Below are 72089 nucleotides of genomic sequence, written 5' to 3'. Positions count from 1 at the left end.
CTGATCAGCCCAGCCACTCATTGCTGTAGACGTGCAGAGGGTTGGCACATCACAGCAGGAAGTGGTAATACCTTCCCTGCATGTTTAGTGGCTGAAAAAAGGCGCTAAACATGCAGGTAGGGGAAATGAAATTTACTCGAGCACCACGTGGTGCTCGACTCGAGTAGCGAGCATCTTGAATAGCCTAATACTCGATCGAGCATCAAGCTTGGACGAGTGTGCTCGCTCATCTCTAGTTACCATCTGTATTGGGTTGTGGTGGTGGGGGTGTAGGACAGCTCAATAAAACAAGACATATGAGCCCTGCTCTAAGTAAGAGAGGAAATGAGTACTAAGATCAAGGGGGAAAACAAAAGCAAAATGTTTTGACCAAGGCACTTATTGTATAGATAGGCATATCATCGAAAGTTATTGAAAGGTTGCCACTAGAGATGAGCGAGCACCAAAATGCTCGGGTGCTCGTTACTCGGGACGAAATTTTCGCGATGCTTGAGGGTTCGTTTCGAATATAGAACCCCATTGAAGTCAATGGGCGACCCGAGCATTTTTGTATATTGCCGATGCTCGCTAAAGTTTCCATTTGTGAAAATCTGGGCAATTCAAGAAAGTGATGGGAATGACACAGAAACGGATAGGGCAGGCGAGGGGCTACATGTTGGGCTGCATCTCAAGTTCCCAGGTCCCACTATTAAGCCACAATAGCGGCAAGAGTGCCCCCCCCAACAATTTTTACTTCTGAAAAGCCCTCATTAGCAATGCATACCTTAGCTAAGCACCACACTACCTCCAACAAAGCACAATCACTGCCTGCATGACACTCCGCTGCCACTTCTCCTGGGTTACATGCTGCCCAAGCCCCCCCTGCACGACCCAGTGTCCACAGTGCACACCAAATTGTCCCTGCGCAGCCTTCAGCTGCCCTCATGCCACACCACCCTCATGTCTATTTATAAGTGCGACTGCCATGAGGAGGAACTGCAGGCACACACTGCAGAGGGTTGGCACGGCTAGGCAGCCACCCTCTTTAAAAGGGGCGGGACGATAGCCCACAATGCTGTACAGAAGCAATGAGAAATCCAATCCTGTGCCACCTCCATCTGGAGCTGCACACGTGGGCATAGCAATGGGGAACCTATGTGCCACACACTATTCATTCTGTCAAGGTGTCTGCATGCCCCAGTCAGACCGCGGTTTTTTAAAAATAGTCACAAGCAGGTACAACCCTGCAATGGGAATTCCGTGTGCACCCACAGCATGGGTGGCTCCCTGGAACCCACCGGCTGTACATAAATGTATCCCATTGCAGTGCCCTGGACAGCATAGCTAACGTCAGATTAAATGCAGGTGGGCTTCGGCCCACACTGCATGCCCCAACCTGACCGGGGTTTTTAATTCATAGACACAGGCAGGTACAACTCCCTATTGTGAAGTCCCTGTGGACCCACAGCATGGGTGGCTCCCTGGAACCCACCGGCGGTACATAAATATATCCCATTGCAGTGCCCAGCACAGCTGAGGTAATGTCATGTTTAATGCAGGTGGGCTTCGGCCCACACTGCATGCCCCAGTCAGACTGGGGTTCTTTAGAAGTGGACACATGCAGTTACAACTCCGTGTGGACCGACAGCATGGGTGGGTGCCAGGAAGCCACCGGCGGTACATAAATATATCCCATTGCAGTGCCCAGCACAGCTGAGGTAATGTCATGTTTAATGCAGGTGGGCTTCAGCCCACACTGCATGCCCCAGTCAGACTGGGGTTCTTTAGAAGTGGACACATGCAGTTACAACTCCGTGTGGACCGACAGCATGGGTGGCTCCCTGGAACCCACCGGCGGTACATAAATATATCCCATTGCAGTGCCCAGCACAGCTGAGGTAATGTCATGTTTAATGCATGTGGGCTTCGGCCCACACTGCATGCCCCAGTCAGACTGGGGTTCTTTAGAAGTGGACACATGCAGTTACAACTCCGTGTGGACCGACAGCATGGGTGGGTGCCAGGAAGCCACCGGCGGTACATAAATATATCCCATTGCAGTGCCCAGCACAGCTGAGGTAATGTCATGTTTAATGCAGGTGGGCTTCAGCCCACACTGCATGCCCCAGTCAGACTGGGGTTCTTTAGAAGTGGACACATGCAGTTACAACTCCGTGTGGACCGACAGCATGGGTGGCTCCCTGGAACCCACCGGCGGTACATAAATATATCCCATTGCATTGCCCATCACAGCTGAGGTAATGTCATGTTTAATGCAGGTGGGCTTCGGCCCACACTGCATGCCCCAGTCAGACTGGGGTTCTTTAGAAGTGGACACATGCAGTTACAACTCCGTGTGGACCGACAGCATGGGTGGCGCCCTGGAACCCGCCGGCGGTACATAAATATATCCCATTGCATTGCCCATCACAGCTGAGGTAATGTCATGTTAAATGCAGGTGGGCTTCGGTCCACACTGCATGCCCCAGTCAGACTGGGGTTCTTTAGAAGTGGACACATGCAGTTACAACTCCGTGTGGACCGACAGCATGGGTGGGTGCCAGGAAGCCACCGGCGGTACATAAATATATCCCATTGCAGTGCCCAACACAGCTGAGGTAATGTCATGTTTAATGCATGTGGGCTTCGGCCCACACTGCATGCCCCAGTCAGACTGGAGTTCTTTAGAAGTGGACACATGCAGTTACAACTCCGTGTGGAACGACAGCATGGGTGGCTCCCTGGAACCCACCGGCAGTACATAAATATATCCCATTGCATTGCCCATCACAGCTGAGGTAATGTCATGTTAAATGCAGGTGGGCTTCGGCCCACACTGCATGCCCCAGTCAGACTGGGGTACTTTAGAAGTGGACACATGCAGTTACAACTCCGTGTGGACCGACAGCATGGGTGGGTGCCAGGAAGCCACCGGCGGTACATAAATATATCCCATTGCAGTGCCCAGCACAGCTGATATAGCGTCAGCTTTAATACAGGTGGGCAAAAAATAAATTGGATTACACTGTAGGGCGCGAAATAATTGGTGTACGAACAGCACTAATGTACCTCAGAAAAATTGCCCATGCCCAACCAAGAGGGCAGGTGAAACCCATTAATCACTTTGGTTAATGTGTAGAGATAAGCGAACGTACTCGGATAAGCACTACTCGTCCGAGTAATGTGCTTTATCCGAGTACCTCCCCGCTCGTCCTGAAAGATTCGGGACGCGCTGCGGAGCGGGGAGCTGCAGGGGAGAGCGGGGAGGAACAGAGGGGAGATCTTTCTCTCCTTCTCTCCCGCCCGCTCTGCCCCGCTCCCCGCTGCGACTGACCTGTCAGCAGCGGAGCGCCCCGAATCTTTCAGGACGAGCGGCGAGATACTCGGATAAAGCACATTACTCGGACGAGTAGTGCTTATCCGAGTACGTTCGCTCATCTCTATTAATGTGGCTTAATTTGTAACTAGGCCTGGAGGCAGCCCAGTTAAAATAAAAATTGGTTCAGGTGCAAGTTTCAACGCTTTAATGAGCATTGAAACGTATAAAAATTGTTTACAAAAATTATATGACTGAGCCTTGTGGGCCTAAGAAAAATTGCCCGTTCGGCATGATTACGTGAGGTTTCAAGAGGAGGAGCAGGAGGAGGAGGATGAATATAATACACAGATTGATGAAGCTAAAAGGTCCCTGTTTTTTATGGTGATAGAGAACGATGCTTCCATCCGCGGGTGCAGCCTACGTATTGCTTACGTATCGCTGCTGTCCGCTGGTGGAGAAGAAAAGTCTGGGGAAATACAGGCTTTGTTCATCTTTATGAGTGTAAGCCTGTCGGCACTGTCAGTTGACAGGCGGGTACGCTTATCCGTGGTGATTCCTCCAACCGCACTAAACACCCTCTCTGACAAGACGCTAGCCGCAGGACAAGCAAGCACCTCCAGGGCATAGAGCGCAAGTTCAGGCCACGTGTCCAGCTTCGACACCCAGTAGTTGTAGGGGGCAGAGGCGTCACGGAGGACGGTCGTGCGATCGGCTACGTACTCCCTCACCATCCTTTTACAGTGCTCCAGCCGACTAAGCCTTGACTGGGGAGCGGTGACACAGTCTTGCTGGGGAGCCAGAAAGCTGTCAAAGGCCTTAGAGAGTGTTCCCCTGCTGTGCTGTACATGCTGCCTGATCTCCGCGCCTCCCCTGCTACCTGGCCCTCGGAACTGCGCCTTCTGCCACTAGCGCTGTCGGATGGGAATTTTACCATCAGCTTGTCCGCCAGGGTCCTGTGGTATAGCATCAGTCTCGAACCCCTTTCCTCTTCGGGTATGAGAGTGGAAAGGTTCTCCTTATACCGTGGGTCGAGCAGTGTGTACACCCAGTAATCCGTAGTGGCCAGAATGCGTGTAACGCGAGGGTCATGAGAAAGGCATCCTAACATGAAGTCAGCCATGTGTGCCGGGGTACCTGTACGCAACACATGGCTGTCCTCACTAGGAAGATCACTTTCAGGATCCTCCTCCTCCTCAGGCCATACACGCTGAAAGGATGACAGGCAAGCAGCATGGGTACCCTCAGCAGTGGGCCAAGCTGTCTCTTCCTCCTCATGCTCCTCCACCTCCTCCTCCTCCTCCTCAACGCGCTTAGATATAGACAGGAGGGTGCTCTGACTATCCAGCGACATGCTGTCTTCCCCCGCCTCCGTTTCCGAGCGCAAAGCGTCTGCCTTTATGCTTTGCAGGGAACTTCTCAAGAGGCATAGCAGAGGAATGGTGACGCTAATGATTGCAGCATCGCCGCTCACCATCTGGGTAGACTCCTCAAAGTTTCCAAGGACCTGGCAGATGTCTGCCAACCAGGTCCACTCTTCTGAAAAGAATTGAGGAGGCTGACTCCCACTGCGCCGCCCATGTTGGAGTTGGTATTCCACTATAGCTCTACGCTGCTCATAGAGCCTGGCCAACATGTGGAGCGTAGAGTTCCACCGTGTGGGCACGTCGCACAGTAGGTCGGTGCACTGGCAGATGAAACCGATGTTGCAGGGTGCGCAGGGTGGTAGCATCAGTGTGGGACTTGTGGAAATGTGCGCAGAGCCGGCGCACCTTTCCGAGCAGGTCTGACAAGCGTGGGTAGATTTTCAGAAAGCGCTGAACCACCAAATTAAAGACGTGGGCCAGGCATGGCACGTGCGTGAGGCTGCCGAGCTGCAGAGCTGCCACCAGGTTACGGCCGTTGTCACACACGACCATGCCCGGTTGGAGGCTCAGCGGCGCAAGCCAGCGGTCGGTCTGCTTTGTCAGACCCTGCAGCAGTTCGTGGGCCGTGTGCCTCTTCTCTCCTAAGCTGAGTAGTTTCAGCACGGCCTGCTGACGCTTGCCCACCGCTGTGCTGCCACGCCGCGCGACACCGACTGCTGGCGACGTGCTGCTGCTGACACATCTTGATTGCGAGACAGAGGTTGCGTAGCAGGAGGAGGAGGAGGAGGAGGGTGGTTTAGTGGAGGAACAATACCCCGCCGCAGATACCACCACCGAGCTGTGGCCCGCAATTCTGGGGGTGGGTAGGACGTGAGTGGTCCCAGCCTCTACTAAATTTACCCAATGTGCCGTCAGGGAGATATTGTGGCCCTGTCCGCCTGTGCTTGTCCACGTGTCCGTTGTTAAGTGGACCTTGGCAGTAACCGCGTTGGTGAGGGCGCGTACAATGTTGCGGGAGACGTGGTCGTGCAGGGCTGGGACGGCACATCGGGAAAAGTAGTGGCGACTGGGAACCGAGTAGCGCGGGGCCGCCGCCGCCATCATGCTTTTGAAAGCCTCCGTTTCCACAAGCCTATACGGCAGCATCTCCAGGCTGATCAATTTGGCTACGTGCACGTTTAACGCTTGAGCGTGCGGGTGCGTGGCGGCGTACTTGCGCTTGCGCTCAAACACTTGCGCTAGCGACGGCTGGACGGTGTGCTGAGAGACATTGGTGGATGTGGCCGAGGACAGCGGAGGTGAGGGTGTGGGTGCAGGCCAGGAGACGGTAGTGCCTGTGTCCTGAGAGGGGGGTTGGATCTCAGTGGCAGGTTGGGGCACAGGGGGAGAGGCAGTGGTGCACACCGAAGGCGGTGAACGGCCTTCGTCCCACCTTGTGGGGTGCTTGGCCATCATATGTCTGCGCATGCTGGTGGTGGTGAGGCTGGTGGTGGTGGCTCCCCGGTTGATCTTGGCGCGACAAAGGTTGCACACCACTGTTCGTCGGTCGTCTGCACTCTCAGTGAAAAACTGCCAGACCTTTGAGCACCTCGGCCTCTGCAGGGTGGCATGGCGCGAGGGGGCGCTTTGGGAAACAGTTGGTGGATTATTCGGTCTGGCCCTGCCTCTACCCCTGGCCACCGCACTGGCTCTTCCAACCTGCCCTGCTGCTGCACCTGCCTCCCCCTCTGAAGACCTGTCCTCAGTAGGCTTAGCAAACCAGGTGGGGTCAGTCACCTCATCGTCCTGCTGCTCTTCCTCCGAATCCTCTGTGCGCTCCTCCCTCGGACTTACTCCAATTACTACTACCTGAGTGATAGACAACTGTGTCTCATCGTCAGGGTCCTCCTCACCCACTGAAAGCTCTTGAGACAGTTGCCGGAAGTCCCCAGCCTCATCCCCCGGACCCCGGGAACTTTCCAAAGGTTGGGCATCGGTCACGACAAACTCCTCCAGTGGGAGAGGAACCATTGCTGCCCATTCTGGGCAGGGGCCCGAGAACAGTTTCTGGGAGTCTGCCTGCTCCTCAGAATGTGTCATTGTAATGGAGTGAGGAGGCTGGGAGGAAGGAGGAGCAGCAGCCAGAGGATTCAGAGTTGCAGCAGTGGACGGCGCAGAACGCTGGGTGGTCGATAGATTGCTGGATGCACTTTCTGCCATCCACGACAGGACCTGCTCACACTGCTCATTTTCTAATAAAGGTCTACCGCGTGGACCCATTAATTGTGAGATGCATGTGGGGACGCCAGAAACGTGCCTTTCTCCTAATCCCGCAGCAGTCGGCTGCGATACACCTGGATCAGGAGCTCGGCCTGTGCCCACACCCTGACTTGGGCCTCCGCGTCCTCGCCTGCGTCCACGTCCTCTAGGCCTACCCCTACTCCTCAGCATGGTGTATTACCAGTAGTGCAGAAACAGAACGCTGTAATTAAATGTGCCGCTTATTGGCCTGTGGTTGGAGGCTGACTTCGCTTACGGAACGCACAGCAGAGCCAGGAAAGAATTTTGCGCAAGCCTGCTGTAACACTTAGCTGGCTGCGTATGAATTAGGACAACTACCCCCAGCAGAGACCCAGTACACTCAGGACGGTCAGAGGCAGCCCAAATAGATTTTTTTGTCCCAAATTTTTTGGGAAAAGCCCACTGCCTATATAGACAGTATATGTCTTTCACCTTTTTCACTGTCCCTGCCTCAGCACTACTGGCCCTATACTATGTAAAATTACTGCAGACTGAGGACGCAATGCTCTGCACGGCCGATATACAAAAGAAAAAAAAGTGCAACACTGCAAAAAGCAGCCTCAACAGTACTGCACACGGTCAGATGTGGCCCTAAGAAGGTCTGTTGGGGTTCTTGAAGCCTAAAATCACTCCTAACACTCTCCCTATAGCAGCTCCAGCATCAGCAGCACTTTCCCTGAGCTATGTCAGAATGCATCTGTGGCGAGCCGCGGGAGGGGCCGATTTATATACTCGGGTGACACCTGATCTCGCCAGCCACTCACTGCAGGGGGGTGGTATAGGGCTGGAACATCACAGGAGGAAGTTGTAATGCCTTCCCTGTCTTTCTATTGGCCAGAAAAGCGCGCTAACGTCTCAGAGATGAAAGTGAAAGTAACTCGAACATCGCGTGGTGCTCGCCTCTAGTAACGAGCATCTCGAACACGCTAATACTCGAACGAGTATCAAGCTCGGACGAGTACGTTCGCTCATCTCTAGTTGCCACTCATGCAAAAAAAATGTAAGCAATTAAGTGGAAGTTCTGTAATCAACCTGAGAGTTTGAAAGAATGCTTCTGATGTGTTTGACCATTCCTGATTGAGAGGAGGCAGTCTTTTTGTTGGAAAAGGTTTGAATTCTTCTTCTGTGGAGGTGTGAGAGACCATTTAGAGAATATATCTTTTGCTTCTTCGGGAGAGGAGATTTCATAAGTGGTGTTGTTTTCGAAAACCAGGAATTTTACTGTGAAGCCCCATTTATTGGGAATTTTTTGATCCCTCAAGATCTTTGTATATTTTGCAAATTCTCATCTCCTAGCTAGGGTTGCAGGGGAAAGATCTGCGAATAGAGAAATTTGCTAGAAGCAATCTGGAAGACTGTTAGCTTGTGAAGACACTTTGAGGATTATATCTTTAAAGTGGAAGAATGTAATCTTGCAAGCACGTCTCTAGGCACTCCAGCCAATACATTTCTTGGTTCAGGAACCCTGTATACTCAGTCAATTAGTAGGTCCGATTGTTGCACATGATGGGATGAAAGTGACAGAAAGAGCAATGAGGAATTCTAAGAGTTGCAGTTCCTCAATTTCTGGTATATTTCTGAATCTTACATTATTCCTCCTTGACCTATCCTCCAGGTCTGCCAGCTTTATTGCTACAACGGCCACAAAGTCGTCCATTTTTTTTCTCAAGGTCCAATGTATGTTCGCCTATAGCTTTAATGTCGTTGTGAGTAGATGAGACAGCGTCTTTAATCTTCCTCTGGATTGTTTCTTCAAGGTCTTGCAACATGGCTTTTAGCGCTTCAGCTCTAATATGTTCCTGACCTGTATTGGTAGAAAAAGACGGCTTGGTATCATTAGAGCGTTGTAAATCTTTGTTAGGAGAGGGTGGAGGTTGAGGCTCCTGGATTGTGGATAGCAGTTCAGGGGATTTGAAATTCCCTGTTTCTTAAAGAGAAATCGCGGTTGAGAAGAAGAAAGTTTAGAGGGGCTATCACCCTTCTTTTTAGCTCTTGTCATCTTCACAATATCCATGGCTAATGCTACACTGCCGATATTAGCAGAAGACTAGATTGGTAGACTCGGAGGAAAGCGCAATTCTGTTTGAGCTGATTAAATCATGGTTTTTAATTTACGTTCCTTAGGCCATTGTAGGTTTATCTTCAGCTAAAAATTACTTCAAGGGTAGTGAGGATTTAAACCCTGAGATAATAGATTTTTATATGCACCACTAGGTGGCAATGTCCATTCACAAGATGGGTAATAAGAAGAGAATGCTTTTTATATGGAAGCATTCTATAAAAAGGAGAGTTGAAGGGTTTAGGAGTACAGAAGTAAAGGACCCCAGGCATGGGACAAATGAAAGATTAGGCACTATTTCTTACTACTGCTTTCCCTTCTCTTTCTTTTCCCTCCTTTTTATTTCTCCACTTATTTCTTCTTCACTTTTATCTCTTTTTTCCCCTCTTATTTCTTCTTTTTCTCCTTCTCTTATATTGTTTGGTTCACTCTTTCTCACTCTCCTCTTCTCCACTCCTATCCTGTTATCACCTCTGTTGCGACATGGGAGAATCAGTGAATCGATGAAGTTATGTAGGCTAGTCGAATACCGTCATGACGATCAGAAGCGCACGCATCGGGTTGCCACTGCAGGATTAGACTGGAGAGACCAGCCAGGAGCCACAGCCACACAGAAGCCCGAAATCCACCACCGTTAGTGCAGAGGAGGCCAAGGGAGCAGCTGCAGCGCCACTCTGGTAAGGTAGACTTCACTACCTTATGGCTCAGTCACACGGGCGCATCGGCACCCGTACACCGGCGCCGATGCGCCTGTGTGACTGACACCAGCAACCGGACGTACCTGCAGACGGCCGTCTCTCTGCAGCACTGGAGGAAAGAACATGTGACCGGGTTCATTGCCGGTCATGTGTTCTTTCCTCCGGCGCTGCAGAGAGACGGCTGTCTGCAGGTACGTCCGTCTCCTTCCTGCAGTCACACGGGCGCATCGGCGCTGCTGTACGGGTGCCGATGCGCCCGTGTGACTGAGGCCTTAGGTGGAGGCGCGTGGTAATCTAGTCGAAGGATGCACTGGGCTCAGTAGGTTGCAGCAGACCACAGCTCAGATTCACTCCTCAGCTGCTCAATTAAGGTCCTAAACTGCTCCCCAAGGGTAGGAGATGTCAGTGCAGGGACAATAGATGTTATCCTAGGTCAGTGTTGGTGAATCTTTTAGAGACCGAGTGCCCAAGCTGCAACCCAAAACCCATTTACTTATCGCAAAATGCCAACACATCGTGGGGCAGGGCTTATCACGATGTATGATTTTACCTAATAAATTGGCAATAGGTACACCTCACAGTGGCCCCTGTGGTAATAGAGACATCCCACAGCGGCCCCAGTAGTAATAGTGACGTCCCACAGCGGCCCCAGTAGTAATAGTGGCACCCCACAGTGGCCCTAGAAGTAATAGTGACACCCCACAGCGGCCCCATTGGTAATAGTGACATCCCACAGCGGCCCCAGCAGTAATAGTGACATCCCACACCGGCCCCAGTGGTAATGCTATTACTACTGGGGCAGATATAGTAGACACTATTACTAATAGTGCCCCCCTGAGACCCATATACTTACCCCCTCCTCCTCTGCTGCTGGCGCTGATCCCAGTTGCACACTGTGATGTCAGTGTGTGCTGCCGGACACCTCCTCCTCCTTCTCTTGGGGAACTTTATAGGGGACATCAAGGGAGGGGGGAGGAGGATCCTGGCTGCACATTAACATCACAGTGTGCCCTGGGAGTAGTACCGCTAGCAGCGCCGCTGAGTGAATAACAGCAGGGCGGCCGTGGCACCCCTGCTGGTATTTGCTACTGTGATGAGCGGTCAACGGTGCACATGCCAGTAGGGAAGGCTCTGCTTGTCGCCTCTGGCACGTATGCCATAGGTTCGCCGCCACTGTCCTAGCCCAGGAAAGGGCAGGATGGCAGTGATCCCAAAGAAAAATTTCCATTAGCAGCTAGGTCACACACCTCAGACCTTTTAGTCAGGAGTTGCGCTCACTATTTTGATGGTTCTCCTGGTAGGCCTATCATATCCGGCAGAGACTCGCTACTTAGCAATGTGTTACATTTTCTTGATAAAACATTGAGAGTATTTGCCATAGAAGCTAAGTAATATGCTCGGGATACTGGGGATTTTTTGTTAAAACTTAAGGAGGTTGAACAAAAAATGGCATTCAAGGATCACTGGATGTTGTGTCCCTCTACACAAACATAACACATGAAAGGGGGTTGGATGCAGCACAGAGTTGTTTGGCTACATTTGAATTATCTATTGTCTGTAGGCAATTTGTTTTAGATCTTCTTGAGTTCAATAACATTTTTTTTGTTTATGGGAATGTCAATGTCAGGGTATGGCAATGGGGTCCAATGTGGCCTCAACGTACACAAATATTTTTCTGAGTTATTTTGAGGAGACTTATGTGTACATGTCTCCACTCTGGTGTTAAGTACAGAAGTGGTGGAGATACAGTGCTGACATCTTCTTTATTTCGGCAGGTACTCAGATTGATCTACTTAATTTTCAAACAGAGTTGAATGATGTTTTTACTGAGCTGAAATTTATGATTGTCTTTTCAATCGGTGAGATTCAATTTCTAGATGTATTAATATCGAAAAGTGGGTACCATCTTGTTACAGATTAATTTAACTAACTTCTCAGGGTTCGCCAAATTGTGATTAATCAATTAGTCAATAAGAGATTAGGCAAACTGTGCACAAAATTTATAACTCAAGGTTATCCAAAGTCCCTGATTGGTGAATTATCCCAGAAGGTTCATCTTATGAAAAGGGAGACCATTTTGGTACCTAAAGAAAAAAATATTGCGTAAAAGCCGATACCTTTTAAATCCACATTTGGCCCATTGTGTGGAAAAATTTGCAATGTTTTGATAAAATACTTGCCTATATTAGCGGAAGGATGCACTAGTGTTAATGAGTTCAAGATGGCATCTATAATGGTGTACAGAAGGGGTTCCAACCCTAAGGATAGACTGGTACATTCGTATCATGAACACCATGATGTGTGGCAACAGAGGGTTTTTAAAACACCAAAAAAGAGGAATTATCCCTGTTTACACTGCTCATGTTGCAGTAACTTATTAAAAGGAGATAGATTTCATCACCCCCTGATGGGGAAATCTTTCATATCCGTAGTAGATACAATGTACATCATCATTTGTTATTTATATGGTCACCAGTCCATGTGGTCTCCTCCATGTTTGGGAGACCACAATGGAAATTATGTCACGCGTCATTAAGCATAAAAGTACAATACGAACAGACAGTAAGGACCTACCAATTCCCAAACATTTTTTTGAAAATGGCCATGCAATTAGCCAGCTCAAATTTAGTCATTGACCATATACCCGAAAGTGGGTAACTGAGTTGGTCTATTGAAAAAGGGGGAGCTGCGATGGATACACACTTTAGATACTCTCTACCCATCAGGTCTGAATCCCGATTATAATGTTCTACCCTTGGTTTAATGTTAACTTGATGTTATCCTCTTCATGAAACACCCTTATTTGTAATTGGGTTGTTGTTTTAACTAGACTTTTAACCGTGTTTTTTTCTGTGTCTCTCCAGGGTCCCTATGGGTTTCAAGGATCATTGGCATCTCTCATGTGATAGTTCATATTGACATATTTGTGTTCCCCTGCCATATCAAAATATTAGCTATGGTGTTCATTATTTCCTAAATTCTGCATTTTCCTTTTTTCCCTCTTTTTTCTCTTCTTTTTTTCTTCTTCTCCCCCCCTTCTTTTTTTCCATCTAGCATATATATTTTTCACAATATTTTTTCTGTTTTTTATACTCCTTTATCTATTTTTTATTTTTCACTTTTTTTTTGTTTTCCTTTTTTTCTGGTTTTTGTTTTTCATATATTTGTTTATTGTAATTTTTTCATTGTATTAATTTTGTATTCTTTATTATTGTTATATTTATTATTTTTCCTTCTTTTTATTATATTTCTTTATTATTATATTATTTTTTATACTTTTCATTTTTATGTCTATTCTCATATTTATATTTAGTCATTTAATTTTTCTTTCTTTTTCCTGATTTTTCCTTTATCCCTATGATTGTGCATAATATAATTGGACTAAAAATAAGACCATATGTCATAATAAAAATCCTTAATGTATGAGAGAGGACTATTTATACTTCATTATTGATCTGAATGCATTTGAAGGGGGCAGAAGGCATAATAAGGAGACTTCGGGATTTCCTTATAGTAGTATGTGATGCATTGAAAGAGATAACGCATGCGCAATCAGGTCTTTAATTGATACGCATAAAGTAATGTGAGACCTCCTAGGTCTCACGCATGTGTGGTGTCAATAAAGGGACGCTGCTGAATCTGATGAGCTAGGATAGACAGCACATGTGCAATCGGACATTCTATGGACACACATGAAATAATGTCAATAATGGGATGCTGCGGGATACAATAGATGAAACACCTATATGCATTTACTAGAGTGAAATATAAGTATATATGTGATATAGGTAGATTCTACTATACATTTAATGTTGGATATGATATACACAATGATGAAAATGACTATAGTATATGACACTGGAAATCACGTGAGACCTGTGTAATCTTGCGCATTCGCATTTCCACATAGAGGATGTCAATTTGAAGACATGCAAAACAGAGGATGTCAGTGCCCCTCACCCAGCTGGACTTGGAGAACAATTATTGTTATACGTGACACAGGTGATTTTGGGTGTTGTTCGTCTGTGGATTGGTCAATTGATGTATATGTTTTATATATATTTTGCAATAGGATGAATGTTTGACAGCTTGACAAAGACCCTCGCTGGGTCAAACTGTTGCACATTTACTTTGTTGCAGAGGAATAAAATTTTGGACATTGGATTGCACCAATTGACTGCTGCCCTCAGCCTTATATATTGTATTCTGCTGGTGGACTCGCTTCATAGATAAGTTATATTACTTATCTTGAACTGATTTTCATTTATATCCTGTAGTACATTTATTTCACTGGGTTGACCCTTAAAAATTAACTTTTATTATAATTTTTTTCTTTTTAAGCATCACTGTATTACACTAAGTAGCTTCAGTCTTAATTCTGCTGGATGTTATTAGAAGCAATCGGCAAGTTTCTTAAGTGAAGTTCTTCATTCAAGTATTGAATAGTATCTGGAGCAAATACCACTTCCTGCTATATAACTCACCTTAATAAACCCATTACACTAGGGTTTCACTGACCTACTAGCATGCGAAAAATCTTTCAGTAGAGTCTAGAGATGAGCGAGCACCAAAATGCTCGGGTGCTCGTTAGTTGAGTTGAACTTCCCGCGATGCTCGAGGGTTCGTTTCGAGTAACAAACCCCATTGAAGTCAATGGCCCACTCGAGCATTTTTGTATATCGCCGATGCTCGCTAAGGTTTTCATTTGTGAAAATCTGGGAAATTCAAGAAAGTGATGGGAACGACACAGAAACGGATAGGGCAGGCAAGGGGCTACATGTTGGGCTGCATCTCATGTTCCCAGGTCCCACTATTAAGCCACAATAGCGGCAAGAGTGGGCCCCCCCCCCCAACAATTTTTACTTCTGAAAAACCCTCATTAGCAAGGCATACCTTAGCTAAGCACCACACTACCTCCAACAAAGCACAATCACTGCCTGCATGACACTCCGCTGCCACTTCTCCTGGGTTACATGCTGCCCAACCCCCCCGCACGACCCAGTGTCCACAGCGCCCACCAAAGTGTCCCTGCGCAGCCTTCAGCTGCCCTCATGCCACATGCTGGCCTCATAGCCACACCACCCTCATGTCTATTTATAAGTGCGTCTGCCATGAGGAGAAACAGCAGAACAGCAGGCACACACTGCAGAGGGTTGGCAGGGCCAGGCAGCGACCCTCTTTAAAAGGAGCGGGGCGATAGCCCGAAATGCTGTACAGAAGCAATGAGAACTCCAATCCTGTGCCACCTCCGTCAGGAGCTGCAAACGTGGGCATAGCAATGGGGAATCCATGTGCCACACAGTATTCATTCTGTCAAGGTGTCGCATAGCTCAATCCACACTGCAAGGGGAAAGCCGTCTGCGCTCTGCCCCCTACCCAAGTCAGTCAGTGCCTTTGTGCCAGACAGGTCAAACACTGCAATGGGAACTAAGTTTGCACCAACAGCATAGGGGGGTCCTAGGAAACCCAAGACATAAACCAAAAATTGATCTGAGCGGCCAAACATGGCAGACTTGCACTGCGCCCACGGCATAGGTCTCGGCCCACAGATTCAGCAATCCTAGGCAGGAAGCGGACTTTCACTGCACCCAGGACATAGGCCTCTGCACAAACCCTCAGCAATCGCGTGCCTACAGCAGACTCCAATGCTAGCGTAGCTGGGAACGTCTCATTAGCGCTGTATTGCTCCTGTAGTGTTTCCCAATGCAGTGCCCCGGATAGTAGAGCTAACGTCAGATTAAATACAGGTGGGCTTCGGCCCACACTGCATGCCCCAGTCAGACTGGGGTTCTTTATAAGTAGACACAGGCAGGTACAAATCCGTAATGTGAAGTCCCTGTGGACCCACAGCATGGGTGGCTCCCTGGAACCCATCGGCGGCACATAAATGTATCCCATTGCAGTGCCCTGCTCAGCAGAGCTAACGTGAGATACAATACAGGTGGGCTTCGGCCCACAGTGCATGCCCCAGTCAGACTGGTAATATGTACCTTAACAGTAACCGCGTTGGTGGGAATGTGGTCGCGACTGCAGACCTAGTAGCGCGGTTTTATTTAGTTGGTTTTCGGAATGTGGCCATGATTAAGTGGGCCGTGGCGGGGGGATGGTGGGGGGGCTCTCTTGTTGTGTCGTTAAACGTGAAATTCATGGACTGCCACCAGACGGACCAATGCAAAGGTATTTGCCAAGAATGTTTTCATTGTTGGAGGAGGAGGGGGATGTTTTTGAGGCACTACGTGTCCTCTCCACGTGTCCGTGGTTATATGAACCTTAGCAGTAACCGCGTTGGTGGGAAATGGCCTCGCCGCCATCATGTCTTTGGGAAGCCTCCGTTTCCACACCCCAGTGACATAGCATTAGCAGCGGTATAGGCAGAGCCCAGAATTAGTAACATTTCAGCGGTAGCATTAGGGACAGGCCCCAGTAACATATCACTAGCAGCAGTATAGGCGGAGCACAGTATTAGTTCCATTTCAGTAATAGTAGCCATTGGGACAGGCCCCAGTAACATATTACTAGCAGCAGTATAGGGGGAGCACAATATTAGTTCCATTTCAGTAATAGTAGCAGTCAAGACAGGCCCCAGTAACATATTACTAGCAGCAGTATAGGGGGAGCACAGTATTAGTTCCATTTTAGTAGTAGTAGCAGTCAAGACAGGCCACAGTAACATTCCCGTTGCAGCAGTTCAGGGAGATAACAGTCTCTTTCACATTTCAGTAGTTGCAGTATAGACAAGGCCCCAGTTACATTTATGTAGCAAAAGTGTAGGCCAACCCCACACACCTTGCTGTACCATGAGTGCAGGCAAAGCCCATAAAAATTACTAGGATTACACTGTAGGCGAGGGCCCAAAAAAATTGGTGTACCAACAGTACTAATGTACCTCAGAAAAATTGCCCATGCCCAACCAAGAGGGCAGGTGAAACCCATTAATCGCTTTGGTTACTGTGGCTTAATTTGTAACTGGGCCTGGAGGCAGCCCAGTTAAAATACAAATTGGTTCAGGTGCAAGTTTCAACGCTTTAATGAGAATTGAAACGTAAAAACATTGTTTACAAAAGTAATATGATTGAGCCTTGTGGGCCTAAGAAAAATTGCCCGTTCGGAGTGATTACGTGAGGTTTCAGGAGGAGGAGCAGGAGGAGGAGGATGAATATAATGAACAGATTAATGAAGCCAAAAGGTCCCCGTTTTTTATGGTGATAGAGAACGATGCTTCCATCCGCGGGTGCAGCCTACGTATTGTTTAGGTACCACTGCTGTCCACTGGTGGAGAAGAGAAGTCTGGGGAAATCCAGGCTTTGTTCATCTTTATGAGTGTAAGCCTGTCAGTAGAGATGAGCGAGCGTACTCAGAAAAGCACTACTCACTCGAGTAATTTGCTTTATCCGAGTATCGCTGTGCTCGTCCCTGAAGATTCGGGTGCCGGCACGGAGCGGGGAGCTGCAGGGGAGAGCGGGGAGGAACGGAGGTATGATCTTTCTCTCCCTCTCTCCCGCCCGCTCTCCCCTGCTCCCCGCTGCGACTCACCTGTCAGCCGCAGTGGCACCCGAATCTTCAGGGACGAGCACAGCGATACTCGGATAAAGCAAATTACTCGAGCGAGTAGTGCTTTTCCGAGTACGCTCGCTCATCTCTACCTGTCAGCACTGTCAGTTGACAGGCGGGTACGCTTATCCGTGATGATTCCCCCAGCCGCACTAAACACCCTCTCTGACAAGACGCTAGCCGCAGGGCAAGCAAGCACCTCCAGGGCATACAGCGCGAGTTCAGGCCACGTGTCCAGCTTCGACACCCAGTAGTTGTAGGGAGCAGAGGCGTCACGGAGAATGGTCGTGCGATCGGCTACGTTCTCCCTCACCATCCTTTTACAGTGCCCCCGCCGACTCAGCCTTGACTGGGGAGCGGTAACACAGTCTTGCTGGGGAGCCATAAAGCTGGCAAAGGCCTTGGAGAGTGTTCCCCTGCCTGCGCTGTACATGCTGCCTGATCTCCGCGCCTCCCCTGCTAGCTGGCCCTCGGAACTGCGCCTTCTGCCACTAGCGCTGTCGGATAAGAATTTTACCATCAGTTTGTCCACCAGGGTCCTGTGGTATAGCATCACTCTCGAACCCCTTTCCTCTTCGGGTATGAGAGTGGAAAGGTTCTCCTTATACCGTGGGTCGAGCAGTGTGTACACCCAGTAATCCGTAGTGGCCAGAATGCGTGTAACGCGAGGGTCACGAGAAAGGCATCCTAACATGAAGTCCGCCATGTGTGCCAGGGTACCTGTACGCAACACATGGCTGTCCTCACTAGGAAGATCACTTTCAGGATCCTCCTCCTCCCCCTCCTCCTCAGGCCATACACGTGGAAAGGATGACAGGCAAGCAGCATGGGTACCCTCAGCAGTAGGCCAAGCTGTCTCTTCCCCATCCTCCTCATGCTCCTCCCCCTCCTACTCCTCCTCCAAAACGCGCTGAGATATAGACATTTCCGTTTCCGAGCGCAAAGCGTCGGCCTTTATGCTTTGCAGGGAACTTCTCAAGAGGCATAGCAGAGGAATGGTGACGCTAATGATTGCAGCATCGCCGCTCACCATCTGGGTAGACTCCTCAAAGTTTCCAAGGACCTGGCAGATGTCGGCCAACCAGACCCACTCTTCTGTAAAGAATTGAGGAGGCTGACTTCCACTACGCCGCCCATGTTGGAGTTGGTATTCCACTATAGCTCTACGCTGCTCATAGAGCCTGGCCAACATGCGGAGCGTAGAGTTCCACCGTGTGGGCACGTCGCACAGCAGTCGGTGCACTGGCAGATTAAACCGATGTTGCAGGGTCCGCAGGATGGCAGCGTCCGTCTTGGACTTGCGGAAATGTGCGCAGAGCCGGTGCACCTTTCCGAGCAGGTCTGACAAGCATGGGTAGTTTTTCAGAAACCGCTGAACCACCAAATTAAAGACGTGGGTCAGGCATGGCACGTGCGTGAGGCTGCCGAGCTGCCGAGCCGCCACCAGGTTACGGCCGTTGTCACACACGACCATGCCCGGTTGGAGGCTCAGCGGCGCAAGCCAGCGGTCGGTCTGCTCTGTCAGACCCTGCAACAATTCGTGGGCCATGTGCCTCTTCTCTCCTAAGCTGAGTAGTTTCAGCACGGCCTGCTGACGCTTGCCCACCACTGTGCTGCCACACCGCGCAACACCGACTGCTGGCGATGTGCTGCTGACACATCTTGATTGCGAGACAGAGGTTGCGTTGGAGGAGGAGGAGGGTGGTTTAGTGGAGGAAGCATACACCGCCGCAGATACCAGCACCGAGCTGGGGCCCGCAATTCTGGGGGTGGGTAGGACGTGAGCGGTCCCAGGCTCTGACTCGGTCCCAGCCTCCACTAAATTCACCCAATGTGCCGTCAGGGAGATATAGTGGCCCTGCCCGCCTGTGCTTGTGCACGTGTCCGTTGTTAAGTGGACCTTGGCAGTAACCGCGTTGGTGAGGGCGCGTACAATGTTGTGGGAGACGTGGTCGTGCAGGGCTGGGACGGCACATCGGGAAAAGTAGTGGCGACTGGGAACTGAGTAGCGCGGGGCCGCCGCCACCATCATGTTTTTGAAAGCCTCCGTTTCCACAACCCTATACGGCAGCATCTCCAGGCTGATCAATTTGGCTATGTGCACGTTTAACGCTTGAGCGTGCGAGTGCGTGGCGGCGTACTTGCTCTTGCACTCAAACAGTTGTGCTAGCGACGGCTGGGCGGTGCGCTGAGAGACATTGCTGGATGGGGCCGAGGACAGCGGAGGTGATCGTGTGGGTGCAGGCCGGGAGACGGTCGTGCCTGTGTCCTGAGAGGGGGGTTGGATTTCAGTGGCATGTTGGGGCACAGGGGGAGAGGCAGTGGTGCAAACCAGAGGTGGTGAACGGCCTTCGTCCCACCTTGTGGGGTGCTTGGCCATCATATGCCTGTGCATGCTGGTTGTGGTGAGGCTGGTGGTGGTGGCTCCCCGGCTGATCTTGGTGCGACAAACCTTGCACACCACAGTTCGTCGGTCGTCTGCACGCTCAGTGAAAAACCGCCACACCTTTGAGCACCTCGGCCTCTGCAGGGTGGCATGGCGCGAGGGGGCGCTTTGGGAAACAGTTGGTGGATTATTCGGTCTGGCCCTGCCTCTACCCCTGGCCCCCGCACTGCCTCTTCCAACCTGCCCTGCTGCTGCACTTGCCTCCCCCTCTGAAGACATGTCCTCAGTGGGCTTAGCAAACCAGGTGGGGTCAGTCACCTCATCGTCCAGCTGCTCTTCCTCCGAATCCTCTGTGCGCTCCTCCCTCAGACTTACTGAAATTACTACTACCTCACTGATAGACAACTGTGTCTCATCGTCATCGTCCTCCTCACCCACTGAAAGCTCTTGAGACAGTTGCCGGAAGTCCCCAGCCTCATCCCCCGGACCCCGGGGACTTTCCAAAGGTTGGGCATTGGTCACGACAAACTCCTCCGGTGGGAGAGGAACCATTGCTGCCCCATCTGGGCAGGGGCCCGAGAACAGTTCCTGGGAGTCTGCCTGCTCCTCAGAATGTGTCATTTTCATGGAGTGAGGAAGCTGGGAGGAAGGAGGAGCAGCAGCCAGAGGATTCAAAGTTGCAGCTGTGGACGGCGTAGAAGACTGGGTGGTCGATAGATTGCTGGATGCACTTTCTGCCATCCACGACAGGACCCGCTCACACTGCTCAGTTTCTAATAAAGGTCTACCGCGTGGACCCATTAATTGTGAGATGAATCTGGGGATCCCAGAAACTTGCCTCTCTCCTAATCCCGCAGCAGTCGGCTGCAATACACCTGGACCAGGAGCTCGGCCTGTGCCCACACCCTGACTTGGGCCTCCGCATCCTCGCCCCCGTCCACGTCCTCTAGGCCTACCCCTACCCCTCAGCATGGTGTATTACGAGTAAAGCAGAAACAGAACGCTGTAATTAAATGTGCCGCTTATTGGTCTGTGGTTGGAGGCTGACTTCACTTACGGAATGCACAGCAGAGCCAGGAAACAATTATGCGCAAGCCTGTAGTCAGACCTAGGTGCGTATGACTGAGGTACTGGAATTCACAGGGCATAACCTGTCAAGTGGCCAAAGGCCAGTGGAAGTATTTTGCATCAATTTTTTAAAATGGTGACGTGAAAAATCAGACAGACACCGTATGCAGCGTATATATGTATACTCTTTCCCTCTGGCGGGATGACGGCGATCATGTAACGGACACAGCAGAGCCAGGAAACAATTATGCGCAAGGCTGGGTATTAATCAGCGACTACTACCCCCAGCACACACGCCGTAAACTGAAGACGGTCACTGCCAGGCCAAATATAGTATTTTTTCCACTTTTTGGGAAAAAGCCCACTGCCTCTGATATACGCTGTATTTGGATTTCCCTGTTGGAGGATGACTGTGGTTACTGAAAGCCCAGTGCAGCCAGGAAACAATTATGCGCAAGGCTGGGTATTAATCAGTGATTACTACCCCCAGCAGACACGCAGTAAACTGAAGACAGTCACAGGCAGGCCAAATATAGTATTTTTTTCCACTTTTTGGGAAAAAGCCCACTGCCTCTGATATATGCTGTATTTGGATTTCCCTGTTGGAGGCTGACTGTGGTTACTGAAAGCTCAGTGCAGCCAGGAAACAATTATGCGCAAGGCTGGATATTAATCAGCGACTACTACCCCCAGGACACACGCCGTAAACTGAAGACGGTCACTGCCAGGCCAAATATAGTATTTTTTTCCACTTTTTGAGAAAAAGCCCACTGCCTCTGATATACGCTGTATTTGGATTTCCCTGTTGGAGGATGACTGTGGTTACTGAAAGCCCAGTGCAGCCAGGAAACAATTATGCGCAAGGCTGGGTATTAATCAGCGACTACTACCCCCAGCAGACACGCAGTAAACTGAAGACAGTCACAGGCAGGCCAAATATAGTATTTTTTTCCACTTTTTGGGAAAAAGCCCACTGCCTATATAGCCAGTATACCTCTTTCCCTGCCTCACCAGTACTGCCCCTATACTCTGTAAAATGACTGCAGACTGAGGACGCTATGGTCTGTACGCCCGATATACAAAAAAAAATAAATTGTGCAACACTGCTAAAAGCAGCCTCAACAGTACTGCACACGGTCAGATGTGGCCCTAAGAAGGACCGTTGGGGTTCTTGAAGAGTAAAATAACACCTAACACTCCTTATAGCAGCTACAGCAGCAACAGCACTTTCCCTGATCTCTCTCAGCGTGCATCTGTGGCAAGCCGTGGGCGGCCCCAGTTTATATGCTCGGGTGGCACCTGATCTCCCCAGCCACTCACTGCAGGGGGGTGGGATAGGGCTGGAATGTCACAGGAGGAAGTTGTAATGCCTTCCCTGTGTTTCTATTGGCCAGAAAAGCACGCATATTTCTCAGGGAAGGAAATGTAATAGAGTCGAGCACCGCGTGGTGCTCATCTCGAGTAACGAGCATCTCAAACACCTTAATACTCGAAGTATCAAGCTCGGACGAGTACGCTCGCTCATCTCTAGTAGGGTCCAAGCTCTGACATGACCACTGTAAGCTTGATGACTATTAGGCAGAAAAGCGCCATGGGATCTAAGAGTTTAATGGTAAGCATAATAAATATACCCAAAGTAATGAGGTTTAGGTATTTCACCTTCTGCTTGAGTTCATTTCAGGGTCAGATGAGATCATCCTTAGAAAATTCATGATTATTTGCCCTGGTAACAGATTGCCTGACAACAGTATCCGATTGCCCAGCGCGGAAATGGAGGGAAGAAGAGGAGCAGAATTGCTGGCCTAGTGACAAGGACTTATTGGCTGGCTGTAAAACAGAGGGAAGGACCTGTTCTATAAGAACCCAAGGGATCTCTGATACAGCAGCAGTTAAAAAGTCCAATTTAAAGCTCCCCCGCTCTCCCTCTCCTTTACTTTACCCCTCAAGGTATTCGATTAAAATGGTGGTTTGGGTGGTATTAATTGATTGGTTGGGATGGGGACTTGAGTTGATAAGACTAAACCCTCATTTGAGTTATTACAAAGTTGATGGTGCTATGGGGTGTGGAATTGGTAGGACGAGACCCTCATAAGTTATATGGTTACTTATGTCGTGGTGACCAAGTATTGGTTTGAATTATTACATGGTGATTGATGATACTGGTTTATGGGAGGAAAACTTCCCAACTCAACCCTTTAATAAAATACTGCAGCCTTTTATCTACCAAAATGGTGTCTTTTGTGTTTATTCAATGAAGCAGAACAAGCAGAGAATGTTGAAAAAAATGAACTCAGCAGCCTGCATATTTATTGCGCTGTCCCACTACAAAAGGTAATATTGTTTTATTAAAATGTGTGTATATTACACGAATAATATTAAATATTTTGCTATATATTGCTATATATTTTCTGTCTGGTAACTCACACTGTACCCTATTGGCTAGCTAGGTAACAGTAGATAGCTGTTCTGTAATTGGAGAATAGCCCATCCTCACTGATTGGTTAAGAGAATTTAGTAAGAACATAAACGCTAATGAACAGAGGAAGTGGGAGGAGAAGGTAGAAAGAAAACAGAAGATACAAAGACCAGAGCTAAAGCCAATTACAGTGTGGTGAGAAAGCGAAAGTGTGAGTATGAAAAAGAAAGTTTTGCATTGAAAAGACAGAGAGAAGGCATGGGAGATAGTTTATACAGAAAAGAGAGAAAAGAAAGAAAACCAGTTTATGCATTAGTCAAGGAAGAAAGAATTAGTTTGCGTAACAGTAGCAAGAGAAGAAAAGAGAATTTGTATGCAGAAAGAAAAATAGTGAAGAAAGAAATTAATAGTACTAGAAGAAATAGATAGAAGAAAATATAGAGCCAAGAAATAGAGAGAAACAGAAGAAGAAAAGCATAGGGTACAGAAGAACAAGATGCCTAGATACAATCAAGGCCACCACGAACATGTCAATCGAGGAATTGAAATGTACGTCAGGGAAGCGCTATAGATGTAGGCTAGGAGTTAAACAGAAATAGATGTGGCACTCTCCTGGGAGTGCTATATTAAAGAAAAAAAGTATTGAGATTAACTCACCCGGTGTTTGGTGAGTACCCCTGGTTAGAGGCCTCACCAACACCTCCACTTCCTCGTTAGCATATAAATCCCCTGGTCCGTCCGTATGGCTGCTGGGCTTCTGTGTCCTGCTGGATTGCAGGACCCACTAGTAAAATCCGTAAGATGAGAAGAAAAGTTGCCCGCGCTCTCAGGACCCGAACCCCCGGATCAAGCTGCAAACATCACTCGCTTCAACGTTTTATTGATGCAATCTCTGCATACTCAGTGCTGTTTTAGTGCAACGCGTTTCGTCGTAACATACGACTTTATCAAGCACAGACAGCATAAAATTACATATTATCGCTTAAAACAACTCACATTTAAGTAGTGGTCATCCTATACGTCCCGGTGTGGTGAGAAGGATCAGTCTCGGCGTCCCCACCGAGCGGAGCGCAGCGGGAGGGGCGGGCCGTCCGCCCGGCGTCTCCATGCGTGATGACGTCATGACGTCAGACGTCCTCGGGGTGGAGCTATGTCCTCCATTTCCTATTCGTTACATAGCCTGTCGATCATAGCACATGTATCTCGGTAGCACTGGCTGTGCATTAGCGCTGGGCGCCGTACCTGGCTCCTCCTCATGTGACGTTGATATATGAGTCACATGTGGGGCTCCTATGTTTACGCCGTCTCCTAGGTGACTACAAGAGACCTGATGTCACCTAGTTTAACAGTGTTTCCTGGTTATATGTGCTGTACTTATTGTACAAGTGTTGCGCTATTATGGACATGCTGATCCCAACAGTTATTTCTTACGGTGTTTGATAGATTGCTATTATACATAATATGGTCCTTAGTGGGCTGTAACCCTTTGCAAACCACATAGCGGGTTGTTTTTAACCCTTTCTCTACCAATAAAGGATATATAATTATAGAAAAAGGTGAAAGTGTATATCTTTCTTTGGGTGTTAGATTTAAATTTGAATGTTAAGATTGGAACCGGAATAGGGATGCCACCACTTAGTACAGTATATGCGTGTATATAAAATACATATTCATAAAATACATATAGCATGCGTTAAAACTTACACTTTTCTATATGGGTATGTCTGTAATACTATTTCTTATTGTGTTTTTATACTAACAGTCTATGTTACTCACATCTCGTTTTATATAGTTGAATAACAGTAGGCATATTGATGCATTATTAAAATATCTATATCCTAAGCGGACTAATGCATGCAAGTATAAATCCATATATGTCTATGTCGCCTCCATTAAATATTATACTGATATATATATATATATGCATAAAAAAATTATTTATATGCGTAAAAAATTATTATACTAATATATATGTATAAAAAATGTATATATATACATCTATGTACATAGTAGATAAAACAATTATTTAAAATTATTTTAATACTTCAAATTTTCTCTAATACCTCATTTAAACCGTTGGGTGCGAGTGTGTTCAGCCTAAAAATCCAGTACATTTCTTTCTGTCTGAGCTCCTGTACTGATTTGGAGTCTATGTATTCAAGTGGGGTGATTCTCAAAACCGTACTGTCTTTGTCGTGTTTATTTAAAAAGTGTTTTGAAACACTGTGTTTTAAAAAAACGTTTTTTATGTTATTTCGGTGTTTGCTCATTCTGTCTCTCATCACATTGATGGTCCTACCTACATATCTTAAGTTGCATGGACACTCCAACAGATACACCACTGATTCAGTTTTACACGTCAGTCGCTGTCTGATCCTTATAGATCCTCCTTCTGCTTCTATTTCTGTTCTTCCATGTAATATATTCTCGCAGCATTTGCATTTTTTATCGCCGCATTTGTACACTCCTTTGGGGCCTTTTTGTGTCTTCTTCCTCCCATATTCCTTATTTTTCTCCTTCTTTGGGCGTGAGGGTGCTAATATATTCTTTAGAGTTCTATTTCTCCTGAACGTACATATTGGTTTATCAGGTATGGTTTTATGTAGAAACGGATCCTCTTGTAGCAGCGTCCAGTTTTTTCTCATGATCTTCTTTATGGTGCTGAAGTGTTTACTATATTTCGTGGTAAATGCTGCTCTAAATCTGTCATTGGACCTTTCTTTCCTTTCTGTGTTGTCCTGTGGTTTCTTCGTACCCTGTTCGGTGTTCACATCCTGATTTTCCATTATTTTTTTGTACGCTGCATCTATTATAGTAATTGGGTACCCTTTGTTTAGAAATCTCTGTTTGACTTCTTTGGCTTGTTCTTCAAAGTCCTCCAGATTGGTGCAATTTCTTCTCACCCTCCTCAGTTGCCCATAGGGTACGTTTACCTTCCATTGTTTCAGATGGCAGCTGTGGAAGTCCAGATAGCTATTCGTATCCACGGCCTTAAAGTGAGTGCGGGTATGAATTTTCCGTTCTTCCGCCGAGAGCTCTAAATCCAAGTACACTATCTTGTTGGGGTCCGTTGTGTGGGTAAATTTAAACCCGAACTCGTTTTCCATTAGATTGGCAATGAACTGTTCTAGGTCCTTTTCTTCACCGTCCCATATTATTATCAAGTCATCTATGTACCTCTTATACAGAATGATTCTTTTGTCCAAGAAGCGATTTCTTTCAAAAATCCCCATAACGCAATTTGCATAGCTTGGGGCACAAATCGTGCCCATCGCGGTCCCCATGGTCTGCCTGTAGAAGTCCCCATTGTATGTGAAGAAATTATTGTTCAATATGAATGATATGGCTTTTAATAAAAATTCCCTCTGTTTATTTGGCATGAGGATGTCCTCTCTCAGGGTTTCTTCTATGGCTAGGATGCCCTTTTTATGATCTATATTCGTATACAGGGCTTCCACATCCATGGTGCACCACCTGTACGAGTTTTTCCAGGGTATTTCCTTGATGATGTCTAGTAGGTGACCTGTGTCTTTAAGGTATGATGGTAGATTCTTCACATACTTCTGCAGTTGAGCATCGATGTATTCAGACAGACGATTACTTATGGATTGCATACCAGCAATAATGGGTCGGCCTGGGGGATTAGAGATGTCTTTATGTATTTTAGGCACATAATAAAAGTAGGGCATTCCTATAGGGGTTTCCAGTAGGTACTTGTATTCTGACTTCAGGATGCATTTATCCGTATATCCTTCTTTCAGTAGGTGGTGAAATTCCACTCGTGTCTTCTCTGTGGGATCTTTTTTTATTTTCTCATAATATTTCGTGTCATACAGTATCCTTCTTGCTTCCTTATCATATTGTTCGTAATCTAGAATGACTATCCCCCCTCCCTTATCTGCATTTCTGATTACGATGTTTTCCTGTTTCATTAAACTATTTAAAGTAGCTCTCTGGTTCCGCGTGAGGTTATCCGTCCTCTGTGGGGCTTTCGTTTCCTTCTGACACATCTCTTGAAATTCTTTCATCACCTTATTGTAAAATAGTTGGATATACTCTCCTTTTGCTTCCACTGGGTAAAATCTACTGGTAGGTTTGAGGTCTGTCGCTATTGGGTCTTCAATGTTGAAGCTTTGTTCCATTCGTTCCTCGTTGGCTTGCCCGGTTTTCCCATTCATTTCTTGAATCACGAAATACCTGTTAAGGGTTAATTTTCGTACAAAGCTGTTCAGATCCACAAAGAGATCAAACAAATTTGAGTGGGTAGTGGGACTGAAGGATAGACCTTTGGATAAAACTTCCACTTCTTTTTGTCTTAGCATGTATTTTGATATATTAAATATGCCATGACCTCTGGCCTCCTCAAAGGTCACTACTTCTTCAGTTGGGAGGTCCCTCTTGTTTTTGTTCCTCCTTCTACCACCCCTTTTACCCCTTCTGGTCTTTCTCTTCCTGCTTTCAATGTTGGTTTCATTGGTAGGTAGAACTGATTTATTTTCGATTTCACTATTGGATTTGTGTTGAATCTCTGGTTGACCACATTTCTGTTGGAGATTGTGATGTCCTTTGGGGTTGCTCTTCGAGGGTTTCCTGATGTTACGGGTGGCCCCTCGTCTATCGCTTTGTCTAAAAAAGCTTGGTTTGTCTCTGTTACCTGTAAGGCTTGTTCCCCTCTATTCCTTCCTCTTTCGTTTTCTGTGTTTGAAATACACAGATCCAATATGTCTGTAGGTGAATTTGCCATGGGTGTTCTTAAAAGTGCTCTTTCCACATCTTGTGAGATTAGTTCTGGTGTGTATGGTGTGTGTATTGGGACACACTCATTCACCCGATTTTCTTCCCTGTTTTTCCCCCAGTTCGGGGTCCCGGTCCGTCTGGGGGTACAATCAACCGTACTACAAAATGTAGAGTCCACGGTGATGAGAGAATGGGCATTCTCATCTAGGTATTTCGCTTCCCCTGTGTGGATGGGGGGAGTTCTCCAGTTCTCTATCCGTTGGTTCCTGGAATTTCTATGTCTATTCATGGCCCCACTCATGTACGTTTGTGTTGTATTGTCAGGATTATTTGTAGTCACCCCTTTGTTTCTTGATCTTTGTTCCTCTATTCGTCTTCCTTGGTATTGTTGATTTTGTCGTGATGTTTCATCTCTCTTCCCATACTGGTTTTCTTTTCTTCTCTCTATCCTACTGTTTTGTCTAAAATCATTCTCGTTTTGTTGTGGGAATTGGTTTGCTCTTCTGTTATCTATTTGTCTATTATCCCACTGTTTGTATTGCCTCTCATTGATTGTATTGATTTTTTGTCTGTTTTCCCAGTGTCTCATTTGTCTCCCATATGTATTGTCTCTATCTCTATTCCTATTGTTGTAACCATTATTTCCTATCCTTTTACTAGTGTATGTATGGCTTTGTTTAAATCCTCTGTGCCACTGTTTACCAGTGTCCCTATTATCACTAAGGGGAAACTGTTTCCTACCACTTCTTCTGTAATCTCTAGGGAAATAGGTTTTATTTTTAAAATCATGTGAATCTCGCATTAATTTTTTAACTTTCCTCATAATGGTTTCTTTTTCAATTCTTTCCATGTAATACATCATAAACCAAATCTTCCTTATCCTCATGCACATTCAGATTTTTAATACAGTCTGATAACATAGACATACGTTTCATAATTAATTTTTCCAACATTAGGGTAGAGAAAGTGTTGAGCATTAATGCCCACTGGCCCACAAAATCTTCATCTTGCTGGAACGCTGGAATAATGTTTATTCTCAGCCCTCTTGGAAATACTTGATTCTCTTTATAAATCCTCAAAAAGATCAAGTCTAGTGAGTGTCTCCAGATATCCTGTACACAATCCCTGATTATATACTTCCCTTTTAATTCCTCTCCTTCCTTCACCATCCACTCAAATGGATCTTTGGTGAGTGGAGGAATGCAGTTAGTTTTTATACCATGTAGGTCCTCTTTAACCATCTCCACAGTTTCCTCAACTTTCAAATCCAGTTGTAACCATGCTTTCTTAATTTCCTCCATTCCGCCACACCTGAAGCCGCTATGACCCCTAAAAATAACCGGTCTCAGCCCAATGGGATTGGCCGTAAAGACAACACAAATGTACGTCAGGGAAGCGCTATAGATGTAGGCTAGGAGTTAAACAGAAATAGATGTGGCACTCTCCTGGGAGTGCTATATTAAAGAAAAAAAGTATTGAGATTAACTCACCCGGTGTTTGGTGAGTACCCCTGGTTAGAGGCCTCACCAACACCTCCACTTCCTCGTTAGCATATAAATCCCCTGGTCCGTCCGTATGGCTGCTGGGCTTCTGTGTCCTGCTGGATTGCAGGACCCACTAGTAAAATCCGTAAGATGAGAAGAAAAGTTGCCCGCGCTCTCAGGACCCGAACCCCCGGATCAAGCTGCAAACATCACTCGCTTCAACGTTTTATTGATGCAATCTCTGCATACTCAGTGCTGTTTTAGTGCAACGCGTTTCGTCGTAACATACGACTTTATCAAGCACAGACAGCATAAAATTACATATTATCGCTTAAAACAACTCACATTTAAGTAGTGGTCATCCTATACGTCCCGGTGTGGTGAGAAGGATCAGTCTCGGCGTCCTCACCGAGCGGAGCGCAGCGGGAGGGGCGGGCCGTCCGCCCGGCGTCTCCATGCGTGATGACGTCATGACGTCAGACGTCCTCGGGGTGGAGCTATGTCCTCCATTTCCTATTCGTTACATAGCCTGTCGATCATAGCGCATGTATCTCGGTAGCACTGGCTGTGCATTAGCGCTGGGCGCCGTACCTGGCTCCTCCTCATGTGACGTTGATATATGAGTCACATGTGGGGCTCCTATGTTTACGCCGTCTCCTAGGTGACTACAAGAGACCTGATGTCACCTAGTTTAACAGTGTTTCCTGGTTATATGTGCTGTACTTATTGTACAAGTGTTGCGCTATTATGGACATGCTGATCCCAACAGTTATTTCTTACGGTGTTTGATAGATTGCTATTATACATAATATGGTCCTTAGTGGGCTGTAACCCTTTGCAAACCACATAGCGGGTTGTTTTTAACCCTTTCTCTACCAATAAAGGATATATAATTATAGAAAAAGGTGAAAGTGTATATCTTTCTTTGGGTGTTAGATTTAAATTTGAATGTTAAGATTGGAACCGGAATAGGGATGCCACCACTTAGTACAGTATATGCGTGTATATAAAATACATATTCATAAAATACATATAGCATGCGTTAAAACTTACACTTTTCTATATGGGTATGTCTGTAATACTATTTCTTATTGTGTTTTTATACTAACAGTCTATGTTACTCCCATCTCGTTTTATATAGTTGAATAACAGTAGGCATATTGATGCATTATTAAAATATCTATATCCTAAGCGGACTAATGCATGCAAGTATAAATAATGGAAAATCAGGATGTGAACACCGAACAGGGTACGAAGAAACCACAGGACAACACAGAAAGGAAAGAAAGGTCCAATGACAGATTTAGAGCAGCATTTACCACGAAATATAGTAAACACTTCAGCACCATAAAGAAGATCATGAGAAAAAACTGGACGCTGCTACAAGAGGATCCGTTTCTACATAAAACCATACCTGATAAACCAATATGTACGTTCAGGAGAAATAGAACTCTAAAGAATATATTAGCACCCTCACGCCCAAAGAAGGAGAAAAATAAGGAATATGGGAGGAAGAAGACACAAAAAGGCCCCAAAGGAGTGTACAAATGCGGCGATAAAAAATGCAAATGCTGCGAGAATATATTACATGGAAGAACAGAAATAGAAGCAGAAGGAGGATCTATAAGGATCAGACAGCGACTGACGTGTAAAACTGAATCAGTGGTGTATCTGTTGGAGTGTCCATGCAACTTAAAGGGGTGGTCTCGCGAAACCAAGTGGGGTTATACACTTCCGTATGGCCATATTAATGCACTTTGTAATGTACATTGTGCATTAAATATGAGCCATACAGAAGTTATTCCACTTACCTGCTCCGTTGCTAGCGTCCTCGTCTCCATGGTTCCGTCTAAATTCGCTGGCAGCTTGCTTTTTTAGACGCGCTTGCGCAGTCCGGTCTTCTCCATTCAGCACGAGCCGCTTCAGTGTGCTCCCCGCTACAGCTCTTCTGCGCATGCGCAGACGAGCTGTCACTGCTCGGGAGCGCGCTGAAGCGGCCATTCTGCACCATCCTCTGTTAGAGGAAGGTGCAGAAACTGGAGCTGCCCAGCGGAGAAGCCCAGCCCAGCCCAGCAGCCCCGAGAAGCCTCCCAGGTAAGTGATGGGTCGGGGGGGGCTGCCGCTGCGCCGGGCTGCGCCGGGGGGGCTGTCGCTGCGCCGGGGGGGGCTGCCGCTGCGCCGGGGGGGCTGTCGCTGTGATGGGGGGGCTGTCGCTAGGCCGGGGGGGGCTGCTGCTGCGCCGGGGGGGCTGTCGCTAGGCCGGGGGGGGCTGTCGCTAGGCCGGGGGGGGGCTGCCGCTAGGCCGGGGGAACTAGCGCTGGGCTCCGGAACCTAGCGCTGGGCTCCGGGGCCTTCACCTGGGCTGAGGGTCTAGCGCTGGGGAGCCGGGGGCTAGCGCCGGTTACCTGCTGTCTGGTCGGCGGCTGCGGGGCGTCTGGTCGGCGGCTGCGATGCGTCCGGTTGCCATGGAGACACAGCTGGCGGCGTCTCGGGAGCGCGCACGTCGGGCTGCAGCGAGCGACGGGGAAAGAGCCGGCGGCCATCTTGAGGAAACTTTTATAAGTTGCTGAAACGCTGGAACGGTAAGTACGAACCAGCTAGAAATGTCATTTACAGGGGGGCTTTGTAATGTATGTTTAATGGGGGGGACTGGGCAAAAAAAAAAATTAACTGCTTCCTCGAGACATCTCCTTTAAGATATGTAGGTAGGACCATCAATGTGATGAGAGACAGAATGAGCAAACACCGAAATAACATAAAAAACGGTTTTTTAAAACACAGTGTTTCAAAACACTTTTTAAATAAACACGACAAAGACAGTACGGTTTTGAGAATCACCCCACTTGAATACATAGACTCCAAATCAGTACAGGAGCTCAGACAGAAAGAAATGTACTGGATTTTTAGGCTGAACACACTCGCACCCAACGGTTTAAATGAGGTATTAGAGAAAATTTGAAGTATTAAAATAATTTTAAATAATTGTTTTATCTACTATGTACATAGATGTATATATATACATTTTTTATACATATATATTAGTATAATAATTTTTTACGCATATAAATAATTTTTTTATGCATATATATATATATATATATATATATATCAGTATAATATTTAATGGAGGCGACATAGACATATATGGATTTATACTTGCATGCATTAGTCCGCTTAGGATATAGATATTTTAATAATACATCAATATGCCTACTATTATCCCACTATATAAAACGAGATGTGAGTAACATAGACTGTTAGTATAAAAACACAATAAGAAATAGTATTACAGACATACCCATATAGAAAAGTGTAAGTTTTAACGCATGCTATATGTATTTTATGAATATGTATTTTATATACACGCATATACTGTACTAAGTGGTGGCATCCCTATTCCGGTTCCAATCTTAACATTCAAATTTAAATCTAACACCCAAAGAAAGATATACACTTTCACCTTTTTCTATAATTATATATCCTTTATTGGTAGAGAAAGGGTTAAAAACAACCCGCTATGTGGTTTGCAAAGGGTTACAGCCCACTAAGGACCATATTATGTATAATAGCAATCTATCAAACACCGTAAGAAATAACTGTTGGGATCAGCATGTCCATAATAGCGCAACACTTGTACAATAAGTACAGCACATATAACCAGGAAACACTGTTAAACTAGGTGACATCAGGTCTCTTGTAGTCACCTAGGAGACGGCGTAAACATAGGAGCCCCACATGTGACTCATATATCAACGTCACATGAGGAGGAGCCAGGTACGGCGCCCAGCGCTAATGCACAGCCAGTGCTACCGAGATACATGCGCTATGATCGACAGGCTATGTAACGAATAGGAAATGGAGGACATAGCTCCACCCCGAGGACGTCTGACGTCATGACGTCATCACGCATGGAGACGCCGGGCGGACGGCCCGCCCCTCCCGCTGCGCTCCGCTCGGTGGGGACGCCGAGACTGATCCTTCTCACCACACCGGGACGTATAGGATGACCACTACTTAAATGTGAGTTGTTTTAAGCGATAATATGTAATTTTATGCTGTCTGTGCTTGATAAAGTCGTATGTTACGACGAAACGCGTTGCACTAAAACAGCACTGAGTATGCAGAGATTGCATCAATAAAACGTTGAAGCGAGTGATGTTTGCAGCTTGATCCGGGGGTTCGGGTCCTGAGAGCGCGGGCAACTTTTCTTCTCATCTTACGAATCGAGGAATTGAAAGAAGCAGTGAAAAACAGGAATGCATGGGGATTATTGATCCATGGGGCGACCGAATGGATATTCATCATCACAGAAGAGTTGCCTGTACTTGCAATTGTGAAAAATCAAGTATGAAAATGTGGCGTTATACAATGTGCTGCTACTGAAGTTTCTCCTCCGAAAATAAAGTTTTTTTGTTATCCTGACTCCTGGAATACCTTTCTCACCACGTCACCATCTGCACTCAGGTACCACACCACTCTCCAGGGGAAAAGGACTACCACCTCCCCACACCCCAATTTTATTTTAATTTAACCATTTTTCTTATTATTTTGTCTGGAACTGGTTTCAACCTGGATTCAGGCTGGTGTCACGAGCTTTTAAGCAATTTTAAATTACTCGTGGGTTGCTGCCACGGTCTGGAGGGGAGCAATGGATTCATTGTCACTGTTACCACATTATGATTGCAGCCCTGGATGACAGTTCACTCTTAAACACGCTATAGGTCAGTTTCTGTTATGCAGACCTGCTTTAGCTGATAACAGATAAATTACTGATCTTGCTTTGATCTTGCTTTATTCTCTTGCTGTAATTTGCCCACAAATACCCAAGAGAACCTGTACCTGAAAATGTATTTACAAATAAGTGTGCTCTAATCACCAAGCAAGATTTTCTTGTGAGGAGAAGGAATTAATTACCCCCCAGGATATAGTATAAATATTAGGAGTGACCTGCACAAAGATAATACTGAGTACCTGATAGCAGTAACTTGTAAGTATAGCATGAGAGCCTGTTCTTCTGCGGGTTCCATGCACCGCTTGTCATTAGCAATTCCTTCACCATTGCACCCAATCTGATCAGTGCTTTCATTTATTCAAGAAGTTCTGAAAAATAAGAGCTGGATTCTGATTGATTACTATAGACAATGGCTTCATATTTGCCTTGCACCAGTTTCTTCACCATTGTCTTTGGTTGGTATTCTAGCTCCTTTGCTACTGACATGCAGTGTTAGGAAATAGTAATTTGTAAAACTTTTGTTTTTGCAGTGTTTTCTGGCTGGATTCACTCACGGCACCAAAGTATTCAGATAAATAATGTATTTGAAAGGGTGTATGAGTTTAGAAGAAAAGGTCTTTTTTTTGCAAGTAACAATCGCTGAAAAGGGCAATACACTTACTGACACAGGAGGGCAAACATGGGCACCACCTAACCCTGCAGGCAGCCATACTGCCAAATGAGGGGGAGGACGAGTGGCTGCAGGCATGCTGGGATGGTGCACATGTTTGCACTCCCGTGTCAGTAAGTATATGGTCGTTTTCAGTGATAGTTTGTTTTTATATTTCCCTTTCTGTGATACATTTATATTAGTGTAGGGACTCACAAAATGTGAGGAGCCTCGATGGTTGGCTTGTGAGCTCAAGTATTTTGGCCAAAATCCAACTCAGACCTCGCATTTATTATGTATTATTCACATGCAGTGCTGCTTTAAATGCCGGGGGAGCCCAGGGTGACAATACCAATGTGGTTCACTTTTTAAGGTGCAGGGCAGCCAGACGAACTATTATAGCATCATTAATAGGTTGCTGGTCTGCATGGTGGACTATATGTATCAGGATGGTCTGACACTTTGTATCTACTCTGTGCAGGAGTATACACCAAACAGTCACCGCCCCCTCTATATAGGAAGTTGTGTGAGTGGCTGTCTCATTGGTGTCCTCCACAGGTTTAATTGGCTCCCTCATTTGGCAGCATGGCTGCCTGCATCTTGAGGTGGTGCACATGTTTGCCCTCCTGTATCAGTAAGTATCTGGCCGTTTTTAGTGATTGTTTGTTTTTATATTTCCCTTTCTGTGGTACATTTTTTTGCAAGGAAGTACCTCAGTGTCTCAGAATTACTCAAGAAAATGAGATGGAAGCGCAATGCCAGGAACAATCCATGGAAAAAGAGGAACAATTTCTTGAAATTAATATGCCCCCAAAATTGCGTTTTTTGCTGGCCCTCCTTTGTGAGATCGCAGTGCACTTGAAAAATCTTATGATCTCTCCAGCTTCCAATGTGTGTCTTGCTGTGATACTGAAATTAAGGGAATATTCACACAGCATTTTTGTACATCCTATGGCATTCAGTTTATGGTTCTGTCATAGGTGACGAAAACAGCATTGTGATGAAACCTTCCAAGTGAACCAAAATAAATAATTCACTATCAGTGAAATAGACTTCGCTTTGTTGTCCATTTGACAGGGTTTCATTTGATTTTGTTATATTTGTAGTATAATGTAGTGTAGTCAACTATACTATTCTATAATCTGAATATAACATAAATATAGCGTCGGTTTCACTTGTGGCAGTGAATTGTTCCGTTTGGGGGTTAAGTCGCAATGCTGCTTTCAGCACCTGTGACAGCATCCTAGATGAAATCCCAAAATATAGTGAAAAACACAGTAGTACAAAGCCTTATGACTGCAGACCATATGGTTTGGGTATAGGTACAGGTGCAGATGACCTCAGGCTGTATGGTTTAGGTTTGGGTACAGGTACAGATGACTGCAGAATGTACGGTTTAGGTTTGAGCACAGGTGTAGATGACTGCAGACCACATGGTTTGGGTATGGGTACAGGTGTAGATGACTGCAGGCTGTATGGTTTAAGCATGGGTACAGGTACAGATGACTGCAGGCTGTGTGGTTTAGGTATGGATGCAGATTGCTGCAGGCTGTATTGTTTTGGTATGAGCACAGGTACAGATGACTGCAGGCTGTATTGTTTAGGTATGGGTACAGGTGCAAATGACTGCAGACTGTATGGTTTAGGTATGGGTACAGGTGCAGATGACTGCATTCTGCAGGGCTTAGGTATGGGTACAGGTGCAGATGACTGCATTCTGTATGGTGTACATAAGATTACAGCTACAGATGACTGCGAGCTGTGTGGTCGGTTTAAATATGGGTACATGTACGGGGTTCTGGCCACTATGTTTTGACTGTGTAAAAGTTGCATGTACTAAGAGCTGTGCGAATACAATCATATGACACAGACCTAAGAGACTCAGTGATGCTGCAGTAAGTTCCGAGCAGAACATGGCCAGCAGTCCTCAAGTGTGGAAAGGGGAAGGTAGAAGCCCTGAGTTTAACTTTGCACCCAGGCCCTTGAGCCTTTAGCTACGGCCCTGCTAGTAACTCTAACTTGTGTAACACCTGAGTACCTCAGTGTCTATGGGTGTTTAGATAATGTCACTTACTATTTGTCTACATTGTATCTCCACCCGATTCTTGCTTAAAAGATTGCTAGTGGGAGCTTCTTCTAGCAGGTGGGACTCCCAGCTCAGCACTTATGAAGTGGTAATGATGCAATAAAGTTATAGGTAGGTATAGTGAAGCAGAGAAGTGCTGATTGCCAAAGCAGGTAGACTGAATAGGTAGGTCAAATTGACATAACAATGACAGGGCATAAAATAAAAGGAAATATATCTACTGAAGATCAAACATATGATAAAAACAGCCATATAACAGGTAATAGAAGCATAATAGTATCAATACAGTACGTTTCACAAAATTGTCAATCCTCATCATCACACTAAGTGCACAGGTGCACACAGCAAAGTCAACCTGTAGTAGTCACTTAACTAATTCACAATCATTGAGGGCTAAGGGTGGCTTTATACAAGATGACTGTTGTCTGAATAATCACTAAAAAGAGCAAATATGAACGACAGTCGTTCCATGTAAACATGGCCACCAACAGGTAACAAGTTTCATTTCTGATCACCTAAAAAATAGTTTCTGGTTGATCAAAAGTGTTGTGGTATAAAATCAGTCGTTCACATTTGAACTACTTGCTAATGAATTTTCCATATAAAGCCCCTCTATGAAAGTCATCCTGGCGAACTAACAAACAATCATCGCTTTTTGTAACAGCTTTCAAAGAACTGTCATCTGTAGGCTTCAGCGACTTTTCTGAGCAACCAATGTTGGCACCTGCTGGTACAGATGGGGATATACATGATGGGGGTATAATTGTACAAGGGAAGGGCTGGTCCATACAGAGGCTGAGAGTATTGAATGGTAGATGGATAGTGTCAGTCCAAAGAAATACTGGATCCTTTCTTACTCAGACTTTGGGTTTCTTCAGGTGAGCACATCTGCAAATACGCTTGCTGCCATGGAGCGTATTTGCACATGAACCAGTCCAAAGTCTTTTCCTTTTTTTTGTTTAAACTTTACGCTATTGTGAGCGGAAAACTAGACCTAGACCTATCTTTTCTCGAACGTATAAAAACTACGTGCGAGAAAGAAAGGGCAAGGCTATTTCTCTTTGCGCAATATTTTACATTGAGCTCTGTTATTAGATGCAGTGCCTGTGATATATATCATAAACAGGCTGGGGAAGGCTGTTAACATGATGTCACATATGAGACCCAGAGCAGTGCTGTAGGACACAGCGGGGAATGGGGAGAGGTGAGAATATGTCTATTTGTTATTTTACTGCATGGGAAAGACATTTTACATATATCCAGAACTTGGACAACCCCTTTAAGCTCTGTAGTTCTCCACACTGACTGAGGGGCTGTAGCTTAGCTAAGTGGTCTATACACTGGATCCAGACTGTCTGTTCCCTCACTTTGTTTTTTCCTTTCTTGTCTCAGCCCACTCTTTATCCAAGTGGTTTTCTGGTCCTGTCACTTCTCTATATTTCCTTACATTCCCCTGCTATGCTGTGGAGGCACGGGAAAAGAAAAGTTATAAAAGAATTCTGCGCTCTAGGTGTATAAGTAGGTAAAAGAAAAGGAAAAACTTTTCCAATTATGTTTGTGAGGAGTCAAGCATATAACATAGTGAGGCCTCTGAAACGCGTTGCAGCCCTCTATATGCTTGATAAAGGAAGCTATTTTGGGTGTAAAACCTCTGAAATGCGTTGCATGCATTTCCTCTGAAGTTTGTATTGTCCCATATTTGTGGAAAAAAAATAATACTGGAGTTGTTCCCAATCTCCAAAGAATTGTGACCCATTTTTGCTCTTACACTAAAGAAGGCCCTTCTATGTTGGTGAAGCACAGTGTTTTATTGCTAAGCGATCTCATGAGAAGTGGTACCAACTCTTCCTGTAACCGGAACTTCTGCATACTTCTCTCCAGCACTTCAATGGTTACCTATTCCAGGGCTTCTAGCTCAGCTGTATGGCATTGGTAATTATCATCCTATTTAGCTGAGCTGGGAACCCTCCCTCTTTGCCTCAGTGTTGTTGTGTGTAGGCCTCAGACATCCAGAATAAGCCTCGTCTCTGTCTTCTTATCTGTGCCTATCTTGTACTTTATCAGTATTCGTTTGCTCTACAGTCTTTGTATGCCTCCTATCTTGCCTACCATTGCCTGTTTCTCAGCTTTGTCGATGTACGCTTCTCTTTTTGCCTTCCTGTCCCTGCACTATTCCCGGTCCTGTTCTTTGTTTTTGTTGTATACAGTTGTGTGTTGTGTTCCATCAGTGTTATTCAGGGCTGAGAGGAAGACCGCGAGGCTGTTCTTATCAGTGCGTCTACCCTGCTTCTAGGTAGGGTTGTCTCTCATCTCCCTGACTACCGAAGGGCAAGGTTTTCCGTCTATATTTTGCTCCTCACCGGTCTGTTTCTCATCACTTGGTACCAAAGCCTCTGATCGCCAAGGGTCAGCTGCTAACCTCGCTTGGATTGGTTCTACGCCAAAACTGGTAGGTTGACTCAGTGGGTCCACACTAACAGTCCCCAATATTAGCTTTGTGCTTATTTTGCCAATAATAATAGTAAAGTAACCTATAGTGTTACATTAAGTTTTTTGACTTCCTATAGCATTGTCCTTAGTGGTTGCTTATGTCTGATATAGAAGAAGTTAGATTGTGAGCCCTATTGGAGACAAGAACTGATGTGAGTGATGACAATCCCTGTAAAGCACTGGGTAATGTGTCGGTCCTAGGTACATAATAGGAAATAAAATGATAAAAGGTTTACAATTTTTTTTTTAACTTACAATTTTTTCCTTTTTATATCAAATTAGCCTTTAGGCCTCATGTTCATGGGGAAAATCAGGCCCATGAGAATTTCTGCTACAGATTTCTGCTGCGGATGCACATAATTGTCTTTTTTGTTCATGTGGGAGATCAATTGAGATATGAGCTCTCTGAGCTCCCGCATGCGTGATCTGTGTTAAAATGGCGCATACCGCGTTTTTTCCCCCTGCGGGAAATCCACAAATCACTTAAAATACCATCCAAGGCTATTTAATTAACTGTGGTTGGTCAATGCATTCCTATGGGATGTGGATTTGTGTTTTTTTTCCCATTAGTTTCTAGAGTTCCTTCCGCAGGGCTCTTATCTTGACTTTATTCAACCAGAGATCATTGTGTGGCTTTTGTCATTATATATTAAGTACCTCTCCTATGTACACTTATGTAATATAGATATATTTGATTCAGATTTTGATGGCTGCAATGCAAGCAAACCAGACACCAATTACATATTTCCTTATTAAGGGGATATCGGATGACCCTCAACTTCATCTTCTGATTTTTCTTCTAGTTCTCCTAATTTATCTCTTCATCTTATGCAGTAACTTGACCATTCTCCTTGCGTGTCTGGACTCTCGGCTTCACAATCCCATGTATTTCTTCCTGGGCAATTTGTCCATACTGGACATCAGTTGTTCCACCATTGCACTACATAGGATCCTTATTCATTTTATTTCCAGAGACAGAAAAGTTTCTTTTGCTGCTTGTATGGTGCAGATGCATATGTTTGGCTCCCTGGCTAGTGTTAACCTGTTGATATTGACGGCTATGAGCTATGACCGCTATGTGGCCATCTGTAAGCCATTACAGTATCAAATGATTATGAGTACCGAGGTATGTGCTACACTGGCTTCTGCCTCTTGGGTTGTGGGGTCTTTACAAACTGTTCCTTTCACTGTTATTGTTTGGTGCTTTTCTTGCTATTCTTCCATTGAAATCAACCACTTCTTCTGCGACATTATTCCAATTATGAAAATTTCTTGCAATGACACTTCTTTTTTGGAGATCCTTTTTCTCACCGAGGGACTTCTTACCATGATATTAATACCATTTCTGCTAACATTTGTGTCTTACATATATATAATACATGCCATACTAAGGATACGTTCCAGCTCTGGAAGACTGAAGACCTTCTATACGTGTTCCTCACACCTCACAGTGGTCACACTGCTATATACAACACTGTTCAGCCAATATCTGACCCCAAACCTAAGTAGCACTTTGGAGTCCAAGAAACGTTTTGCTCTTTTCAATACAGCTGCTGTTCCTCTACTGAATCCATTGATCTATAGCCTAAAGAATAAAGACGTGAAAAGGGCTCTGAAAAGGTTTAATCCAAGTAGTATAAACAGTATAATTACGTAGGTTGTCCATCATGTTCATTAAGTGTAACTTCTCTTTTTTTTTTTAGTCATGTAATTTTCATTGAAAGTTTTAGATGACACAGAAATACAGAAACAAGACAAACCCAAACCCTAAGAATACCCAATCCGCAGAGTGCATCACCAAATCACCTGTCCAGTGTGAACATGCTGCTTATTCAAAATCTCTACAGATCATAATGGTAGAGATGGAGATAGACAACCTGTATGTTGTTCTAATTTAACATATTATTTAAGCATTCGGATCAGAGCCTGAACCCTTCACATTCTGCTAATTCCCAAGGGAGTTCAAAAGGGGAATAAATGGTCTTCAAGCAAGGCAGGTGATGCCAAGTCTAACCACAGTGACCTCAGTTAGGTGTAACTTTTCAAGGACCTGGACTTTTGATCCAGAAGAAGGCAAAAAATACAGTGGGATGATAGTAAATGTAACTGCACATCATTCTCCAACTTTCCTTCTTCTTCTGACTCTAAAAAGAGCTTTCTGAGTTTAAAATTTTTTTTATTTGAAATACAGGCCATGCTGACAAATAAAACAGACTATATTCATTAGTAGCTCCCTGCAGCTCCAGCATCTCCTCTCAGTTCATACTCTTGGTGCACTATATGCAGGCTGCAGTCAGCCTGTTGATGGGATATTACAAGTTGCTGCTGCCTATCACTGTGCAATCACAGACTGTTAAGGTCTGTAATTGAACAATGTGGTGTTTCGATCACAAGCTGACCCTGCACCTTGTACACAGATTCAACAGTATGATAAGTGGCTCTGGAGTTGTGTGGAACGGGACAGGTGAGTATAGTTTGTTTTATTATTTTTAAGCATGGCTAGCATTTAAAAAACAACTCCTAAAAATCCGTGGCTGCTGCCGGCGGCTCCATTGAAGGCAGTGGTCTGCTGTCACCCCGTAATTGTTTTTCAGGGAAGGGCTTTAAATATAAGCCCTTCCCTGAAAAACAAGGCAAACTAGTGTAAAAAAAAACACATACTCACCTTCCTTCAGCTGGCAGGGCTCAACTGCATCCTCTCTGTGCTGTCTGCAATGCAGTTCTTTGAGCAAACGGGGAATTAAAATCCCCGCCTGCTGAAAGAGCTGCCTCTGATTGGCTGAGGCACTCAGCCAATCACAGGCAGCTCTCGCTTAATGAATGACAGGCGAGAGTTGCCTGTGATTGGCTGAGCGCCTCAGCCAATCGGAAGCAGCTCTTTCAGCAGGCGGTGATTTGAATTCCCCGCCTGCACAAAAAGCTGCATTGCAGAGTCGGGGACAGTGCAGAGAGGACGCAGCTGAGCCCAGCAGCTGAAGGAAGGTAAGTATGTATTTTTTTTACACTAGTTTGCCTTGTTTTTCAGGGAAGGGCTTATATTTATAGCCCTTCCCTGAAAAACAATTACAGGGTGCCGGCAGCTGGATCCACTACCGCAGCTGTCATCTGTGACAGCTGTGGTAGGGAATTCCTTATTCCCCACGGGGATGAAGAATTCCTTTGCTGCATCTATCATATCTGTGACAGGTGCAGCAGGGAATTCTTTATTCCCAGCGGGGATAAAGAAAACATCTGCCGCATGTGGCAGATGTGATCTTCATCCCCGAGGGGGACACAGCAGTGGCGGACAGGTAAGTATATATAAATATTATTTTCTTTTTACACTAAAATGGTTGTTTTTCATGGAAGGACTTATATTTAAAGCTCTTCCCTGAAAAACAATTAAGGGGTGCCAGCAGACCATTGCCTTCAATGGAGCTGCCGGAAGCAGTGGTTCCATTGAAGGCAATGCGTGCATTCCCTATGGTGCACGCATGTCCTATCTTTACAGACGCACGCCTGTAAAATATGGACATGTGAACACACCTTAGGGAATGCATTGCAATAGACGTGTGTTTTAGTGCGCGTGTATGCCCCCCTTAAAGCCTTTTTTTGTTACATTTAACATTTTTTTGGCATTGCTACATTAAAAATCCCATAATTTTTTTATTTTTCCATTTGGTGGAGCTCTATGAGGGCTTCTTTTTTTTGCATAACAAGCTGTAATTTTTATTGGTACAATTTGGAGTATATACGGCTTTTTGATCACTTTTCTTGCATTTTTTTAAAATTCAAAATGAATAAAATATGCATTTTGGCTCCATTAAAAAAAAAAAAAAACATTTTCCACGCATGATAAACAGTGTGTTCAATTCCTTAAAAGTGGGCAAAAAAAGGTTTTTTTTACTATTCATTTTTTTACATGCTTCTTTTTTCACTATTTTTATTTTTTACACATTTTTATGTCTCTATAGGAGACTTGAACCCACAATCATATAACCGCTATGATAATACATTGTAGTATGTCTGTACTGCAAAGTGCAACCATACACCATTGCAGACCCAGACGCCTGTGCAGTTAAGAGGTTAATTCAGCTCTGCCTGAGTGCCTATATACTCAGCTTTCAAATGTTTTCCTTTTTTCTCCTTTCTCATAATGTATGTTTCTATTAAACATTATTTCTGTGAAAAACTGCTTGCGTCTAGAATTTTTTTAAATGTTATAGTCACACCACAAAAAGGAGGAAAAGTTGAAATGGTTGTCCAATTGTGCAAAATATTAGGAAATCCACAATAAAATCAAAATTTGGCTCATGCCAACATAGCCCCTATTTCAGAGACAAAAGGACAGGTGCCTAATAGGATTACCCATTCATTCTGTTGTAAGAAACGGAGACCCAGGTCTTCTCTCCTTTAAATTAAGAAGGGGACTGCTCTATTTTGCACAACCTATTGGAAAGAGAGATGAGGCAAACAGGGCTCTAGCCTCAAGGGCAGCATGGATGTATACTGTACATGCCTTTGGATGTAAAAATATATACGATGCAGTAGCTTTTGTTCTATTTCAGCGGCACCAAATTCCGCCTGAGAGCTGCTTTAACTTCTTTATTCTTTAAACTGTAAATCAATGGGTTTAGCAGAGGGACAGCAGCTGTGTTAAACAGTGCAGACAGTTTTGTGGAGTCCTTCAGGTCTGGTGCCAGATACTGGCTAAAAAGAGTAGTATAGAGCAATAGAACCACTGTGAGGTGTGAGGAACATGTGTAGAAGGCTTTACGTTTTCCAGTAGTAGAACGAATCTTCAGTATATTCCGAATGATGAAAATGTAGGAAATGAAGGTTAGAATGAATGGGGTAGAGCCTATAAGAACTAAACACTCCATATAAAAGAAGGTGTGTAGTAATGAAGTGTCATTACAAGATAATTTCATCAATGGAAGAATGTCGCAGAAGAAGTGGTTGATCACCATGGATGAGTAGCAAGTAAAGGTGTAGAATACCCCAAGTGGTGGCATGACTTGTAAAAATCCCCATGTCCAACAGGCACAGTTCAGAAGAACACATGTTCTCTTATTCATGATATTGTGATAAAGGAGTGGTCTACAGATGGCAACATAGCGATCATAACTCATAGCCGTCAATATCAATAACTCATGGCCAGTTAGCGATCCAAATATGTACATCTGAGTCATGCATGCAATATAGGAAATTGACTTATCCTTGGTAATGAAGCTTAAAAGAATGTTCTGCTGAGTGATGGTGGAACATAACATATCTACAATGGACAAGTTACCTAGAAAAATGTACATGGGAGTGTGGAGATGATGATCAAAGCAAACAAGTAACAGGAAGGTCATGTTACCAGTGAGAGTGATGAGATAAATGAGAAGAACTAAGGAGAATATAATAACCTGAAGTCGTGGATCATCCGTGATTCCATGTATAATAAAAATTATGGTATAATTTCTAAAGATCTCCATCATAAAGCTGTATATCCTGGGAAGAGACCCTACCATAAATATACAGAATTAGGAAAGTTATGACCAACAAGTTTTCAAAATGTACATTATCTGCAGAGTATATCTTTACTTCATCATCAAGGATAAACATACCATAGAGATGGCCCATGCCGCTTTAATGGTCTCCTTGAAGAAAGGGTGCCCAGCCAGGTTGGCTAAGTCCATTTTTTATTGGATGGTAAACCTATAAAAGGATACAATGTCCATAGACCCTACCACATTAGCAAATGAGGATGTGGGGAGATCAGGCGCAAACAAGTATAACTGGAGTGTCAACTAGCACTAAAGGGGGGTCATGGTTGTGTCTTTGGTCTGGAGTCCCTTCACTTCTGTGTACTTTGGAGTTCTCGACCTGGTTTGTTACATTTTGTCCATACTGACATGTTTGGCTGAAATACTGGACGCAGGTGAATTAAGATATCAGTTCTTGCATACACTAGCTAGTGCATGCATTGGTCTCTTTCCAGGAAATATAACCCGCTGATGGAAATGTTTTGGAATGCTACCACAATTTTGTACTGTATGAGGATTCTAAAGCTCTATGACAATAACTTTGGCACAAGACAAATTAACAACACATCTGCATTTTCTATTAGTACAGTAGAGTATTGGAAAAAATCTGAGCGTAGAAAATACGCTAAAAAATATGTTAATCATATGCTAAATGATTAACGATTAATTGGTCCCTGCCGTATGACTACACGACCACTGTAGCCAGTCACTGGCCTTATCAGTCTCATGCCGTACACGCACATTGCACTGCTGAAGCCAGCGATTGGCTACAGCTGTTACAAGGTTGTACAGCATGTCAACACTGCAGAAAAATTAGGAAAGACTGGTGGGGACCATGAGAGCGGTAGGAATGGCAGATGAGCAATGGTTTTTTTTTTTTATTCACTTTTTCCCTTAGCTTTATTTTTTTCAAATCCCAAAAAACCCCTTTAGCCCAAGTTAACTCTACTGTTTGAAAATGCAAGTGTTAATTCTACTGCTAAATTAGGGGGCAAAGATATAATATTTGCAACTTGCGCTCCTACAGGTAGAGGGCACACTTCTATCATAAAAAAATATGATATTGATCCCTGTCAATTAGATAAGATGTAAGGAACCACATTCCCTCCAATCTGTGTCTCACAAATACTGGTACAATAGCAGGGATTTTCTTGAGAGCTATGAATGAGGTGGTCTATTGAGAGCACCCCACGTTTATAAAAAAGTCCATATACTGTTCTTCTATAGGGATTGTGATATATATTGGTCAAACAGATGACAAAAGATTTTTAAAAAGCCTCAATTCTACAGTATGAGAATCCATCATATACATTGTAATTCCATTCATAGGATTTATTGTACCTACATTTTCCCGACTTGCCCTTTCAGGTTGATCCATTGAATCCTAAAAAGCTTCAAGAATTGTGTAACTAGTATGGAGTGATCACAGTGCCATCACAGTGATGTGTTGTTCTTGGAGTATAGTAAGCTTACCAATGTCATAGGTGTATATATAGTACTATGTGTTTGTGGTAATGATTCCCCTGTTATTAGGTATGGCAGGGTCTATTGGTAAATAGAATTTAATTTAATATTACATAGCAATAAATCCTAAATACAATGCTAATTGGCGCAGTCTTATTATTATACATAATTGTACACTGTGGACACAGATTATAATAATATTATATTCAGAGCATTCTTTCTAGACTAGTAGTTTAGAGCTTAATGTGGTCTGAAACTCCCAGGATGAGACTCTTCAGCTATTGGCAATGACAGAAGCCATTGAGCACTATTGGCAACAGGGTGGTCTCAGCTAGGGTTAGACTATAATGTGTGTGACATAGCAGCAGTGGTATACCTCCAAGGAGACCAGTCTGCTATGGGTTCTGTAGGTTAGAGGAATCTGGAGCTGAGGGCTTAAACAGATGGCCGTGATTTTGCCCATTTGAAAATCACAGCCACATAGCAGGACAAAGCGAAACCGTTGATTTCAATGGTTTTGTTTCCACTATTGTGATTCTCGCTCAGTAATACATCCCTCTCAATCAGGGATGTGTACAATAACATCATTAAGTCCTCAAAGTGACTTCTCTTCTCACCCTCAAGCCATCTTCACATGAGCACCTCTCTCTAGCCCCTGCACTCATTCCTGCCAAGCTCTAGTGACTGTAGGACTTATGTAGGGGGTGGGGTGGGGGGTGGGGGGGCAGGCTCACACCCATCCACTATTCCCTATGCACAGAGGCTGCCTGTATTAACACTTTGTAGGTAGCCCTTTACATGCCTCCCCAGCAAAACTTGTCAGTCCCCTGCCAAGAAAACGTTAGCTGTGAACATAAACACATACATTGTTACAGTACCATCAATGATGCACATTCATTCACCAGGCAAATTCTTCATCAGCGAAGCTCTGTGGCGGAACCCCTGCATTAGGCCTGTGGGATCTGGCTATTTTCTTCCGGTTGAGCAAGTATTGGCCTACTTTCTGGTGCTTCTCTTGTCTCCGGGGGTGGCCTGCTGTTGGAAACCTCCATGTTGGTAGCTCAGAAAATCATGGATATTCCTGGTGGTCTCCACCACTTCTCTTCAAGGTTCATCCTCCGTATTTGTCACAGGGTTTGGTTGTGGTATTGCAAGTAGTTGCAATGTTTCTGGCATCTGCGGTGTTTCTTTAAACCATTCAGGCTTCTACATGTTTTTGTGCAGAATTAGTAGACGGGTATCGGACTTTCAGCTGGCACTTCGTGCACAGGACCATAGGGTAAGACTTGTTTTACAACCCTGTAAGGTTCTACTTCCCATTGTTCACTCAGTCCGTGTTTTGGTATTTTCTCTTTGACTAGCATGCTGTCACCAGGTTGTAGAGGCATCTCTTGGACAGGGTCTTTGCAGCATATGTTTTCTCTTGTAAGAGCCGACTTAGTAGTCTCCAAATTGTTTGAAGTCGGTGCCTGTGCTCACATACAGTAACCAGGAGGTGATTGACAGCTCAATATCTTTGCAGGCTGTTGCAGATTCGGTTCTACAATCTCTCTGCCACGCCGTCCAAAGAGTGTAGCTCGTGGTGGAATTAACTCAGCTGTTGTTGAGCTTGGGTAGATATTCAGGGCATTTAATTTTCTTATCACTCTCTAGAGCTTGCTGCATCCACAATAGAGTCTGGTTAAGGCATACACATGCTCCATTGCCCTTGGGGTGATACAGAGTAGTGTGGGGTTTCTCAATTCCATACAATTTTTGTAGCACCTCCATGACCTTCCCTTGGAAGCAAACCCCCTGATCCGAGTGTATATGCTTTGGGCATCAATAGACTCTGATGAAATCTTGGCAAATAGCTCATGCAGCGGATTTAGTAGTTTGATATTGAAAAATAATCTGTTATGACTGGACAGTGTTAATGGCCACTCATGACTATTTGATGAGTTTATAATCATCAAAACTTCTAGGGGTTCTTTAGACCACAGGGTTTGGATGGGAGCAGCTGTTCTGGACTCTTGGTCAGGTCCCGTAGTTGACATTCTTAGCACACCTTTTCCACAGTTTTCTCTAGTTGCAGACAGTATATATATTGCTGCAGCCACTAGAATGTCTTGGTAGTTCCAAAGTGAGCTCCTCGCCCATGGGCCTATCAAGCAATATTCTTTGCTATTTTTCCCGGATCCCCACTTCCCATGGTTCAATGTCCATGGGAAGCTGTACTTTTAGATGTAAAACATAATTGTTCACCCGCAGGAACTCAGACTGATGTAGCATGGAAGACATTTCTGGGTTGAGACAACCTCTATCTTCCTTTTCAAGTTTCTTTCCTTGGATTATCCAGCCATTCATTTGTCACAGCCAGGGATCCTCATTCTGAATCTGACTGCATTTAGCATTTGAAAGACACAATGTGGGAGAAAAAAGCCTTCTGCCCTCATAAGAAGGATAAATTACAATGGCGTAATTCCACTTACATGGAGGGGGTGTGTTATCAACATATACCCCCCGCCTGAGGGTGACGTCTAGCAGATCAAAATGGGAAGCCAAATCCAAATAACTGTTTATTTGACACAAACATAAGGCACAGGGAAACAAGGCAACACGTTTCAGTGTTCGAGTGACACCTTTTTCAAGCCTTGGCATAGTGATTCCAGGGATTGGTATTTATATGGCGTGTGAGATACTCTGAGCTCACCTAAGGTGTTACATGCTGGATTTTCGGGGTGGGGCAATGCATTTAGTTGTGGAACACGAGCTTGCATTCCAGTAACCCTGAATACGCCACTGCGTCTGATATGATGCGTCTTCCTTAACAATGCCAAATGGGTTAGGACTCCCCACGTGTCTATGCCACTATCATAGAGGATGGAAATTGCTGGAAGTCAGGAGTCTCTTCATTCTCCAGTTGTTTATCTACTTCCCCCACGAGGATCTCGAGCGTTACTAGGTCATACATTGACATTTGTGTTTTTACTCTTGGATCGGTACGAGATGGTTAAGTTGTATTTTGCGAGCCAAGCCAGCAACTGCTGTTCTAACACCCCGAGCTTGGCTACATCTAGGTTGGCTAGCGAATAGAGATGAGCGAATCTACTCGTTTTGAGTATTTACTCGATCGAGCACCGCGATTTTCGAGTACTTCAGTAATCGGGTGAAAAGATTCGGGGGGCGCCGGGGGGAGGCGTGGCAGCACAGGGGGTAGCAGTGGGGAACAGGGGGGAGCCCTCTCTCTCTCCCTCTTCCCCCCCACTCCTCGCTGCAACCCCCCACTCACCCACGGCGCCCCCCGAATCTTTTCGCCCGAGTACGGAAGTACTCGAAAGTTGCGGTGCTCGGGTGAAAAAGGGGCGTGGCCGAGTAGGCTCGCTCATCTCTACTAGCGAATTGTTATCAGTCCAGACTTGTAACTCATTTCCAGTCAAGTACTCCCCAGACTCCTCGGTCATGGCTAAAATCAGCACAAGCAGTTCGAATTTAAAGGAGCTGCAATTTTTGAGATTGCACTCTGACTCCCTCAAAGAACAGCTGGCATATGCTATCACTCTCTCGTGTCCGTCTTGCACTTGTGCCAGCACAGCTCCTAACCCATAAAAGCTGCCATTCGTATAAAGCAGGAAAGATTGGTAGAAGCCCGCATACACTAGTATGGGGGCTGTGGTCAGAGCTTCTTTTAAAGTCTGGAATGTCATTAGATAGATCTGTTCTTTGGGCCTCTTGGTGTCCCTTTCAATAACTCATTCAAAAGGGCCGCAATCTTCATAAAATCTTTAATGAAATATCTGTAATACCCAGTTAAGCTGAGGAAGGCTCTTAATTTTTGCAGTGTCTGGGTATTCTATTTCCCTCTTGAGCTGGTGGCATTTTTTGTCTCAATCTTCTGATCATGATCCTGTTTTCTCTCCAGCACTGGGCCTAATCTCATTGAATGCTTTTTGAAAGTGGCAGGGGACACAATTATGTCATCCAGATAGATAAGGGTGGCTTCAAAGTTGAAATTCCCTAGACACTTTTCCACGAGCTGCTGAAATGTTCCGGGCACATTGGTCAGCCCGAATTGCATGCAATTGAACTCATACAGACCCACTGATAGAATAAATGCTGCCTTGGTTTTGTCTTTCTCTGTAACTGGCATTTGCCAATATCCACTGGCTAAGGCCACTGTCACACAAGCAGTTTTTTACAGCATTTAGAGCAACATTTCAAATTCCACACTAAACACTCTAAAACCCCTCCATTCATTTCAATTGGGCTTCTCAGACAAATGCTAAGACATAGCATTTTGAACGCTAAATTTTTCGACCGCTATCTGTTCTATTTTCGGGCGTTTCAGTATTTTTAACTGTAAAGAGTCGCCCATTGAAATGAATGGGGAGCATTTTCAATGCTGTGCAAAATGCGTTAGAACTTTGTGTACAGTGTTTTGCCACGTTTTTGAACACAACGTTCTACGCTACCAGGAGGAAAAAGTGGCAATGTCATTGGCTAGCTTTGCTAGCAATACTCTCACTGAAGGATTTGCAAACAATAATAATACCTTTCTTGCCACTGTCCTGTTAGCATATTTGCACTTTTATGAGTGAGATCCAACCAAGATGAGAACTTGCAAATGATTTGTTGCGGTCAACTTGATGACCATTTTCTCTTTCTGGTTTAATCAGGGCCTGGAAGTGTTGGCTGAAGCAGTATTCTGGCATTGTTGTCATTTTTGAACTAGTATCTACAAGGTCGTCAACACCTTCTCCTTCAAATTCATCCCTAATCATCAGACATCCAGCAATGAGGTGTTCTAAGCATAGGTTTGTGGTTTCTCTGCACACCTCCTATGTAGTATGCCTCAATACTGCAGAGGCTTTTAGTTCAATGGCTCTTCTGGGTGGTGTACTACCCCACTCTGGCACTCCCAGAAAAGTGCCCTCTCTCCCCATAATGCCAGCACTGGAATTCCCTTCTCTCATAGCATTTGCCCCATCCCCTAGGATGGGGGAGTGTTTAATGTCTTAAGGTGCATTTACACTGCAAAGATAATCGCTCAAAAGATGGCTTTTGAGCGATCATTATGCATAAACTACTACTTGGTACTAATGCTTATTAGTACCAAGTAGTAGCATGTGAGCCACCTGGAGCTGTACTCAGGGGACAGACCTCCCGCTGTTCCCTGATTACATTCCCTTTGATCTGCCATGGAGCTGGCATTGAGAACAGCTGATACAATGCAATCAGCTGTAATCAGTTCTCCCTGGGCAGAACACAGCGTGTGGTCCGTCTTATCAGCTGTTCTGCTGAATGACGTTTTTTAAGTAGAACTGAAAACAGTCATTTGGCAGAAAACTGAAAGATGGGCACATTTACACACAACGAATATTGCTCAAAAGAGGGCTTTTGAGTGAATTTTGAGCGATAATCGTTGTGTCTAAATGAGCCTTTACAACAGATGATGATCTAGGTGGGTACTGTGGATCTTTTAGCTGAGGTTTGCCCTAGTCAGGCCTTTATTTGGATTAGTTTCTGTTGGATGGAGCTCAATGCAGTCTGTATCTCTTGTACCATCTTCTACCAAGCTTCTTCTTTTCCAGTAGCACAGCAGTCTTCAGCAGTTTGGGATCATACAGTAAATGGGCTATAACGTGCATCCTGGCTTCAAGCAACGGCTTCCATTAGCAACATTAAGGATGTATCGACAAGGACTCGCTTGCATAATACTTAGCCTAGGGGGACACTGCATAATCCAATAATAAATTGGTCTTGTAAGATCTGATCTACTGGTCCCAGAGGGGTCTCTTTTCTGAATACCAGCTAATATTTTTGAAGGATGTTAGTGTACTGCCTTCTTCTTCCTTTTAAAATGCGATATAAGATTCCCAGCACTAGCAGTCTCTTTGTTTATATCCACTTTTATAATGCACTCAACTGTTTAGTGCTCGGCTACAGGATGCAGGAGCATAGTCTTTTTAGCATCCACTTCTAGGTAGTTGAGAGTGAATTCTGTCTGTAATTCTGAGTCACATCATATAGGCGGATGACCGACATGTGTGGACCGACAGCATAGGTGGGTCCCAGGAAGCCACCGGCGGTATATAAATATATCCCATTGCATTGCCCAGCACAGCTGAGGTTACGTCCAATGAAATGCAGGTGGGCTTCGGCCCACACTGCATGCCCCAGTCTGACCGGGGTTTTTAATACATAGACACTGGCAGGTACAAATCCCTAATGTGAAGTCCCTGTGGACCCACAGCATGGGTGGCTCCCTGGAACCCACCGGCGGTACATAAATAAATCCCATTGCAGTGCCCAGCACAGCTGAGGTAACGTGAGGTTTAATGCAGGTGGGCTTCGGCCCACACTGCATGCCCCAGTCAGACTGGGGTTCTTTATAAGTAGACACATGCAGTTACAACTCCGTGTGGACCGACAGCATAGGTGGGTCCCAGGAAGCCACCGGCGGTACATAAATATATCCCATTGCATTGCCCAGCACAGCTGAGGTTACGTCCGATGAAATGCAGGTGGGCTTCGGCCCACACTGCATGCCCCAGTCTGACCGGGGTTTTTTAATACATAGACACTGGCAGGTACAAATCCCTAATGTGAAGTCCCTGTGGACCCACAGCATGGGTGGCTCCCTGGAACCCACCGGCGGTACATAAATAAATCCCATTGTGGTGCCCAGTACAGCTGAGGTAACGTGAGGTTTAATGCAGGTGGGCTTCGGCCCACACTGCATGCCCCAGTCAGACTGGGGTTCTTTATAAGTAGACACATGCAGTTACAACTCCGTGTGGACCGACAGCATAGGTGGGTCCCAGGAAGCCACCGGCGGTACATAAATATATCCCATTGCATTGCCCAGCACAGCTGAGGTTACGTCCGGTGAAATGCAGGTGTGCTTCGGCCCACACTGCATGCCCCAGTCTGACCGGGGTTTTTAATACATAGACACTGGCAGATACAAATCCCTAATGTGAAGTTCCTGTGGACCCACAGCATGGGTGGCTCCCTGGAACCCACCGGCGGTACATAAATAAATCCCATTGCAGTGCCCTGCTCAGCAGAGCTAACGTCACATACAATACAGGTGTGCTTTGGCCCACAGTGCATGCCCCAGTCAGACTGGTAATATGTACCTTAACAGTAACCGCGTTGGTGGGAATGTGGTGGCGACTGCGGACCTAGTAGCGCGGTTTTATTTAGTTGGTTTTCGGAATGTGGCCAGGATTAAGTGGGCCATGGTGGGGGGGCTCTCTTGTTGTGTTGGTAAAGGTGAAATTCTTGGACTGCCACCAGATGGACCAATGCAAAGGTATTTGCCAAGAATGTTTTCATTGTTGGAGGAGGAGGGGGATGTTTTTGAGGCACTACGTGTCCTCTCCACCTGTCCGTGGTTATATGCACCTTAACAGTAACCGCATTGGTGGGAAATGGCCTCGCCACCATCATGTCTTTGGGAAGCCTCCGTTTCCACACCCCAGTGACATAGCATTAGCAGCGGTATAGGCAGAGCCCAGAATTAGTAACATTTCAGCGGTAGCATTAGGGACAGGCCCCAGTAACATATCACTAGCAACATTATAGGGGGAGCACAGTATTAGTTCCATTTCAGTAGTAGTAGCAGTCCAGACAGGCCCCAGTAACAATTCCGAAGCAGCAGTATAGGGGGAGCACAGTCTTAGTTCCATTTCAGTAGTAGCAGCAGTCAAGACAGGCCACAGTAACAATTCCAAAGCAGCGGTATAGGGGGAGCACAGTTTTAGTTCCATTTCAGTAGTAGTATCAGTCAAGACAGGCCCCAGTAACAATTCTGAAGCAGCAGTATAGGGGGAGCACAGTCTTAGTTCCATTTCAGTAATAGTAGCAGTCAAGACAGGCCCCAGTAACAATTCCGAAGCAGCAGTATAAGGGGAGCACAGTATTAGTTCCATTTCAGAAGTAGTAGCAGTCAAGACAGGCCACAGTAACAATTCCGAAGCAGCAGTATAGGGGGAGCACAGTATTAGTTCCATTTCAGTAGTAGTAGCAGTCAAGACAGGCCACAGTAACATTCCCGTTGCAGCAGTTTAGGGAGATAACAGTCTCTTTCAAATTTCAGTAGTTGCAGTAGAGACAAGGCCACAGTTACATTTATGTAGCAAAAGTGTAGGCCAACCCCACACACCTTGCTGTAGCATGAGTGCAGGCAAAGCCCATAAAAATTACTAGGATTACACTGTAGGCGAGGGCCCAAAAAAATTGGTGTACCAACAGTACTAATGTACCTCAGAAAAATTGCCCATGCCCAACCAAGAGGGCAGGTGAAACCTATTAATCGCTTTGGTTAATGTGGCTTAATTTGTAACTAGGCCTGGAGGCAGCCCAGTTAAAATAAAAATTGGTTCAGGTGCAAGTTTCAACGCTTTAATGAGAATTGAAACGTATAAACATTGTTTACAAAAGTCAGATGACTGAGCCTTGTGGGCCTAAGAAAAATTGCCCGTTCGGCGTGATTACGTGAGGTTTCAGGAGGAGGAGCAGGAGGAGGAGGATGAATATAATACACAGATTGATGAAGCTAAAAGGTCCCCGTTTTTTATGGTGATAGAGAACGATGCTTCCATCCGCGGGTCCAGCCTACGTATTGTTTAGGTACCTCTGCTGTCCGCTGGTGGAGAAGAGAAGTCTGGGGAAATCCAGGCTTTGTTCATCTTTATGAGTGTAAGCCTGTCGGCATTGTCAGTTGACAGGCGGGTACACTTATCCGTGATGATTCCCCCAGCCGCACTAAACACCCTCTCTGACAAGACGCTAGCCGCAGGACAAGCAAGCACCTCCAGGGCATACAGCGCGAGTTCAGGCCACGTGTCCAGCTTCGACACCCAGTAGTTGTAGGGAGCAGAGGCGTCACGGAGGACGGTCGTGCGATCGGCTACGTACTCCCTCACCATCCTTTTACAGTGCTCCCGCCGACTCAGCCTTGACTGGGGAGTGGTGACACAGTCTTGCTGGGGAGCCATAAAGCTGGCAAAGGCCTTGGAGAGTGTTCCCCTGCCTGCGCTGTACATGCTGCCTGATCTCCGCGCCTCCCTGCTACCTGGCCCTCGGAACTGCGCCTTCTGCCACTAGCGCTGTCGGATGGGAATTTTACCATCAGTTTGTCCGCCAGGGTCCTGTGGTATAGCATCACTCTCGAACCCCTTTCCTCTTTGGGAATGAGAGTGGAAAGGTTCTCCTTATACCGTGGGTCGAGCAGTGTGTACACCCAGTAATCCGTAGTGGCCAGAATGCGTGTAACGCGAGGGTCACGAGAAAGGCATCCTAACATGAAGTCAGCCATGTGTGCCAGGGTACCTGTACGCAACACATGGCTGTCCTCACTAGGAAGATCACTTTCAGGATCATCCTCCTTCTCCCCCTCCTCAGGCCATACACGCTGAAAGGATGACAGGCAAGCAGCATGGGTACCCTCAGCAGTGGGCCAAGCTGTCTCTTCCCCCTCCTCCTCATGCTCCTCCTCCTCCTCCTCAACGCGCTGAGATATAGACATGAGGATGCTCTGACTATCCAGCGACATACTGTCTTCCCCCGCCTCCGTTTCCGAGCGCAAAGCGTCTGCCTTTATGCTTTGCAGGGAACTTCTCAAGAGGCATAGCAGAGGAATGGTGACGCTAATGATTGCAGCATCGCCGCTCACCATCTGGGTAGACTCCTCAAAGTTTCCAAGGACCTGGCAGATGTCTGCCAACCAGGCCCACTCTTCTGTAAAGAATTGAGGAGGCTGACTCCCACTGCGCCGCCCATGTTGGAGTTGGTATTCCACTATAGCTCTACGCTGCTCATAGAGCCTGGCCAACATGTGGAGCGTAGAGTTCCACCGTGTGGGCACGTCGCACAGCAGTCGGTGCACTGGCAGATTAAACCAATGTTGCAGGGTCCGCAGGGTGGCAGCGTCCGTGTTGGACTTGTGGAAATGTGCGCTGAGCCGGCGCACCTTTCTGAGCAGGTCTGACAAGCGTGGGTAGCTTTTCAGAAACCACTGAACCACCAAATTAAAGACGTGGGCCAGGCATGGCACGTGCGTGAGGCTGCCGAGCTGCAGAGCCGCCACCAGGTTACGGCCGTTGTCACACACGACCATGCCCGGTTGGAGGCTCAGCGGCGAAAGCCAGCGGTCGGTCTGCTCTGTCAGACCCTGCAGCAGTTCGTGGGCTGTGTGCCTCTTCTCTCCTAAGCTGAGTAGTTTTAGCACGGCCTGCTGGCGCTTGCCCACCGCTGAGCTGCCATGCCGCGCGACACCGACTGCTGGCGACGTGCTGCTGCTGACACATCTTGATTGCGAGACAGAGGTTGCGTAGGAGGAGGAGGGTGGTTTAGTGGAGGAAGCATACACCGCCGCAGATACCACCACCGAGCTAGGACCCGCAATTCTGGAGGTGGGTAGGACGTGAGCGGTCCCAGGCTCTGACTCGGTCCCAGCCTCGACTAAATTCACCCAATGTGCCGTCAGGGAGATATAGTGGCCCTGCCCGCCTGTGCTTGTCCACGAGTCCGTTGTTAAGTGGACCGTGGCAGTAACCACGTTGGTGAGGGCGCGTACAATGTTGCGGGAGACGTGGTCGTGCAGGGCTGGGACAGCACATCGGGAAAAGTAGTGGCAACTGGGAACCGAGTAGTGTGGGGCCGCGCCGCCATCATGTTTTTGAAAGCCTCCGTTTCCACAAGCCTATACGGCAGCATCTCCAGGCTGATCAATTTGGCTATGTGCACGTTTAACGCTTGAGCGTGCGGGTGCGTGGCGGCGTACTTGCGCTCAAACAGTTGCGCTAGCGACGGCTGGACGGTGCGCTGTGAGACATTGCTGGATGGGGCCAAGGACAGCGGAGGTGAGCGTGTGGGTGCAGGCCGGGAGACGGTCGTGCCTGTGTCCTGAGAGGGGGGTTGGATCTCAGTGGCAGGTTGGGGCACAGGTGGAGAGGCAGTGGTGCAAACCGGAGGCGGTGAAGGCCTTCGTCCCACCTTGTGGGGTGCTTGGCCATCATATGTCTGCGCATGCTGGTGGTGGTGAGGCTGTTGGTGGTGGCTCCCCGGCTGATCTTGGCGCGACAAACCTTGCACACCACAGTTCGTCTGTCATCTGCACTCTCAGTGAAAAACTGCCACACCTTTGAGCACCTCGGCCTCTGCAGGGTGGCATGGCGCGAGGGGGCGCTTTGGGAAACAGTTGGTGGATTATTCGGTCTGGCCCTGCCTCTACCCCTGGCCACCCCACTGCCTCTTCCAACCTGTGCTTCGGCTACAATTGCCTCCCCCTCTGAAGACCGGTCCTCAGTTGGCTTATCACACCAGGTGGGGTCAGTCACCTCATCGTCCAGCGGCTCTTCCTCAGAATCCTCTGTGCACTCCTCCCTGGGACTTACTGCCCTTACTACTACCTCACTGATAGACAACTCTGTCTCATCATCATTGTCCTCCTGAAAGTAACTGAAAGTCCCCAGCCTCATCCCCCGGACCCTGGGAACTTTCCAAAGGTTGGGCATCGGTCACGATAAACTCCTCTGGTGGGAGAGGAACGATTGCTGCCCAATCTGGGCAGGGGCCCGAGAACAGTTCCTGGGAGTCTGCCTGCTCCTCAGAATGTGTCATTTTCATGGAGTGAGGAGGCTGGGAGGAAGGAGGAGCAGCAGCCAGAGGATTCAGAGTTGTAGCTGTGGACGGCCTAGAAGACTGTGTGGTCGATAGATTGCTGGATGCACTTTCTGCCATCCACGACAGGACCTGCTCACACTGCTCATTTTCTAATAAAGGTCTACCGCGTGAACCCATTAATTGTGAGATGAATCTGGGGACCCCAGAAACTTGCCTCTCTCCTAATCCCGCAGCAGTCGGCTGCGATACACCTGGACCAGGAGCTCGGCCTGTGCCCACACCCTGACTTGGACCTCCGCGTGCTCGCCCCCGTCCACGTCCTCTAGGCCTACCCCTACCCCTCAGCATGGTGTATTACGAGATTAGCAGAAACAGAACGCTGTAATTAAATGTGCCGCTTATTGGCCTGTGGTTGGAGGCTGACTTCGCATACGTAACGCACTGCAGAGACAGGCAACAGTTATGTGCAAGGCTGGGTATTAATTCAACAACCACTACCCCCAGCAGAGACGCAGTAAACTGAAGGCAGTGACAGGCAGGCCTAATATTGTATTTTTGTGGAAGTTTTTGTGAACAACCGGTTACACTGCCTGTGATATAGTCTGTATTTCGATTTCCCTGTTGGAGGCTGACTTCGCGTACGTAACGCACTGCAGAGGCAGGCAACAATTATGCGCAAGGCTGGCTATTAATTCAACAACTACTACCCCCAGCAGAGACGCAGTAAACTGAAGGCAGTGACAGGCAGGCCTAATATTGTATTTTTGAACTTTTGGGGAAAAAGCCCACTGCCTATATAGCCAGTATACTTCTTTCCCTGCCTCACCAGTACTGCCCCTATATTGAGTAAAATGACTGCAGACTGAGGACGCTATGGTCTGCACGCCCGATATACAAAAAAAAAAAAATGTGCAACACTGGTAAAAGCAGCCTTAACAGTACTGCACACGATCAGATGTGGCCCTAAGAAGGACCATTGGGGTTCTTGAAGAGTAAAATAACACCTAACACTCTCCCTATAGCAGCAGCAGCATCACCAGCACTTTCCCTGATCTCTGTCAGCATGCATCTGTGGCGAGCCGCAGGCGGGGCAGCTTTAAATACTCAGCTGTCATCTGATCTCCCCAGCCACTCACTGCAGGGCAGGGGGGTGGGATAGGGCTGGAGCTTCACAGGAGGAAGTTGTAATCCCTTCCCTTTCTTTCTATTGGCCAGAAAAGCACGCAAATTTCTCAGAGATGAAAGTGAAAGTAACTCGAACACCACGTGGTGCTCGTCTCAAGTAACGAGCATCTCGAACACCCTAATACTCGAACGAGTATCAAGCTCGGATGAGTATGCTCGCTCATCTCTAGCTATAACCCTTTTTATTTTTTTGTTGAAATAGTTGTGCGAGGGCTAAGTTTTTGCAGGCCATCCTCTAGTTTCTATTGGTACCATTTTGGAATACAAACAAGCTTTTGATTGCTTTTTATTAATTTTTTTCTTGGAGACAGGGTGACTAAAATGTAATTCTGGCATTGTGTATTATTTTTCTGGACAACGTTTACTGTTCGGGGTAAATGATGTGTTACCTTGTTGCCATCAGGTGTCAGTGTAGCAGTAGATGGTAGGCGACACAGGATTAAGGATATGAAGTGGACATCAGGCCGCAAGAATGTAGACTTTATCTCCCAGCATAATCGTGCTCTTACCTTCTTCCGAAACTATGGTATTGAACAGGTTTTTAAACCCATACGCAAAGGCAATAGAAAGAGTAAGCTGTTACACAGAGAGATTTTTTGGATTCTTGAGTTGCACACTAGATTTCCATCTGGTTTAAATACATGAACGATTTATTATAAATTTACTAAGTGGGAATATGGGGGAAATATGTTTTTTCTTTATTATTATTTTTTTATTCTGCCCTCTCCTCTCATTTCTTCTGACACTCATGGTGTTAATGAAACATTTACATATCATGTGATCTGTATTGCATGATTGGGAAGTAGTACTTCTTAAACTGAGTTTTTTTCATTTACTTGTATGCAATGATTAAGAACTATGGCTGTTTTAAATAGAGATTCCGATCAATTACCTTATAATATACGTACCCCACTGCTGCATATTCTGATAGCTACCAGGATATCGATAGCTCAGTTTTGGAATGGCAATTCCATCCCTTCCATTTCTGATATAATCAAAACTATGAACAGTAACAGCTGATTTGAGTATATATGTGCATGTACTTCTAACAAAAAGGGGAAATTTATGAAAGACTGCGAAATCTGGACCCAAAGCAATTTCCGTTACATGCCAAATTCCTACCTACTACACCTGCTTTCAAACCCATAGCGTTGACTCGTCTTCTTACACCACACCAGTGGATTTTTGGAAGATCTGAAGCAAGAGTGGAGTATGACGCTATCTTATTTCTCAAAGATTAAAGTTTTGCCTTCTCTTTATGTGATGGTGACAGTTTTGATTGTCAACCAGGTCTGGCACAGTTGTTCAGCTTTCCATTGTCTTTATATTTTAATAACCTTTTTAAGACTCCCGTTTTACATTCCATTTGCCATTTCTACCCCTGATGTAAGTGGGCTATTTCAGTGTGTGGGGGCCCAAAGTGTAGTTACCAGCCACATGATTGGTCTCCATTGGAGGTATGCCACTGCCGCTATATCACATTACATTATAGTCAGACCCTCCCTGGAGCCAAGAGTGTGCAATGGTATCTATCATCCAGGGAGTCTGAAACCACATCTAGCTCCTGAGCTACAGGTTGGGAAATATTCTAAATATAAGGTTATAATCTGTGTCCACAGTGTACAATTATGTATAATAATAATATTGAGCCATTTATCATTTTATTTTGAAATTGTTCTTGTGCAATGTAAAGTTCAATTATATTTGCCAATTAAGACTGCCGTATCTAATACCTGGGGAGTCATTATTGATGAACACATAGCATTATATATACACATATGATATCAGTGATCTCTCTGCACACCAAGAGCAAAACATCAGTGATGACAACAGTCACACCATACTAGTTACATAATTCTTGAAAAAGGTTAAAGACTCTTTAGAGTCTTTAGATCAGACACAGACTTCAGGAGTCAATGGATCAATGTGACCAGGCAAGTAGGAGAAATGTATATACAATAAAGTCCTATCAATCAAATTACAATGTATATTATGATGGATTCTCGTACTATAGAGTTGAGGCTCTTTTTTCCCCCCTTTGTCATCTTTTTGACAAATACTTTTCTAAGCAGCAGACACTGTCAATAGAGAGTACCTATGAAAGAACAGTATATGGGGTTTTTGTTTTGATCACAGGCCACCTCATCCATAGCTCTCAAGTCATCCTGCTAATCCACCAGTAATCATGAGACACGAATAAGAATATGTATGATCTTTTACATCTAATCGACAACAATCAATATCATTATTTTTTATGGTAGAAGTGGGACCTCTACCTGCAGGAGCACAGGTTGCACATATTATATGTTGACCTCTGATTTAGCAATAGATTTAGCACTTGTTTTTTAAGTAGTAGAGTATAGTAGCCTTGGGACTTGAAAATGCAAGTGCTAAATCTATTGCTAAATCAGGGAGCAACATATAACATTTGCAACCAATATTTGTGCCCTACTCTAGTGCTTGAAATGCGGGAGTGATGCTAATAATGCATTCCTCTGGTGCCAAACTCATTCTCAGAGTATTTGAGATTCCGAAGTGGAGACATCATTCAGCAATGCATGCAAGGGATTGTTATCTTTATCCGCCTGGTGTATGGTATTTCAGCCAAATTTGATAAAACTCAATATAAATGAAATATAACAAACCAGATGGAGAACATAGACGTGAGGGGGTCATAGAGAAAGGATGAAAATTTAGTCCCAAATGGTGCTGGTTAGCACAACAGTTATCTTTATTGGACAAAGTAACATGATACTTGTTTGCCTCTCATCTGGGCAGGAGGCTCTGAAATCCCTCTGCGTTTTTTGTTTTATTCTATCCCTGCTATGATATGAATCACCTATTTAGTTTACCAAGTTATCAGGGACTATAGCTATTGCTTAATAGACTAAGGATAGAAAAAGAGAGAGTTCTAAGTATAGGGCAAAGGGGGATCATACTATATACACCCGGTTTATCATTGGAACCTGGGTTTGTCTCCTGGGTCCTATACGCTGTAATGGGACTTCAGTAGGTAATGAAGGCTAATGCTGGCATCTATTGATTTGAGCTAGTGCTACTGCGGTGTATGTCCACAGATATATGCACCCAGAATATTGGGGTGCTACTGGATCTTACACCTTCTACAGTAGGAGATAAACGAACACAGCCTACTTAGAATGCGCTTCTGCTATATTATTAGTAGTTTTTTGAGGGTCTCATTCCAGTTGACAAACAACGGGGTTACATCTATTGGGGTGTTTTTCCATTTGAGGAATAATCAGTTCCTTAGGAGTTGCATCACAGGAACAGAAAGCCGTCGAACCGTAATATGAAAAGAACCAAAGATTGATAAAATCATTAGTCAGTCTCATATGAAAAATTAATCACCCTAAACTTTCTCCGACATTGTAGTAATGTGCGTCTATAAGCACTAATCCTGAATGCTACATTGTGGGTGGAAGTCACCCTTCAGACTGGATCTAGAGATGAGCGAACGTATTCGGTAAGGCCGATTTCGCAATCGAGCACCGCGATTTTCGAGTACTTCACTACTCGGGTAAAAAGTACTCGGGGGCGCTGTGTGGCGGGGCGTGGCGTGGTGGAGCGGGGGGTAGCAGCGTGGAACAGGGGGGAGCTCTCTCTCTCTCCCTCTCCCCCCCACTCCCCTCTGCAACCCCCCGCTCACCCACAGCGCCTCCGAGTACTTTTCACCCGAATAGTGAGGTACTCGAAAATCGCGGTGCTCGATTGCGAAATCGACCTTACCGAGTACGTTCGCTCATCTCTAACTGGACTGGATCTAATATCTTTCCGACACTTTAGTGGTGGATTAGGTATCACATTGAGTGACACTGGTGGATGCTGTATGTCAGTGTGTGTCCAGGTACTTTAATTTTTTTAAATATTAAAAGTTGTTTTATATACAATCCTCTAATCAGTATAGTGAAAATTATAGGTTGGTACACTGATTTTTCCTGTCTGGGTGAAGAGACCCAACCTGAGCGGGTTCTGCTTTTTTTTAAGGAGCGCATAGTAGCTGCATTGGCTATCTCTACAAATTATGTACATTTTGAAAAGTTGTTGATTGTCAGGTAAGAACTTTCCTAATTCTGCATATTCATGGTAAGGTCTCTTTTCAGGATATACAACCAAATGATGGAGATGTTTAGGAACAATGCCACAATTTTTATCATACGAGGAATCACAGATGATCCACAGCTTCAGGTTATTATCTTCTACCTAGTTCTTCTCATTTATCTCACCACTCTCACTGGTAACATGACCTTCCTTTTACTTGTTTGCTTTGATCATCATCTCCACACTCCCATGTACATTTTTCTAGGTAACTTGTCCATTGTAGATATGTTATGCTCCACCACCACTCAGCAGAATGTTCTTTTAAGCTTCGTCATGAAAGATAAGTCGATTTCCTATATTGCATGCATGGCTCAGATGTATATGTTTGGATCACTAACTGGCCATGAGTTATTGATATTGACAGCTATGAGTTATGATCGCTATGTTGCCATCTGTAGACCACTCCTTTATCACAACATCATGAATAAGAGAACATGTGTTCTTCTGAACTGTGCCTGTTGGACATGGGGATTTTTACAAGTCATGCCACCACTTGGGGTATTCTACACATTTACTTGCTACTCATCCATGGTGATCAACCACTTCTTCTGCGACATCCTTCCATTGATGAAAATATGCTGTAATGACACTTCATTACTACACACCTTCTTTTTTATTGAGTGTTCAGTTGTTATACTGTCTATCCCACTCATTCTAACCATCATTTCCTACATTTTTATCATACATAATATACTGAATATTCGTTCTAGCACTGGAAAACGTAAAGCCTTCTACACATGTTCCTCACACCTCACAGTGGTTATATTGCTCTATACTACTCTTTTTAGCCAGTATCTGGCACCAGACCTGAAGGACTCCACAAAACTGTCTGCACTGTTTAACACAGCCGCTGTTCCTCTGCTAAACCCATTGATTTACAGTTTAAAGAATAAAGATGTAAAAGCAGCTCTCAGGAGGAATTTAGTGTTGTTGAAATAAAAAGTGACTGCATTGTATATGTTTTTGTTCCCAAAGGCAGCCAATGCAACTGCACTTGAGCCCAAAGTCATATTGCCCGATCTCTTCTTAAAGGGGTTTTCCAGGGAAATACTATTGATGAGCTATCCACAGGATGGGTCATCAATAGTTGATCGGCTGGGGTCTGCACTCGGGACCCTGACCGATCAGCTGAGAGGGCACATGCTGTAAGCACCGCAAATACACAGATGTTGGCGAGTAACTGCAGGCATGGCTGTCATTGAAATCAATGGGTGCCTTGCCTGCAGTTACAAGCACCAGCTACTACACAGAGGTTGGACCGGAGGCTTCCGCTCTGACCTCTGTGTATTTGCAGCACAGACAACATGCACACACTCAACTAATCGGTCAGGGTCCCAAGCGAAGGAACCCAGCCGATCAACTATTAATAACCTATCCTGAGGATAGCTTATCAATAGTATTTCCCTGGAAAACCCCTTTAATGGGTGGTGTAAAACTGAACAGCCCCCGCTTTAGTTATAGCAGAGCAAAACTAAGTCTAGGCTTCTTACAACAGAATGAATAGGTAGGTCTAAAAAGCCCCTACTCTTTTGTTACTGTACAGGGGGAGTATGTAACCTGTAGACAAGACATCCACCACCAATATTCTGCATAAGACTGTTATAAGTTTGACCAGCCACAATTCTACTGAAACCACTTAAACGAAAGTCACAAATAATCTAACTACTTTGAAAGCCTCAAAGAATTACTCCGAGCTCCTTTTTCTAGACCTGTCCTCTGCCTTTGCACATTTGACTACTTCCTCTTGTTACACACCTCTCTTGGCATCACAAACTTGGCTTTTTCTTGTATCTCTGCCCTAGGATCCCTATTCTTCTCCATCTTCACCTTTGGCCTTGGACAGCTCATAGAATCCCATGGCTTTCAGCTCTATCTTTATGCAGATAATACTCAAATCTACCTTTCTGGCCCAGAATTCCAAAGTGTCTATAAGCAATATCTTCCTTTTTCTCTACTTGCTTTCTAAAACTCACCATGGAGAAAAGAAAACTTATTATCATTCCGTTATTTCACTCAAAATGCCTACCAGATCACTGGACAATTACAAAATATCCATGCTTTTTCCAGTCCCATAAGTCTGCTAGCTCGGTGTAACATTTGATTCTGCCAATCCTTTACTGGCTATCCATTGTCCAGAGAATCCCATTCAAAATATTATCAATGACATAAAAGAATGTCCACAACCTGTGTCCTCCATAAATTACTGACCTAATTTCCCGATACCTCTCCACAAATAATGTGTGATTCTGGCAAGACTTCTTTCCCTCTAGTCTGCTCCTCACATAGTCATTTTCAAGATTCCTCCCGTGCATCGCCTATACTTTTAAACTTGCTGTCCCAAAACATCAGGCTCTCCATCACCTTAGAAAGCTTCAAAATGAACCCTGAAAACCTACATCTTCAGAAAAACCTACAGTAGTCTTTTTGCTATCGCTATATGATCAGTTTCTACCCACATGTATTGTTTTGTCAGGACTTGAACCCATGAGTTCCTGTGTCCCAGGCAAGGATTCTTCCTACTGATCTATTACCCCTGTTGACAGCTTCCCTACTAAACTTTGTTTCCGGTTCTTTGCTCCAGCTTCTTTTGCTGAGGAAACTACACCTAGTTTTCAATAATTGGTGTGACTATTTAAAACTGCTTCTGGCATGCCTCTCTTGCGTGATTATCTCTTAGTCAAGCTCCGTTCCTATCTGCTGCCTTGTTGTGACTGCTACTGCATGTAAAACCTATGGCTTCCCACTAACTATGTACCAGCCTGCTGCCTTGCTGTGACTCCTGCTACGTGTATGACCTCCAGCTTCTCATTGACTACATATCTGCCTGCTGCCTACGTACTACGTACGTAGTCAATTGGAAAGACCTTCGGCTTCCCATTGACTACGTACCACTCCTGCTCTGTGTATGACCACAAGCTTCCCACTGACTATCAGCTCCGCACTACTGCTCCGTGTATGACCTCTGACTTCCCACCGACTACGTACCTGCCTGTTGCCTAGATAGGACTGCTGCTCTGTGTACGACCTCTGGCTTCCCACTTACTACGTACCTGCCTGCAGTCTCGCTGTGACTCCTGCTCCGAGTATGTCCTTCGACTTCCTACTAACTATATATCTGCCTGCTGCCTTGCTGTAACTCCTGCTCCGTGTATGACCACCAGCTTCCCACTGACTACCAGCTTCCCATTACTACTCCGTTTATGACCTCGACTTCCCACTGACTACGTATTTGCCTGCTGCCTTGCTGTGACTGCTGCTCTGTGTATGACCTCTGGCTTCCCACTTATTATGTACCTGCTTGCTGCCTTGCTGTGACTCCTGCTCCATGTATGACCTCCAGGTTTCCATTGACTATGTACTTGATGCTGCTTTGCTGTGACTCCTGCTCTGTGTATAACAACCAGCTTCCTCCGACTGCATTCCCAACACTGTTCCTGCCGAGTTGGCTACAACCTGAGGATTCCGATCTGGACCCTTTTCCTTACAAAACAATCACACACAAAAATGGAGTCCGTTGTGACCATTCTGAGAAAACAAGTTGACGAATTTTGAGACTTTTGGGCTAACCCCCAGGAGAAGGTGGGTGATTTACAGAGATTAGTTCAGGAACAACAAGATATATGACATACAGAGACACATGTGTGATCAGCACAGTTCAGCTTCTGATGTCCGTATGCCATTGCCTGCAGAATTCAGTTGGGTTCGTCATCAGTATCAGGGTTTCCTGAATTAATGTAGGATTTATTCTCAGATTCACCCTACCTTGTTTACTAGTGATAGGAAGAAGGTATTGTTCATCATCAGTTCTTACTGAAGAGGTGCTCGCGTGGGCCTCGTCTCACATGGAAAAAGTTAGTAACCTCCTCAATGATCTCGACAACTTCATTACTGCTATGGATCAGGTCTTCAATGATCCTAACCACTATGCCACCGCAGAAGAAAGGTTACATACCTTGCGACAAGGGTGAATTTCATTGACTTGAGATATACCCTTGACAACAGCATCCCAAGTAAAAACAAATCTATCCCAGTCTATATGGAAACAGTGGACGGTTTACCGTTGTCTTCTGGGTCTGGGTCACGAGACCATTAAACTTGAAATTGTTATTGAACCTGCTCACCAAGAAATGATTAGCCTCCAACGTATTGCCTCCCCTAAATTTCCTGTCATTTTAGGAATTCCTTGGTTTTGACTCACAATCCATCTGTCAATTGGGATTTAAGGGTTGTCTCTTTCCCCTCAGAACACTTCAAGGAAAACTGTCAGTTGATTCTGCCTATGCAGGAAATAATCCTAGATTTAGAGGGCTGTCAGAAGATTTCTGATAAGCTGCCTCCGCAATACCAGAAGTTCCATGAGGTATGCAAAAAGAAAAGATCTGATCAATTACCTCAGCATTGGCCATATGATTGTCCAATTGAATTGCTCCCTGGAACAACCCGTTCCTTTTGGGTGAATTTACAACCTATCCAAACCTGAATTAATGGTCCTCAGGGAATACCTGCATGAGAATTTAAAAATGTAAAGAAAGGTTACATTAGACCCTCGTCTTTTTATGGTGGTCTACCTTTATGACATTCTTTTCTTTTCTGATAATTTGGAAGATTATCGCAAACATGTCCAGAAGGTTCTAGAACATCTTCAAGAGAATTATCTTTACATCAAATCAGAAAAATGCAAATTTGAAAAAGTCAGTATTCAGTTTCTGGGGTACATCGTCTCCCCTGAGGGACTGAGTATGGATCCTAGAAAAATCAAAGCTGTGGTCAATTGGCCTACCCCGAGAGTTCAGAAAGATCTTCAACGCTTCGTGGTTTTGCAAACTTTTAGAGAAAATGTATCAAGGATTTCTCTAAGGCAGTGATGGCGAACCTTTTAGAGATCGAGTGCCCAAACTGCAACCTAAACCCACTTATTTACTGCAAAGTGCCAACACATCAGGGGGCGGGGCTTATCACGGCATATGATTTTACCCCCATCGTTATAAAAAGGACAGGGCCACTTTAAAATAGACAGGGTGCAGATTTTAACTGCTTTTTGGATGCGGAAATACTGCAGAATCTCCTCAGCGGAAATGACTGTGGAAAATTCTGCAGCATTTCCGGATCCAAAAAGCAGTCAAAATCTGCACCCTGTCTATTTTGAAACAGCCCTGCCCATTTCCGCCTCGTGTAAACATACCCCAGCAGTAATAGTGACCCCCCCCCAGCGATATTAGTGACCCCTCAGCAATAATAGTGACATCCCACAGCGGCGCCCAGTATAATAGTGACCCCCCCAAGCGGCCCTCCAGCAGTAATAATAGTGACACCCACAGAGTGGTCCACCAGGAGTAATAATAGTGACACCCCCCCAGAGCGGTCCTCAAGCAGTAATAATAGTGACACCCCCCAGCGGCCCTTCAGCAGTAATAATACCCCCCCCAGCGGTCCCCCAGCAGTAATACCCCCCCTTCCCCAGCGGTCCCCCAGCAGTAATGCCACCCCTTTCCCTAGCAGTCCCCCAGCAGAATGTCCCCTCTTCCCCAGCGGTCCCCCCGCAGTAATGCCACCCCCTTCCACAGCGGTCCCCCAGCAGTAATACTGCCCCCTCCTTCCCCAGCGGTCCCCTAGCAATAATAATGGTCCCCCTAGCAGTAGTAATGCACACCTCCTCCCCTTCAGCAGTAATAATGTACCGCCCCACCCCCAGCGGTCCTCCCAGCAGTAATAATGCACCCCACCTGCAGCGGTCCCCCCAGCAGTAATAATGTCCCCCCCCCCAGAGACCCACATATTTACCTCTCCTCCTCATGAAAGCGCCGCTCCTCTTCTGCCCGATCGCTGGTGCACATTGACATCAGTGTGCTGCCAAATGCCTCCTCCCTCTGCCCTCGCGAAATCAAGTAGGAGACGTCGGGGGACGGGAATCCCTGCTGCACACTGACGTCACAGATAACAGCGCTGATGGCAGCGTGCTGATGCGTAAATGCCTGCAGGGGAGCCGTGGCCCCTGCAGGCATTCACTATTGTGGTGAGTGGCCAATGGTGACGCATGCCAGCAGGGAGGGCTCTGCGTGCCGCCTCTGGCATGCGTGCCATGGGTTCGCCAACACTGCTTTAGGGTCATCCTCCCAATCAGTATGCTCACTAAGAAATTCATAACCTTTCGTTGGTCCCCAAAGACATATGTAACCTTTTAGGAACTCAAATCTCCTTTAATTTCTGTACCTGTACCTTGCGGGCAGGGACCTTCCTCATTTTTAATAATTTTGTATTTAATTTCATTCATGTTTATTGTTCCAGTTGCTTTTCATGTGTTATGGATTGAAATCCCTGTTTTCATATTTAAAAGCGATCGGACATTAATGGCTCTTTAAAATATACATAATATAATAATTATCTTCATCAAATGCTTCAACACTGATTTCTGATGCTTATTCAATGTTTAGTAGCAGATATTCCCACCGAGTTTGCAAATCTTCTTGTTCACCAGTCAATGACATTTTACTGTCCAAAGTTTTATGGATTTGCTCAAGTTTTACTTCAATGAATACCTTATTTCTGATTATAAACCATTGTTGATCAGTCAAGCGTTGCTCATGCATCACTGATTCTGGATGTTCTTCTTTCTATAATTCATATATCTACTTGAGGTATCCATGCCTATCTGGTTCTGACCAATAGTAGCAAGCCATTATAGTATGGTTTTGTGACATTGTTTACTACTGACACTTTTGTAGTTGTTTCTCTTCAAGGAATCTTGTTGAACTAGGTCCTGGGTGTCTAGCTAGTCATGTAGCCCACTTGTTGATGAGTGTCCAGGGGCTCCAAGACCCACTACGGTCCTTGTTGACCCAGGCAACGACTAATCAGGTATGGACGCTTTATTTTTTTGTCTCATCATAACCATGGGTAGATAAGCACACTTAATCTGGCTCCTCAGTTGTGACCAATCTGCCTTGGAAGACCACCACCGTACGCACAGCTCTCAACATTCTTCAGAGCACACAATATCTTCGAAACTGCTTATTTACATAAAATGCAATGGAACACTGGAAGACAGAATTGTTAGTTGGGAACAAAAATTACAAAATAGTTAACATCAGTTAACATCAAGTGTGGAATCTTCCAGGGTGACTCTCTGTCACCACTATTGTTTATCATCGTTAAGATCCCACAGCTATCCCTGTCATCAGATATATTGCTGGCATAATCAATTGGACTCAAGCCTAGCCTGATGATTTGGATCAAAAAAATAAGAAAACTGATGACCAATCACTATAGTTTACAGCCGCGTAGTTATGTAGACAGCATTTACCTGCCCAGGAAGATTGGGGGCAGAGGACTGGTGCAAGTGAAGCCATTGGTAGAAGAGGAAAAACAGACCCTGGCAGATTACACCAAAGAAAGTAAAGAATGGGCACTAATTGAAGTGAACAAGCAGAAGCTGCTTAAAGTACAGCCAACAAAACAAAAATATCAGAATGAAACTGAAAACTCAGACCTGGCTATGGTCTTTTCCTTATCAACATCAAGAACTTAAAAAAAAACAAAAAAAAACAACAGAAGGACTGATTTTAGCCACAGAAGAACAGTTGATCAGCACTAATGTGATATAAGTCAGGGTGGAAAAATCTATAATAGATGCAAAATGCCGACACTGTTAAGAAGTTCATGAAAAAAAAAAAATCAACCACATACTGAGCTGTTGCAAAAAAAAGAAGGCACAAACTCAGTACAAACATATTTCCTTTATAAAAATCCCAACACTTCTGTTAAAAATTAACTTTTATTCATTGCATCATACAAATGATCCAGGTAGCGTGATTATAACAGCTCCTATGCATTTCCAGCATACCGTTCTTTTTTTTTGAACATTCAATTTTTTATTGAAAAGTTTTCCAAAGATTTACAAAATACGACATAAAGCATTAAAGGGGTTGTCCCGCGCCGAAACGGGTTTTTTTTTTTTTCAACCCCCCCCCCCGTTCGGCGCGAGACAACCCCGATGCAGGGAGGTAAAGAAAGCTCACCGGAGCGCTTACCTTAATCCCCGCGCTCCGGTGACTTCTCTACTCACCGCTGAAGATGGCCTCTTCCTCCGTGGACCGCAGCTCTTCTGTGCGGTCCACTGCCGATTCCAGCCTCCTGATTGGCTGGAATCGGCACGTGACGGGGCGGAGCTACACGGAGCTACACGGAGCCCCATAGAAGACTGCAGAAGACCCGGACTGCGCAAGCGCGGCTAATTTGGCCATCGGAGGCCAAAAATTAGTCGGCTCCATGGAGACGAGGACGCCAGCAACGGAGCAGGTAAGTATAAAACTTTTTATAACTTCTGTATGGCTCATAATTAATGCACAATGTACATTACAAAGTGCATTATTATGGCCATACAGAAGTGTATAGACCCACTTGCTGCCTCGGGACATCTCCTTTAACTAAACGTTGCTGTGGTAGTCGTTGGATAATTTTTACAGAACATGAAAATTGTATAACTTGAACATAGTAAACAAATAAATGAAGATAAAAGAAAAGAAAAAAAAAACTTGTGGATCAGGTCATCGAACCCATATACAAACTTGCATATTTAGAAAAGTTAACCCCTTAGTGACCAAGCCTGTTTGCGCCTTAATGACCAAGCCAAATTTTGGAAATCTGACATGTCTCACTTTAACATAGAATAACTCCATAGAGGGTTTTGCATATCCAAGTGATTCTGACATTGTTGTTTCGCCACATGTTGTACTTCATTTAGGAGATAAAAATAGTCTGATAGAATTTGTATATATTTATTAAAAGCGCCAAAATTGGGAAAAATGTTTAAAAAATTGTCATTTTTTTCCACATTTTCAATTGTAATATATCAAATCTGTGCAAACATACTGTACACATTTTTGATAAAGTAAACAGATGGA

The 72089-nt window shown here is 45.4% G+C and overlaps 3 protein-coding genes across 3 annotated transcripts; 2 read left to right on the top strand and 1 right to left on the bottom strand.

Moving 5' to 3' along the window:
• Positions 1-40013: 40013 nt before the first annotated feature.
• Positions 40014-40955, top strand: LOC136581061 (olfactory receptor 2A25-like). The gene has a single exon (XM_066582052.1). The coding sequence runs from the start codon at positions 40014-40016 to the stop codon at positions 40953-40955; it is 942 nt and encodes a 313-aa protein (XP_066438149.1).
• A 2881-nt stretch (positions 40956-43836) lies between these two features.
• Positions 43837-44757, bottom strand: LOC136581060 (olfactory receptor 6C3-like). The gene has a single exon (XM_066582051.1). The coding sequence runs from the start codon at positions 44755-44757 to the stop codon at positions 43837-43839; it is 921 nt and encodes a 306-aa protein (XP_066438148.1).
• An 18450-nt stretch (positions 44758-63207) lies between these two features.
• LOC136581059 (olfactory receptor 8B3-like) lies at positions 63208-64128 on the top strand. The gene has a single exon (XM_066582050.1). It carries the CDS (start codon positions 63208-63210, stop codon positions 64126-64128), a length of 921 nt encoding a protein of 306 aa, XP_066438147.1.
• The last annotated feature ends 7961 nt before the right edge of the window (positions 64129-72089 follow it).

Source organism: Eleutherodactylus coqui, chromosome 10 (genome assembly GCF_035609145.1).
Source record: "Eleutherodactylus coqui strain aEleCoq1 chromosome 10, aEleCoq1.hap1, whole genome shotgun sequence".
NCBI lineage: Eukaryota > Metazoa > Chordata > Amphibia > Anura > Eleutherodactylidae > Eleutherodactylus > Eleutherodactylus coqui.
This window is presented reverse-complemented; position numbering and strand designations above follow the sequence as displayed.

What these genes read in the sequence shown, in the direction of transcription:
- LOC136581061 (XM_066582052.1), top strand. Translation starts at nt 40,014, where the DNA reads ATGCAAGCAAACCAGACACCAATTACATATTTCCTTATTAAGGGGATA.
- LOC136581060 (XM_066582051.1), bottom strand. Translation starts at nt 44,757, where the DNA reads ATGGAGATCTTTAGAAATTATACCATAATTTTTATTATACATGGAATC.
- LOC136581059 (XM_066582050.1), top strand. Translation starts at nt 63,208, where the DNA reads ATGGAGATGTTTAGGAACAATGCCACAATTTTTATCATACGAGGAATC.